This window comes from Mytilus californianus, unplaced genomic scaffold, assembly GCF_021869535.1.
Source record: "Mytilus californianus isolate M0D057914Y unplaced genomic scaffold, xbMytCali1.0.p SCAF_3, whole genome shotgun sequence".
In the NCBI taxonomy this organism is placed as follows: domain Eukaryota; kingdom Metazoa; phylum Mollusca; class Bivalvia; order Mytilida; family Mytilidae; genus Mytilus; species Mytilus californianus.
Window position 1 is genome coordinate 105,297,630 of NW_026262679.1, and position 72,089 is coordinate 105,369,718.

The 72,089-nt window shown below is 32.3% G+C and overlaps 1 protein-coding gene across 4 annotated transcripts; it reads left to right on the forward strand.

Moving 5' to 3' along the window:
* The first annotated feature begins 14,705 nt into the window (after positions 1-14,705).
* Positions 14,706-44,346, forward strand: LOC127735669 (tyrosine-protein phosphatase non-receptor type substrate 1-like). 4 transcript variants are annotated; one of them, XR_007998548.1, is made up of 9 exons: positions 14,706-15,194; positions 29,081-29,205; positions 34,512-34,722; positions 35,897-35,920; positions 37,192-37,497; positions 38,725-38,748; positions 39,457-39,604; positions 41,696-41,812; positions 44,054-44,346. XR_007998548.1 is itself a non-coding variant. In XM_052245911.1 (8 exons), exons 1-7 carry the CDS (start codon positions 15,101-15,103, stop codon positions 39,591-39,593), a joined length of 921 nt encoding a protein of 306 aa, XP_052101871.1. In that variant the 5' UTR covers positions 14,706-15,100; the 3' UTR covers positions 39,594-39,604; positions 44,054-44,346. The 4 variants fall into 4 exon arrangements, 1 of the variants encoding a protein (XP_052101871.1); XR_007998550.1 differs by having other exon boundaries at positions 39,463-39,604; XR_007998549.1 differs by having other exon boundaries at positions 38,728-38,748.
* The last annotated feature ends 27,743 nt before the right edge of the window (positions 44,347-72,089 follow it).

Here is a 72,089-nt window from a genome sequence, read left to right on the forward strand (position 1 = left end):
ATTCCTTGTGCCACTGAGGTGCAATTTTATATCAAATCTTTGCAGTCTTTTTGAACGATTTCTTGTAGTGTACTTAATTTACTTAATTGAGACTTATCGAACATCATTTTACATCTCCAGTAATTGATATAAGTTTTTTGTTATATAACAATGCACAATTTTATTACTTAAACCAGATCAAAAACATGAAAATGTATTATATTTATACCTTAAGAATCGTTTAAAATCTACTAGCTAAAATTTGATCCAGATGATAAAAAAAAAAATGAAATTTAAATATTTTACGCCATAATTATTTATGAAATATCTGCCAGTGGTCATGAATTAACAAACATCGTACAATAACAATATATCTGTTGTCGTCAGTCATTACGCTTTGATCAACCTAGTAAACAGTAGACGATAGTACTTTAATTATGTCAATATCGAGACAAAGATAGCGTTAATTAAATAATGTATTGCAACAAAACAAGTTTCTCCACCAACACGTAAATATGCCTTTACCAGGAATCTCGTCAGTGTTTTTTTTTTTTATTCTTTCGTAGTTCTTTTTCCATTTAGGAGTTTCATATAAATGTGAGGTCATTGGTGGTTTCTGTTGATTCATTGCCTACATACACCCAGGAGGAGAGATTAACATATGATAGTCCGTTCGTCCGTTAGTCAGTCAGTCAGTCCGTTTGGGGTCACCGCGTCAAAGTTGAAGGTCACAGTTTAAAACAAATGAAATTTGCAAAAAGTCGGTTCCGGATCCTTTATCAAATACTACATATAGAATTATAACCTTACTCCGATATAATGTCACACATCGAGAAGACGATCTCTATGATTGATACCCCAAAGTTCAAGGTTAAAACTATTAAAAAGAGACCAATCTTGTGCCGAAAGGTGACCATCGGACGATAAATTAAATATCAAATATTGGATCGCACCTTTTCTACGATATATCGTCACATATAATGAGTAGTAGATTCGCATTGATTTTGAGGTTACTGTATTTTAGGTCAAGGACAATGTAAAAAGTGATTTCCGCCTGCTGCTTAATCGAGTACTACAAATGAGATTGCAAACTTCGTTGGATATATGGTGAAATATAATGATAGCAAAATCCCTATCTTTTGATGTTCTACGTGTATGTCTAACGTCAAGGTCAATATAACATAAGCAAAGAGAAATTTTATTTGATTTTCCAGTCACTTGGTGTGAGTAAAAATTTAATTACAGAAACTATAATAATACTGTAAATACATTATGATATTTTTTTTTTATCATTATAATTTTTATGGAGGTGAGGGCATGTGAGCTTGCTGACTAATGGTGTTAATTTAGGAAAGGCTAACGTTTGATTTCAATTTTAGTTATACCAGCTCTGCCTAGTCTTTCTGAGTAAAAAGCAAATTCAATTTCATGTCCACGTATAATAATAAGTTTCTCCTTGTACTTGTTTAATAATAAGGCTGTAGACGATATTACTTTGGTAGATTAAAACCTCGTGTGAATTGCTTTATTTTGATTATCTCTGGCTTAACTGAATTATGGAATAAAAATGTAATTACTTCACCTTTGGTAAGTACAATAAGTCTATATTTGTTTATTGAAGACCATTTTCAATATGTATTATAATCGACGTGACGTAATGTAATTTGTCACGAGGTTCAAATGTTTACGATAAAACAAAACTTAATAAAAAAAAAAGTCACTACTCTAAAAAAAAAAAAAAAAAAAGCAACTGTAGTTTATGGTTTGTTGTAATAAATTGTACTTGATGTGCATGTTTATATATATTTTTTTTGCAACGAAAACATTGAGGGTAGAAACTTTTTTTTCAGTATTATCAAAAAAACAATATAATTACATTAGAATGAAATATATTCTAACAAAAAAATCAGGTTACTCAAGCTATATAAATAGATATGAAAAGTATCGATTTCTCTCATTACGGTGTAATGAATCTTGGTTAAGAATTGTCTATTATAGTAGTTTCAGATAAGAAACTAAAATTTAGCTGACTGTGTTTGTTATAAAAGAGGGTGACTACTAACTTGCATACATGAGCCCTGCTGTTTATGCTTCACATCATGTACGCGTTAAAAATTGTCTAAAAGAAAATAGGGTTAATTGATTTTCTCAATAAACAATTACTGTAACTGGCTTAGAATAATTCTAAGCCAGTTATAAATTCGAATTGTTTATTGACAAAAATGCAAACGGCTAAAAGGGGTACTTGCCCACTCAACCCTTACTTAATGTTGCATAAACTTTTACTTGATTCAACATCGGCAGAAACGGATCTTGGATTTAAACAGAACTTTTCGACTGTCAAAAACATCTATGGAACTGAGAACAATATTTTTCAAAAAGTTGTGCCGGTATAAAAAAATCGGCGACAGTTTAGCACTGCTCTTTTCTTACATCGACTGCATGTAGAATCTATTTGACAAGTTTTGTGGAAATCCTAAAGTGGAGAATAAAACCTTTTAAAAATTACACACAGGGAATATGTGGGAAAGTTGAACGACGTAGAGGCTTTATTTAAAGCTCATTTCATGTCGTTTCGTTTTGAAATATATAAAATGAAGTTATTATAGTGTTGCATATTTTTGTTTGCTACAATTTCTCACCATGCCAGTAAGGCTTGAATGGTGACAGGTACATATCTATTTTATGGAAAAGCATCAAAATTTGACGGAATAGTAGAGAAGAAGATCCTTCTTCTTTTTGGGTCATTGGTCAAGGGTAAATCCAAAACAGAAAGTCTGAAATGTTGAGACAAGGTTGGTTTTGGACCATTAGAAATTCTAACATTATACATGTATCAAGCCCTATATCTAATTAAATAATAGTTTGCTTATGTATTTAAGGAGATGTGCAGTATATCTAAGTGTTGGTCTGCTATCGACCTTGACTCCTTACCCTAAGGTTAAAGTCTGCTTCTTTCTAATGAAGAGTAAAGAAAGGGAACCCTGCTTGACATTTATCAGTGATATTGTAAAATCATCTTGGTTTCACTTTGGAATCCACGCAAAAGAAATAAATTTGTATAACAAACTGTTTCAGTGTCATTTAAAACTAATCAAGAATTTAAGTTTGCATCCCCCGCTCGTAGTATAAATAAACATTAAAGTTATGGCTTCAGAGTCCAGACCACAATGAAATCCCTTTGTTCGTGGTCTCCCACGTATTATGGTGTAATACCACCAAATCATAGTACGTCACATCCGGTTGCACGAAAATAGGTCGAAAAAAAATATTCCCTTGAATTTGACAGTTGTAGGTAATTGATCCTACATTTCATTGTTGTAAAACATTTCTGAGTCATAAACATATATCTTGGGTATTTCAAAGCACCATTATTTCTTTATTTGGAGTTTCTATAGAATATTTTAGAAACTTGAGGTTACATGGTTACTAAAGCTTGTACACAGGTTAAAAAAGGGGGAAAATTTGATTGGTTAACTTCCAGTGATGGTTATTTTCTTATATGCAATGAAATGTTATGTGAAATTTTTTCTATAGTACTGGACAGGATAAATCTTTACTCATGCCAAGTATTTCTTTATTTGAAACAAAGATAAATTCTGCACAATTTTTTGAAAAGTGCAAATTTAACAAAGACTAATAGGGGAAAATCAATGGTGGTATTACACCTTATATGGGGTATTTCTTCTGGAGTTTTCTTGCTACTGTTTTCATTGAAAAGTTTACTACTTAAATTGTCCTATAATTTCCATATATTGAAATGAGTAAATCATGTGGGAAATTTGTGTTGTTGAAAGTGAAAGTAGGGAAGAAACTAGCCTTCCTCATTTATTTAAGATCCAACTTATGTTTTAGGGCTCTCAAAAGTAAAAGAAGAGATGGATTGTGCTGTGACAAGCACATTTTATTAGAATAATAATGGTCAATAAGCAGTAAAATATATTTCATATTTGAACCTGTTCAATTTTTTTAATTCAAATTGACTTTTACAAAGAAATGCGTTGTAACAAATGGTAAAAATAATTGTGGCCTGAGGCCTTATCACTGATACAACCCTATTTCTTCAACATTTATTGTCCATGGTATAAATATTTCTGTTTGGTATTTAAAAAAAAAAAAAAAAATAAATAAAACAAATACATATAAATAAATTCATTAGTTTTGAACGATAGGACATGTGATGCATGAGCGGAGGGCTCAATTTCAGTTTTAGGGTATTACTAGCAGAGTGGCTTGATGATAGCCTCGCTCGTTATTGATAAACAATTTCAACTAGTTATGTTTGAAAATCGTTAAAAGGTTAATTCAATATTAATGTTCGATTCGATATGAGCACGGATTTTTTTTTATCTGAAATCAGCCATCTTTCAGTCTTTGGTCACTGATTACGAGGATTTTAACAGATGACGCACAATTCATGAATTATCAATAATAATTTACATCCATTGGAAATTTAAAAAATATATTGTTTTTAAAAAATTTTTACATTTAAGGCGTTTTTAATCGACAATCGTTATATTATTATGCACAACGCCTAGCTTTACGGTATTAACACAAAAAAGTTTGAGCTACAGATGATATGAAGTACCCTTTTTAATTCCGAGAATAAATTTTCGATAACTCATCAAATATTTTCCGAAAACGGTATTATCAACAAGTAGCAAATTTTGTTTTATTTTTTTTTTATCCCAAGAAAAAAATAGCAAGGCATTAGATTTGTCTTAGAAGCAGATTTATTCATTTCCTTAAAAAACAATCTTACGATTAAATTTCTTGCACACAACACGTATGTCAGAAATAACCTTTATCCGTGAACTCAAACTAAGAAATTCGAAATAGCAGACAAAACCAAAAGGATATGAAAGAAGAGCCAGCAAAAGTTTTGAAAGGTTAGCTTTGCCTTAGGGAGTTGCAACCCCAATTTAAGTCGATTATATAATTCTATAAACTGGAAATTTACAAACAAAATGTTTTATTTAAATCATGCAAGTACTGATTCGCTAGCTGATGGGCGAATGGTATCATTGGACAGCGATAGTCCTCCAGCAGCGGTTCTAGTACAACAATCATAATGAAAATATTGTTTTATGTACATCATTGAAAAATATAACATAATAAATACATTTATGAACATATTCAACAATGCATCAACATTTCAATATATCAAGGAAATAAATGACGGCGACATTTTTTTTCAAATAAAACACTGTTTTCCTACTGTTCTGCATTACTAAAGAAAGATTTGAATTGAAATTTGAAAAGAGTATGATAAATTTAATTCTTAATATAAACAAAATGTACGAATCTTCCAAGAAAGACGCATGCCACCTGCCTTCTCCAAATTACAAAAAAATGTATATGAGCAGAAATGACAAAGTCATTTTTTTTTTAATTGTAGAAAACTCAATAGTTATGCTATCAGTGTTCATTATCCTGTTTGCGAAGCAAGAAAACTTTACCCAAAAATATCAAAAATGGAGCATTTATCCATAGAATACAGATCATTGAAACAATTTGATCAAAATAAATTTATTGAAAATTTAACAAATACTCCTTTTCATATGATTGAATCGATTGGAGATGTTGATGAAGCAGCTAATGTTTGGTATAATCTATTTCTAAACACCCTATACAAGCATGCTCCTAAGAAAATTAAAAGGGTGAAAAATACTCAACAACCAGAGTGGTAGACTTCTGATATAAATAGCGCTCGATACCAAAGAGATTGTTTTTCATAGAATTGGAGATATATATGATTATATACATTTTTAATAGACCAGGCAAAGAACAATTATTTTCAAAATGCTATTTCAAATTGTAAAGATAGTAAAACTATTTGGAAGTATGTAAAAAGTCTAAATCCCCCAAAAATACATAATAATATTTAGAATATAAAAATAGTGCAACTAAAATGATGTTGATATAGCAATAACATTTAATATGCATTTCACAAATATTGCTGAAGGTATAGTTGATAACAAATTATGTAATAATGACGAAGGTCCAAGTTTCGATGTACTCAACAAATTTGTGAAATCAAAGTTACAAAGGGGTAGAGAAAAATTCATTATACCAGAAATAAGTATTTTAGATGTAAAAATGTATTTAAAAAAAATTGACAAGTCTAAAGCAACTGGTTTAGATTATGTTGTGGACCAAACATTTTGAGTATGTGCAGTGATGTCAATGCACCAGCTTTAACATATTTATCTAATCTAAGCATCAAATGTGGTAAATTTCCTAGTATTTTTAAAACTGCAAGAGTTTGCCCTATTTTTAATAGTGGCGATGCTTGTAATCCTGATAATTATAGACCAATAGCAGTTTTGCCTTGTCTCTCCAAAATCATAGAACGACATATCGCTGATAGTTTGTAAATATATTTAAATAGTAATGACCGTCTTAATACTACACAGTCAAGCTTCAGACCTAAACATTCGTGCACTACTGCACTTACTAAATTAGTAGATGAATAGTTAACAAATATAGATAATGGAGAAATAAACGGAGTTATATTTTTAGATTTATAGAAAGCCTTTGATCTGGTTAATCATATAATTTTATTGAAAAAAACTTGAATATTATAATGTTTCAAACTGTACACTAGACTGGTTTAAGTCATACTTGTTTGAACGAATTCAACAAGTTAAGGTCAATAACGTCACGTGTGATACTAAGTACATAAAAACTGGTGTACCACAAGGCTCTATCCTTGGCCCTCCGTTATTTATTTTATACATCAATGATTTACCACTGAACATAGAAAATCATTAATAGATTTATATGCAGATGATTTTACTTTACATAGTAAAGGTAATAATGTACATAAGTTAAATGCTAACCTTCGAAATGATATTTATATAATTGAAAACTGGTGTTCGGAAAATTGTATGAAACTAAATGCCAAAAAATGTAAATCAATAATTATTGGTTCAAAAAAGAGGCTTTATTCAACTGGGAACAGTTTAGATATCAATATTTCAGATGATCAAATAGAGAATGTAGATTGTGAAAAACTTCTTGGTTTATATATCGACAAAAACCTAAATTGGAATGAACAAATAGATAAAATGTCATGTACAATATCAAATAGAATCAACTTATTACAAAAGATAAGAAAGTATTTACCTATGCAGATACGTATTATTTATTTGAATGTTTATATTCTGCCATTGTTTGATTATTGTTGCAATATATGGGGTAGTTGTTATGAAAGTGGAATAAATAAACTTAATAAGTTATTAAAGAAATCTGCTAGGGTTATAGTAGAAACTGACATAATTACATCCTTCACTTTATTGTTTAATAGTTTAAACTGGTTAAATGTGGAAAAACGAATTCAGTATCAAAAAGCAATATTTGTATTTAAATCATTAAAGGATATGGTTCCTAACCATTTACAAGAAAACTTTCATTTTACTGATAATCAAAATTACAATTTACGTATCAGCTGATGAAAAACTATATATATTAATTAAATCTTCCGAAGCCAAAAACAATTTTTTTGAAGAAAACATTTATATATTCTGGTTCTCAAATATGGAACAGTTTACCAAATGAAATAAAGATGAGTAATACACTTGCATCTTTTAAAACAAAATGTTACAAATTTTTCATAAATTATGCAAATTAATATGCTTTTTCAATATAAGCTGCATAAAATTGTATATTGTGTATATATCATTATAATTATAATATTGTATGTACTTTATAAATATGCTATTATTATTTTGAAGACGCTCAGGAATATTAGTTTTAACTAATTGGATTATCCTCTTAAAATAAAGATTATTTATTTTTTTATTATAATAATATTTTACTTTAAATAGCAGGCTAACAAATTCATTTTTTGTGGAAGAATATATGCAAGTTTGGCTAATTTTTTTTCAAGCCAGTTCCAAGGGGTTGCGAATAAGCAAACTGGTGGAGGATTGGAAGAAACAACGAAGTCTATGTTTAGGTATGGAAAACCCAATAATCATTCAGATCGGACAAACACAAGTAATTAGATGTACTGTCGAAGAATCTTTGCACATATTGTTTACTTATGCCAAGCTGTTTTCAAGGAGTTTTGGATTTGCTAAGTGTGATGCGGACGACGACGACGAAAGATGACAGATGTGATCCCTCAACTATTATGCGACACACTAATTACGCTAATATTTGTGAATGATTACGATGTAAGGCCAAATATGGAGTCACATGAATGCCAAATATGAAGTCATATGAATGCCAAATATGAAGTCATATGAATGCCAAATATGAAGTCATATGAATGACAACTTTCTCATTCACAATGACACGTATTTCGAGACTTACACGATACAAGTTTTGATAAAGTCTTCAACTATTTTTGTCAGGTTTGAGTAAGTGTTGTTTTATTTTCAAACATTGTGTTTCCTCAGTGTTTCATAACTGTTTTACTTACTACGTTAATAAAAATCCCTGTTTAAGTTAGTAGAGTCTCCTCATATTACCACAAATTCACAAAGAAATTTGTAAAGTGTTATTTTTATTAATGGTCCTACATCTTGTCGTTACTTATATTTTGGCAGATTAAATAAGGTCGTATTTTTCTCAGACTGTTTATGACGTCTATACACTCAACCCGTTGGAGGTATACCGATTTACATTTTAGTCTAGAAAACATGGGTTTCAGTATTATTAGTTGAAATTGTTGTTGAACTAGTTTTCATTAACTGCTAGTACTCTTAGATGGGGTACTTTTTTTATTTGTCCCATTTTTTTATAGTTTGTTTTTGCTAAGTGCCGATCTGATGAGTCAATCCCTTTCCAACTAATTTTTAACAATTTGTTCTTATGGTGTACCGTTGAACCACATCCTTAGATAAGAAGAGGATTGAGCACTCGCAAACATGCTTATTCTTGCCACATTCTTTGTGTGTCTGTCCCAATTTAGGAGCCTTTAATTCAGTGGTTGTCGTTGTTTTCTGTCTGTCATATTTGTTTTTCGCTTATTTTATTATCATAAATCAGGACGCGTGTTCTCTCTTTGGAAATGTTTGACATTTTGTCATACCGGTGCCTTTTGTAGCTTATTATGTGGTATGTGTTTTGCTCATCGTTGAAGGCCGTATCGTGACCAATTATAGTTGGTTACATCCTCGTTCTCTGGTCTCTGGTGGATAGTTGTCTCATTTGCAATCATACCACATATCCTTATTCTTATACATGTATATTATGAACAAACTAGTTTCGACATTCATTCATGTACATGCAACAGTTTTAATATACAGAGGTCAAGGGTAAATGTCATTCATTTAAATATCAAAACAATGCAAGTAATATACGTGTCTTTTTATCATCGGTGATGAATATTTGCTTAAAAATTAACCTTTTTCGATCGCTCTCGAATATAATGTGTTGAGATATAACTATATTCCTCTTATGAAGAGGAGCCAAATTCACGATAATAGCGCCACATCGTATCATTCATCGATCAGATCCGTTCAGTAACGTCAAGATAACTATTTATGTACACCATTATATAAATATATATGAAAGATAAAACTACAAGTAAACAAGTTCCAAATTAATGACTTTATTAATTTGTGTTTTTTTTCTGATGATTTTATCCTCCATTCTTTTGTATGCTAACAATTAGAAAGAAAGGGACTGATTTTCATTTACAAAAAAAAATACTTATTTAACATTAAGAAATAATTTGAGTGTTTTCTCATTTTCATAAATTATTCAAGGGAAATAACTTATATCATAAGAACGTGTTTAGGCCGATTTTTTTTAATCCTACCGAAAACAGTATGCGGAAATACTGACACTGTTATATTGTTATTGCTACTGTGGTTTAACCGTTTTGCCAATATCTAATAATTTGCCTTACCTGCTGTTCACATGTTGTCACTATGTTTAAACACTTCGTAACGGAAACAAACATATATAATTGCGCATCTTACATTTATATATTGCAATTGAGTATGAATCGCATCCCTCTCATTTAAAATATACAAGAAAGACAATATATGAGTGTGTGAACAGATAAAACATACATTCAGTAACTGTCAAAGTGAATAGTTAAACAACTTTTAACTAACTTTCAATTACTGTCAGCTTGCTGTTTTTGATAAATGTATATGATTATATGTCTTCAGTGTAGCTCTGCAATACATGTCCCTGCATTCTTAAGTATGTGCCATTTCGAGAATGATTTGTATTGTTTATTCCTATGTATTTGTAATTCGTTTTGCATGCATGGAGTTGGATTGATCTATCTTCAATTTGATTTTACACACACACACACACACACACACACACACACACACACACAACGAGTTTTAGCGGATGCTTGTGTACTCCAAAAATTTGTTTTATTAGTAAAACGTTTACCCCTGTCCAAAAACACTTATAGTGTCAGATTTTGTAGATGTATCTTTGTTTAATATTCATGTATTGAATTATTGTTTCTGTTATAATTTATTCAAACTGATGGTTTAAATCTTCAAGCTGACTAATGGTCATGGTACTCGATTGTCAAATGGAGACCTGCAGTTGTATATTCTGCAGTTGTTTATTTTTAAGTATACTTGTGTTTTAGGTTGCGATATCAAACACTCAGTCTGATGGGACTTTAGTTTTATACATAAAGAAAGCAAAATCAATTTGTTGCAAAAAGAATGTCTATGTATTTGATTATGACAGTCTATTGTCGCTTTAAACATATATGGACAACAACAAAAGGTTAGATTTATCTATAAAATTTAACACTATGAATATAATGCAATATTGTTCATGTAAGATCATCCAAAGCTACAATGTTTCCTATCTTTTTAAAATTTCTGTTTTGAAGTCTTAGATCTTTAGATACGAGAATAGTCGTCTGATCTGAGGTTTTACTGGGCGTGTCCTATTTCAGATTATGACTTTTTGACTGACGGTGTGAATTCGCTTAGCAGATGATGCATGACATAGCAGGAGACGCTTACCCTGTCAGCCCACCCGAATCGGAAACATGACGTCATAGTTAATTACTTTCAATATACAATTTAAAACACAGTAATGACAGAACGTTCAGTATAATAAATTGAATAACACATAGCTGAGAGTGTGAATGAGCAGATTGTTATCCTTCGAAAAAAATTGTCAACATTGGCTTCGCCTCGGTTGACAATGTTTTCTCGGAGTAACAATCTGATCTATTATCCACTCGGCTAAGTGTTATTAATATATTAATATATATTTATATATATATAGATTCTACCACTACATCGAGTGTGATACGATATTTATCCACTCGAGACAGTTAAATTTTCAAATTTAACTGTCGAGAGTGGATAAATATTGTATTACACGAGATTTGGTGGTGGAATCTGTTTCTCTAATGATTTTCAAACAATACGCAGGCAAATTTATTCCTTCTTTTCGAATGATCTGCAAAAAAGATGTGTTCTTTCTATGTGACGTCATCAGGCATGGTCGCCTTTTTTCATGCCGTCACAATAGGAAATTCAGAGGAAAGCAAGAAAATTCGACGTCATAATCGGATTTTAACCAATGAAAAACTGAGATCAAACGAACCACACGTTGATTATTTTTTTTTTATATACAATGGGTGCAGAAAGAGATAAATTGACGAAGAATTAGAGAAATATAGATTCTACCACTGCATCGAGTGTGATACGATATTTATCCACTCGAGACAGTTAAATTTTCAAATTTAAAACGCGAGGCTCGCCGAGCGTTTTAAATATTTAAAATTTAACTGTCGAGAGTGGATAAATATCGTATTACACGAGATTTGGTGGTGGAATCTGTTTCTCTAATGATTTTCAAACAATATGCAGGCAAACTTATTCCTTCTTTTCGAATGATCTGCAAAAAAGATGTGTTCTTTCTATGTGACGTCATCAGGCATGGTCGCCTTTTTTCATGCCGTCACAATAGGAAATTCAGAGGAAAGCAAGAAAATTCGACGTCATAATCGGATTTTAACCAATGAAGAACTGAGATCAAACAAACCACACGTTGATTAAATTTTTTTTTTATACAATGGGTGCAGAAAGGGATAAATTGACGAAGAATTAGAGAAATAATGTTATCAGCGTAATTCATTTGATGTGCATACGCTGCATTTGTTTGCACCTGTCCTAAGTCAGGAACCTGATGTTCAGTGGTTGTCGTTTGTTGATGTCTCATAAGTGTTTCTCGTTTCTCGTTTTTTTTTATATAGATTAGACCGTTGGTTTTCCTGATTGAATAGTTTTACACTAGTCATTTTGGGGCCCTTAATAGCTTGCTGTTCGGTGTGAGCCAAGGCTCCGTGTTGAAGGCCGTACTTTGACCTATAATGGTTTACTTTTACAAATTGTGACTTGAATGGAGAGTTGTCTCATTGGCACTCATACCACATCTTCTTATATCTAATTACCCAAATATCAAAATTTACGAACAGACGCAATTGGTGACTTGATTTATATATCATCAAAATAAATAACATACACTTATTTTGGTAAAAAAATGAATTGTCATGGCAACCTTCAATCAAAATTCAAACAACAACAACAAACATTACACAACAAAATTATTTGTCAGTCAAATAAGATCTTGATGACATCTGGGCGATCCAAAGCTGATGTACTGTAAGGTGGTCTATTCAGAAATAGCTCACATGTAGCAGCTGAGTAATATCCAGTCTGCATAAAATCAAGTAAATTTCGCTCATGTTGTACAACTATTTATTCCAAGATGTAACTACCATCACGGATGGAGATATGAAGACTGGAATATCTGAAAATTAAATCAAAACAGCAGCAAAAAAAGCTCAATTTATAAGGGTCGGGGAGGGTTGGCGTAAAATTTCCACAGCCTTCTGAGCTTAGTTTTCAAAACAAAAGCTAACTATAAAAATGAACGGAGTTTTTGCGGTAAAACTCTCACATGATACTATTAGCATAACAATAATGGTAAAAGACGACTCGATTTAGAAAGTCTGGAAGTTATTAAATTATTTTGTATAAGCCAAACAGAAATTTTGGAAAAAAAAACGTGTTATCTTTATAAATTATGTAAGTGTCTTTAATTGATTAAATATGTTATTGCTTGCGAGTGGCTTTTTAATAAGTGTTATTAACCGGTCAACCGTGGTTTTATTCCGTCGATCTATAGCACGAATGAGAAGTTCTGTGATTGTTTTTGTTATATTCTATTTATTGTGTGTTTCTTACATTGTTATTGTTTACGACAAGTAACTAGGTTTTCTAGATCTGCCTTGTTTATATACGATCCAGTTTGTTCTAGACTTTATGGGGCCTTCTTTAGGTACATAAGCTCTCCGAGAAACTATTCCAAGATTTGAACTTCCGTTGATCAAATTGAATAACTGTGTATATTTTGTCTGCAATCTGCCCTCTAATCGTTTTATATTCATATTAAGTTATTTTAAAAGTATTATTTATCCTTCGTCACTATTCTTGATATTAATTTTTATTCAATTTTTCCAGAGCTTTCAAAAGATGTTCCAATTGGTAATCATAAAATACTAAGAGAAGTTACAAAATGTCTGTATCTCAGTACTACCCTCCTCTTCAAGATGAAAATACAAGGAATCCAACCTTATTACAAAAATGTGTGAGTTGTCAAAGAAAGACGTGTGTCGCCTTTCGCCTCAAAATAATATTGACAAAAATGGCGATGTCCATGCTTTAATATCCCCGAAAATCATCCAGACCAAGATTGAAATAACAGGCACACAACAGTTACTGTATGACCTATAGAAGAATCTGGGCAAGTTTAAAATCTGTCCATCCGTTACAAAGAGTTGTCTATTCAACAAAGAGTAACGCGGATAGCGATAACTCAAGACAGCAGAAATGATCCCTATATATGTTGTGTCCCTACAGGTGACACAAAAAATACGGTGTCAGTGAAACACTATGACCTTCAAATCTTATTTGCCGAAGGCTCAGAAGTTTGAGTGACATCTATATCCGTGTTGGCCTCAAAGCAATGCTTGCAGTTCCAGTTGGACGTCTGATATGCTTTAGAAAATGTATTTTAATCCTTTGGATATTTCCTGACATTACATTTGTTTTTAGTTTTGGCACATTGATCTCTTTTTTTCCAAAATATAACTTGCAAAGTAAAATCGCTTTCGCTCCATCCTTTCTTTAAAAGTTCTAAGGGATCAGGACTTACATGCACAGTAATAACATGTGATCACAAAAGGATGCCCATAATAAAAAAAAAAACCCATGGTCGTTAAAATTTGCCTTCATTTCTTTTTCTTTTGCAATAAAGTCTTAATAAAGAACAAGTTTGAAATATTAATCTGAAAAGGCAAATAGCATAGTATGAGTTATGTAATGTAAACTGTATTTTGTTCGAAATTTTCACCCATCTTGGCTGTCATTGGCTACAATATGGAACTCAAGGGTACATGTAACTTAGTAAAATACCGCGATTGTCAGATAACTTCATATCATATATTGTATCATAATTATACGTCAAATATCAAAACAGGTAATTCTTTATTTTTAAGCTTTTCATAATGAAACGAAGATAATATTCTTTTAAATTACTGATATATTGATGAAATGATTATATCATGACCCAGCAGGTTTCCACTTCAATAGATACAATGTTGTTTGTGTTTTCTTATCTAAGCTGTTTTTAATTTTGTTAGAATTTACACCCACCTATCCCACATATACTAGTAATTGGCTAGAATTGATAGTTTCAAAAAGGAGGAAAAATGCTCGTCAGACAACATTGAAATAGCATAAAGCCGTTTTGAAACAAGTAGAAATAATTATTTCATGAATTAAGGAGTAATATGTCTGTCTAGTAAATGATACTGGTCCGCTGAAAGAATAAGATGTTTTCAGTATCTGTTAATTATCATTAATTTAATATATGTTCGACTTATTATTTATTACAGCACAGAGGAACGCAACCAATTAACTGACGAATAATATTGTTCGATTAGCATTTGTGACATAAGCATGCGTCCAAGTTAAACATATACTGTTCAATACACCAAGCGGATTAACTAATTCTGTTAACTACAACAGAGGCAACCTTATTGATGGATCGAGGTTTGGTTTAGTGAAATTGTTTTGTGGTAATTAAGAAAAGATAAATATCACACATGGAAAAAAAGAAACTAATGATTTTTTATGGACTTATGTCTGTGTTTGGATCGCTTAAAGATGCCGTTTTAATACAGATCATTTTATTTTCATGTAAGTATTATTAAGTTATAATATATAAACTTTAATTTTGTTATTTAAGAAAAAAGACATTTATCTTACTGTACCAGCAAATATTGCTAATCGAAATCCTATTTCATTGATTAAGAGCATAATAGTACTCAGTCTGAATATTAGGAAATTGTAATATTTGTACCAAACATATACCTCTTTAAAACTTTTCAATTACTTATAAGTTTCCGCCTTTCCACATGTATGACTTAAAAATTAAGGAAAGTCCCATTTTTTTAATTAAACTTCTGTACTTTATTTTTCTACAAGTTCTAGAAATAGAAATATAAAATAAATGTTGGTTTCACAGCGACGAATAAAAACAAGATAAAGCGATGTTTCTGTGCTTTGATTTTTGTCAAGTGCATCAACAGATACTTTTGTCATGTGAATAACTATACGCCATATCTCTTTCTTTTTCCGTGCATTTGTTTGGAAATTACACGATAGTAGACTGTCCTTTTTATTTCCCTTTTATCACATCTTGACACCTATGGGATCATATATTTTTATTTCGAATTTAGGAATTTTGACAATCATAGCACTATAACACGTAGATAACTATATAGGTTCTTATATACAGATTTGATGTCCCACGAGTAAACCTACAGAGATATTTTAAGTACTGTCTAAACACTGGTTGATGAAGTAACCAGTGTAAGGTTAGTTTTTTATGTACCCCACTGTACTTATTGTTGGACAAGAAAACAAAACCCAACAATTCCTTGATAAAATTTTTAAAGTTGAATTACCTTAACCTCAACCGTGCATGAATGCTAGTACTTTGCATAATAATGAACATGTATGTATGTAAAGATTAAACAGCTTTGATTTTGCAAATAATAAACAATATCATAGGCACACAATTAAATATCATATCAACAAAGTGCTCGTAACTGAGATGCTTACAACTATGAAACCTCTAAAATCATGAGGAGTCTGCCATGATACCGTCATTTTAATTGTACATATATATTCTACAATGTATGGCCCAATGGCCTTATCCAAATTTGTTTGGCACATTTTTTGTTGTTGAAAAGTTTGGTTTTCAGTTAACTTCAACTTCGTTTAACTTACTGATTCCCTTGTTTAATATGAGCGCCTTTAATGAATATTGTTTAAGCAAAACGTGCGTCGTGCGTACTTCAAGAAAAACCGGTAGTTATTTTACAGTTATTCCGAACTTTGTCGTAAATTTAGACAAATGTGTATTACCAAGAGAAATCGTCATAGTCTTGGACTAGTAAGTTAATTACAGTAATAAGACATCAACTACAGTATTTACTAATCAGTTTTAGTGTTTACTTAACCGACAACGCTTGAAGAAATAACGAGGAAAGTAATTCGGTTTCAAACAGATCCAACAGTTTTCGGCTAAGGATAACAATGTCCGTGTATAATAAATCTTATAATGGACGTCTTACACAAATGGTTCGATCACAGAAAGAAAATCCCATAGCTTTAAGTATAAACAAAAGTTTATGACAAAGGATAGCAGCGTCAGTGTATCATAAATCATAAGCTTGAAATCTAGACAGATGGTTCGAACTAAAAAAGAGCTCTACATGTATATTACGTCGTATTATACCACGTTTAAAATAAGTAAGAGATCGAACAATGTTGCCAATGTTATTAATAGAAATATGTTTATCTTTCTTTACGACTATGCAACAATATTGCTCCTTCTAAGCCTTTTATTTTTGTGTCAAATCAAACAACAGAACTGTTTTAATAACCACCAGATATCAATCAATGACGACTCCTTAGGCTAACGTGTGTGTAAATATCTTTGGTACTGTATTAATGAGTTTTAGAACGGTAATAAAGGAGAATATATTTTAACTTTACTTATTTCTAATAAAAATCTGAACGAGCGAAGAAATAGCTTCATATATACACATCATTAAGTAGCATTATATTGAGGTTATCGGAAATCCGAATATAATAACAAAACCAGTAAAATAATTTTTTTAAAAAGTGTCCTAACACATAGTTTTATTCCGAATATATCATATATATTTACTGAATGTGTATGGATTGATATTTTAGCATCAGATACATCATTTTGGTTATTAGTTGTTATTGGCTTAGAAAAAGAGAGGCGAAAGATACCAAAGGGACATCCAAACTCATAAGTCGAAAATAAACTGACAAAGTCATGGCTTAAAAAGAAAAAAACAAACAGGCAAACAGTAGTACACAAAACACAATGATTGAAAAGAAAAGACTGAGCAACACGAACCCCACCAAAATCTAGGGGAGATCTCAGGTGCTCCGGAAGGGTAAGCAGATCCTGCTCCACATGTGGCACCAGTTTTCAGTAAATGCGAATACTTTCAGATCTGTACTTTGAAAAAGTTGATATATACAAAAAAGAAGATGTGGTATGATTGCAAATGAGACAACTCTCCACCAGAGACCAAGTGACGTAGAATTAACAGTGAGCAAAACCCATACCGCATAGCAAGCTATAAAAGACCCTTTTCAGCTGTATTTTATAGCTAGTTCTTATCTTACACCTGGTAGGTTTGGCCGCTCGCAAACATTGGGTATGTGTCTGTCCCAAGTCAGGAGCAGGTAATTCAGTGGTTGTTGTATATCTTACTGTATATCATATTTGTTTTTTCGTTTAATATTTTGTACATTAATCAGGTCGTTAGTTTTTTTTTAGTTTGAACTGTTCTACATTTGTCATTTCGGGGTCTTTTATAGCTTACTATGCGGTATGGGTTTTGCTCATCGATGAATCAACAATGCGAGTTTTAATAATGTGATTCACACCCATTCGCATTATTCGCATTTATAAAAACCTAATTTCTAAATTTACAGTATTCTGTACCATGTATATACCTCTAGTATGTTGTTTTAACATCACCTTCATCCGTGTTGATAATGAATTTTCAGATACGTTTATATTTACAATATTTTTTTGTTTTCTCTTCTAATGAACCAAACTATAAGAAAACATACTTATTTTGTAATATTTAGATTTTACTTCAAGTGGAAAATTTTTAAACTTTACGTTTGTAGGCCAGTCAAACTTATATAATTGCGTGATGTACTTTCACAGAATAAGGTTTTTGTAATTAATTTTTCTCGGTGATCTCAGTGTTTATCTGGAAAGCATCGTAACTTATAGAACATAAAAAGACGACTTATTTAATTATTTAGCATGTTGTAAACCGAATATTTTCTGTCACGAATAGCTGCGTAGTAGTACATTCATGTTCATTTTCAGCAACAATTATTTAAGTGTCTTTATCAAGGCTTATCGCAAAGAAATACAAACTTGCTGTTTATTATCCATAAATCTCCGGAGATAGTCTTTTACGACCTATAGTTGTTAATTTCTGTATCATTTGGTCACTTTTGGAGAGTTGTCTCATTGGCAATCATACCACATCTTCTTATTTTTTATTTTTATGGTAAGACATAGCAAACATAAGCGGAAATGAAATGCCACTTCCTATTGTCAAGATGTAGACTTAAGTCTATTAACTAATCTATTACTAACACACAGAAATCTGATGAATGGTTAATCTAGTGTATTCGCCGAACACAAGCATTTTTTTTTTATTAAATTTTAAGTTATTAACGATACATAATTACAAGAATCATTTTCAAGCATGCAAATAAAAAACTAAATATTAAACCGTACACGCGACATATTTCTAGGCATTTTCAAGTATTAAAACAAGCACATTCGAAGGGTACGCTTGCCAGCTCGTGATAGAATGTTATTTAGCCAATTGCAGTATAATCACACTTATCTTCGAGACTTTTATCTGTTTATGTACATCCTTGTCATTGATTAATGCGATCGTGAATAAATTAACAATCAATCTTATGGGTAGTTTTTGCGAAGTGGGTCGACTGGGATGAAGGGCGGGGAAATTTATCACATTCTTATCAGCTTCTGCACAAAGTGTAATTTAGATAAGCATATATTTTTTCCGTGCAATAGGTCAAATACAGACCCCTTAAAGACTTTTTGTAACAGTTATTTCCCTACACGGCAAATCGTAATTACCATCCCAATTACGGCCAAACATTGCTGCTTAAGGTTGAAACTTCAATGGAAAATGTTACTAACATTATTTTTAGGGTATGTATATTTATAGCTATGTTGCTTTCCAAACTTTGAAGCAAATAGTGGGTTTCTCTGCTTTTTACGTTTACTTACCACAAAAGGTACTTCATATTAATTTACTGTTATGAATAAAAAATATTAATTGAATCGGAACTTATGGTTAGGACACTGCATGGAACTGTTTGTTTTTTTTCTAATTCATCAAGAACGAAACCTTTATTACCAAATTATTCATACAATGTAAAATTTTGCGGTCTATAATCTCTAACTGAGCTCATATATTTTTATTGTATCTAGATTCATAACATCCATAATACCAGCTGTCTATAGCACTCATTTATATGCGTCGCTGTTGTTGATGAAATTATTCAATTTAGTTTTCAGCATGATTTCGATTAATGAAATACATTATTTAGTGCAATTCAAACATATAAAGAAGTAGAAAAAGATTACGGTATTTGAAAAGTAAACACTTTGAAGATTAAACTTCTTAAAGAATAGCCTGCTAGCTTATTGCATCAGTGGTCGATGTATCAATTTCAGTTTCTTCGAGATACTATGCTTGCTAAACCAGCATCAATATGAGAGCAGCAGACACTTTCATTACACAAGACGCTGCACATGTAATTGGTTGGAAAATTATGGTAGAAGTGGGGATATTAGCAGATGAAGATAATATACTTTCATCAAGAACACTCATCAACACTTTGACAGCTTTCTTGAAAAGTCTGTAATTCAATTTCAGTAAAATATTAATACCATTAATCCAAATGTACGGTCCCAGAAAGGTTAAGAAAAGCATTCAATGGAAAGTGCGTGTTGTTACTAGAATTAAAAAAAATACAAATAGAAAGCCAAATGCTCAATAAAGTTCCATTTGAATTTGAATTGTATTTGTGTTTATTCAGACGTATGAACAAATGGAAATCTTGACAACAATAAATTTGCTATGCACGTGTATACATGTACAACCTCTAATTAGATGTCTTTAAAATCGTATTTTTTGTATCCTTGAGTTGCTGCCTAATTTATTTAACCCAACATCTCCGATTATTAAAACAAAAACAATTACAAAACATATGTGACAAAACATAATGATGATGATTCTGACATTTAGTAATATAAAGCTCTAGCTGGTCTTGGCTTAGTTTAGTAAAACAGTGACATATTTACCACTAGCATGTCATATTTACCATCCAATAAGGACTGTCGCTGATATAATACTGACGGAAACAGTTTGATGGTGCACATATCATGTCGTTTATCGGTAAAAAGGTGTTATAATCCGTCGATTTAAGAACAAAGCTACATACAAATGGAGAAAAGATCAGTAGGCCCGAGAAAACAGTTATTTTGTAGTAATTTTTTTTTTAAAACAATAAATTCAAATTAAAAAAAAATGGCACCTGCTCTATCTCAAAAAGATTTTTGAGGTGAAGTATACTACTTTTGGGACAAATTGTATAAAAATTATAGAAAAGTCTACCAGCTCTAACTCAAAATATAGACAATTGTATGTTAAGGGGTCACTAATTCAGTATGACATCTTCAGACATACGAATTTTGGACCTATTTCAACTGGACCAAATCACTACTTTACCTAAACATTCATCACCCATTTTTTAACATGTAATTTCATCCCTCTACTTTAAAATATTTCATGCATAAAATATAAAGAATAATTTGGAAAGTGTATGAAAAAAAGTGCAAGTTATACACTGTCCACACTAGGGACTATATTTGGAGACAAATCAAAGGACGATAACTGTGTCCTCGGACCAGTAGAACATGTATTGAATATTATACTGCAATCAGCTATTTTACTATACAGACAAAGCTATACGTATAAACGTTAGCTTTATACGTGAATGACCTCAACTAACCTATTAGCCACGCCTACTTACCGGAACTACTGTATTTCATCAACAATGTCACGTCACAACCATGACAACGTGTAGTAACAATTGTCAAACTTTTGTAAATTTAAACTTTTTATGTCTTGAAATTCGTAATTTACATACCATGTTTATTAAATATTATTAAATTAGTTTATTTTCTCTTTCTAATTCCTAAAAATGTCAATGTCTTATCACCTGGACTTTATGAGTTACTACGCTTAGAGGGAAATATCCAACAATGGTACCCCAAGAGGGAAATTCCAAACACTTTTTTTTTAACAATAAATTTGTTACGTATTTTATTATTTTTTTTATGTTTTTCATCGATTTCAGTATAAAGACAATATACGTATAGTGTCTTGAAATATGTAATAATACTTTAACAACACCAATGATTGCTTGTCAATTGTTGATATTTTAAATGGCATACGATCAACAATTGTAAATTTCTCAAATACAGATTACTGAATTTCATCCAATGAACTTCGCTGATTTGTCCAATAACTACGACTTTTTGCCATAAATGAAAATATGTTTTCAATGTTGATCTTGTGTGATTTAAAAGGGTATTTTAGACACAAATCCTCTATCTGACACAAAGCAACTTCACTCAAACATCTGAAGTGTATTGCTTTAGATCTCACAAACCCAAATATAGACCAGTGGGCAACATTTATCTGAGACTCCAATAAATCACTTTAGTTTGCAGATTATATGTTTTCAACTGAATTTATGGGACTTCTTGGACAAAACAAAGACTTTGCCATTAGTTACATAATACGTACTTCCAATAGAAAGCTGCAACATTGGACACATAATGGGAGTATCAAGTCGAAATTAATAACTTGTTTTGAATTACCAAAAGTGACGAACAGTTATTCACAACAGTATCACTTTATCAAACTTGTTCAAAGTGTGCGGTAAATGAAAGTGCTACAAAATCTTCGAATTATGACTTCATTTTTATTTTTGAAGCATCATATGCATGATTGCTGTGCAATAACATATCTTTGATCCTCCTTCGCAAGGTAACTAATTAAGCCAGCAATTTATGCTTCAAAAATATCAATAAAATAAACTATTAGATGCATTCGTAAAGTTAATGACAAAGTTGCTCTGTATTTGAGTAATCTTTGTGCAGTTAGTAATGGTGTATAGCAAATTACATAGTGAGGAAATATAAATGTCTTATAATTACAACGACAAATGAAGGTTGATCGTTCATGAAATAGGCCTCAAAATCTCATTGTAGTACAATTTCCAGATACCTTATAAACAAGATTATTTATGGAAAGAAGATAGATTAGAAATATTTATTCATACAATTCTGTTTATTCATCTCCTTAAGTTTAGAAGCAATTACAGATTTGTAAAGATGACAGTTTTTCAGATATAAAGCTACTGAAAATCTCAATGGCCATTAGTTTTCCATTAACTTCCATTCACAGCCAAAACTTGATTGCGGATTTAAAATAGTTCCGCGTTAAAACTCTCTATATTAGAGTTAATAACACTCCTATTAATACAGACATCAAACTAATGTACATTTGATTGTGATTTCAAAATGTAATAATTCATGGCCAGACAATATTATTTATCATTTTCCATACAGAAATTTTAGTCTTAACTTACAGTAATACTTTTTTAAAGAATGCTTTACAACAAAATGCTATTACTGCGGCGTTGATGTCTGTGTATTATGAACTCAATCATTTAGCATAAAATTAAATTAAATGATGTTTCGTGCACATTTGTTCAATGTCTAATGATTGGCAGTATTTTGTGTTGATATTTCACCAAAAATTTGATAACAATGTGACATTTGGTAAGATATCCATATATTAACAATTGATGACGTTAGAAGGATACGATACTATATCTGTGAAATTAAATATTTTAGGGATAAAGAAAAAAATCGCGAACATATTCCCTTGCGTAAATTTGGCTTTTAGGGAAAGTCAGAATAATAGACCAGCAAAACAAGAAAATAAAATTGCTTCAAAGGTTTGGCCCTAGAATTTTCGAAATCTAAAATTCGCAAAAATAAACCATTTTACATTTTTTTTTAAAAGAATTGTTACTAAAAGAAAACCAAACATCATTTCAGCCAGAAAACATTATACTCAAAAGAAAAGGTAGGTTCTAAATAGATTGTTTCGCTCACTAGGATTGATTTCCCACGATTCTTATCAAACCTTTTCAATCTCCTTTAGTGCAGAAGCTATTACAAATGTAACCCGAGTCCTATGGATTCAGAATTATTCTAAAGATTTTAAAATTCATCAGATCAGATTCAAATATGATTATATTCGTATCTATGGTCTTGCTTTCAATCTGAATTGAATGAAACAAGTCTCACTATAATGATGCATTGTTCAACCAAAGTTGGAATCAATTTGTTCTTCACTTATGATACAGTTTTTTCGAATTATTTTGATTTTCAAACTGATTGTTGTTACCAGATTCCTCTATCAAGGAGCTTAATAATGTGATCATTTCTTTGTTGCCTTGTTTAAATGAAAAAAAAACCATATTTCTCGTCGTGGTTAGACATGCAGGTACAAAGTATCCTGCAACATTTGAGACTTTGAAAATAGTTTTTGCATGAATTACCTATATACATACAATACCTATATGTATATATATATATATATATATTAGTTGATTTCACCGAGATATGTTTTGCCTATGTATAATTTCGCCGATATTATAATTCAATTTTGTCATTCAAATGCAATACGGTATAGGTATAAGAACATTATGCAAAATAAAAGGATATTCCTCTTGAATTCATTTCAAAAATAGAGAACTTAGTAAAAACTGACATAGCACAAGTGCATATAAAATATGGAATTATCAGTAGTAATCAAGAGTTCTCTAAATATACTACCGACATTTACCCAAAAGAACTTACTTTAACTAAATCTAACATAAACAGCAGTAGTTGTCCTTTTCTAGATTTGGACATTTCAATCTCTAAAGGAAAACTCCATACTAAAATTTACGACAAAATATTGTACTCAGTAAAGCGCGGAAATCACTATGTGATCCGTGTAAACTCATCGAACCTTTAAACAAATTTATTAGTAAAGGTTATCTTACCAATGTTGTAATTAGATCTTTGAATAAAGTTTACATTGGCATTAATATCGATTTTGTCATCAGCAAATTAAAACATAACTAAATTTGTATTCTTTTCAAACGGGATGTATAAGAACACACCCACGTTCATTTTGATCTATAAAGAGGTATACTCCTACATGTAACTATCATACTGCCTGTCGATACATTTATTTTTGGCATTCATGTCTTCTTTGACTGTCCATGACGTTAACATACTAAATCCCTGAGATGTGTTTTAGTTGATTTTAGTCTCTGATGCATGATTTTTTTATTATTAATTGTTTTTGGCTTTTAACTAGCTGCCAGCAACTGCGAGTACTCTCAAATCGTACTTTCTTGTTTTTTTGACCTATTGATACTAATTGTAATGCTTTTTTGTTATTTAATGTTATTCAGGGTTATATCTGGTCTATATACCAGCTTTGATAAGTGTTTGGTATTACTATAAATTTTCACTTCGTACTATGAACATCAATATTATTTATTTTGTAAAAATATTTCCTTTCTCTATTTGAACTGTACACATATACCTAACAACAAAATTATTTTCATTTACCTGTGTTTAAAGTAATTGCAAATGGCTGATATTTTTGTTCAAGCGTATTGTTTTTCTTAAATTGTTTAACATTTCACAGCGGTATAAAATGTTACTTTAATTATTCTTCCCTTAGTTTATTTATTTTGTATTTACATTGTATCATAGATCAAACCTATTTGTTCAGTGTATGTTCACTGGTGTTAATATGTCTTTTGATTGAGTTAAGCAATTTCAATTGATATTTATAGTGTGTCTTTCTATGTTGTGATGTTACACTATTGTTTCAGATAAGGGTGAAGATTTACTACCATTAAAACGTTTAAACCCGCTGCAATTGTTTGCACCTGTCCTAAGTCAGGAATCTGATGTTCAGTAGTTGTCGTTTGTTGATGGGGTTCATAAGTGTTTCTCGTTTCTCATTTTTTATATAGATTAGACCGTTGGTTTTCCCGTTTGAATGGTTTTATACTAGTAATTTTTGGGGCCTTTTATAGCTTGCTGTTCGGTGTGAGCCAAGGCTCCGTGTTGAAGACCGTACTTTGACCTAGAATGGTTTACTTTTATAAATTTTGACTTGGATCGAGAGTTGTCTCATTGGCACTCATACCACATCTTCTTATATCTATTTGTTGATCAAATTTATGGTGAAATGTTAACGAGTTGGGTTTTTAGTTGTATTGCATTAGCAAATTAATCTCAAATGTGAAGAGGCGTAGGCCTTAGCGTTAAATATCTTTTTCAAAGACGGTTAACCAAGTTCTTTACGTTTATATCTGATTTAATACCTGTCAATTAATTGAAAATAGAACATCATATATGTCATTTAATTTAGTTAATTATTTATTAACGATGAATAAATATGTTATATTTTATCACTTATAAAGAATATATTAACACAGATAACGACTTTAAATGTGTACGAATGCACTATTTATACCAAACATTTGTGATGAGACTGAAAGTATCTTGATTTGACCACGAATAACTTTTGTCAAGCTTCTAAATGTGTATGCTTCTTTGTTTTCATGCTTCTTGATTTTTATGCTTCATGATTACTATGCTTCATAATATTTAAAGTACCCAAAGGGTTGATTGGGGTATAGAAATATGGCCATCCATGGACTTTTCTCGACCGGCTGTACATTTATTTTTGCTTTCGAAGTGTGTCCATTTCCCTGTGCCGGATAGATAAATTCGCATCTGCGTTCGCTTGGAAAGAATACTTTATATCCAATTACTCGTGTAGGGTGAGTGCCACGCTCACTGTACTTTAAAGAACCATTGTAACAACGTTTTAGTTCGGTTGGCTGCCTGTTGAAAGGCAAAATATCTGAATCTATCCGTCATATACCCTTTTTTATGTGAGGTCCAAATCTCCTGCCCTTCATCCCGTTCGACCAATCGTCCAGAATTCACTCAGAACATACCGTACGGTGGCCTATAGTTGTTAATTTCTGTGTCATTCGATCTCTTGTGGAGAGTTGTCTCGTTGGCAATTATACCACATCTTCTTATTTTTCTATTTGTATTAATTGTTATTTCATTTGCGTCTTGAATATGCATGCAATGATTTCCTCTGGACGTTACGCAAGCAACATCAATCAATACATATTTGAAGTATCAAGCTTTCTAAACATTTGGCCTCGAGAGAATACAAAGCCACGTGGCATACAAACTGAAATCGGCGCTATACATTTATTGCACCAGGTCGCCTCGAATTATACGAATTCACAAATTAATTACTTTAACGAAATATAGAAAATTACAATATTTGTTCAATAATTCATTGTTAACTTCAGTGCTACTCCTGTCATCATAAAACTCATCAAAATGTTTATTTGGTTCCTTTATTTAGACTTTATTAGCCGGAATTACTCTGCACCTCAATATTCAATTTTTCTTATTAGCCTCAATTACCCTTCACAAACACAAGCATAAATTGTAGTAGGTGGCAAAAAGTTCATGTCAATTCTGATTTTCCCCACTGGGTTTATATCTTTACCAATTAACAATATTGTGTAAATACAGCGTATCATGGGTGTCGTATTTTCTAGAAACAATGAAAAATCGTGACAAACAAAATGTAATCCTCAAGCTGCCTTCAGTAAACTGGTGTATTTGTCATGAAACATTACAAATGAATTTAATATCTTATAGTCTTTATATATTTTTTATTTAAGTATGACACTTCTCATAAGAATGTCAGTAAACTAGATACATGACTTCTTTCATTAGTTGTTATTGGCTTTGAACTAGCTGTCAGTAACTGCGAGTACTCTCAGATCTGTACTTTATGTCTTTTTTGTTGTTAGGGATGTATAAATACCCTGCCAAGTCCGGTCTGTGTTTTTGTTAAGTGTTTTTATGCTTTGTATCGATCTGATGAGTTAAGCTATTTTCAACTGGTTTTTATAGTTTGTTCTCATGTTGTGTTGTAAAACCACTGTCCAAGGTTAGGGGGAAGTTTGAGCGCTCACAAACATGTTTAATCCCGCCACATTCTGTATGTGCCTGTCGCAAGTCAGGAGCCTGTAGTTCAGTGGTTGTCGTTGGTTCATGTCTGTCATATTTGTTTTTCGCAAATTAGTTTGTTATAAATTAGGCCGTTAGTTTTCTTAATTAAATTGCTTCATGTCGCGGCCTTTTATAGCCGACTATACGGTAGGGGTTTTTCTCATTGTTGAAAGTCGTACGGTTGCCTATAATTGTATACAGCCACTTCATTTGAACTTTGATGGATAATAGTCTCATTGGCAATCATACCATATCACCTTATTTTTATAGCTACTTTTTAGATGTAGAACATATCTTGTCGTACTAGAGAAAAGAAATTGAAATCAGGCAGTAATTTCAATTAAAATTATGATACATTTACGATAGAAATAAAAACGTCATTTTAAAAAAAATACCTGAGAAATAACTAATAGCTCGACCGGTGCAGCTGAAGGAGAGTTAAGTTGGTTCCCTCCGTAAAATATTCAATAAGCCTTCGGGATATACAAATATTTTCAAACTTGTCAGAAAATGGACGGGAACTGATCTAAATGAGAGTAAACATTTGTGTTGTATTATTTCTGCCATATGACATATAACGCCACTTTTGAATGACTTTAATAGTCACAGTCATTGGTAGAAACGCTACACAATTGTAGTCGCCGTATTCAAGTGAAGTAACCCCCATCATACTAGGACCACGATCCCGCTACAACCTCAGAAATTATGAAAAAAATTTGGAAGTCGTAGTAAGATCGTGTAGGTCGTGGTAAGATCGTAGTAGGGAAGTGCCAAGGTCTTCATGATTGTGGAGGTCCAAAATATTCGCAGTGCAGTCGTGGCCAAAACTAGTCGCAGTAGAAGCGTATAGGAACGTCATAGTAAGGACGAAGTAAGATCGGGATGGGCGAAGAAGCATCGTATTGGAAACGTCGTGCAATCGGGAATGCAGTGGAAAAGATTTCGCTGCGACCTTCATACGATTTCACTGCGACCATCCCGATTTCATTACGCCTTTATTACGCTTCTACTACGATATTGATACGATTATACTACGACGAGGAAGACAATAGTACGCTGCTACTACGCGCTTGTCGTCCTTAGTACGACCTTACTACGATACTACTTCGTCCTAGCCACGATAATTGCACAACCCCATTAGCTTGATATAAAAAAAAAGAAGCAATAATTTTTGATACCTTTGGCGGCATGTTTTCTCAAAGAAACTGGTGCGTACAATGGGAAAGTCAAGATATTTGTAGGGACGAAGAGCGCAGTGACAACGTAGTGGAAACGTAGTGGAGTCGTGGTTCGATCGTAGTAGACTCGTACTGAGATCGTAATGCGATCGGGAAGGTCTTGGTAGAAGCGTACATAGATCGTGTAAGTCGTGGCAAGGCCTTATTAGATATAGCAAGAGCCTGACAAGATCGTAACTAGAACGTGTTACTATCGTAGCGGAATCGTAGCATGATCTTATCAGGATCATAGCAAGGTCGTGGTATGAACGTGTAATATTGAATATTCGAGCCGACCATACCACGATGTCACCGCGATCTTATTTTTTATAGATCGTAGTAGGATCTTCATGGTCTTGGTCTAGTGTGACGCGGCTTTAATAAAATTTCTAGAATGAAAGATTTAGAATATTCTTCAAGTTTAAAGACGATCTTCTTTTTTGTAATAGTTCTACTTATTACATGTACATAACTGTCTCTTATTTCAGGCTGGCATGTGGTATCCATGACAACATACAACCCAGTTTTTAACCATACACCAGTAAACTTAACATATTACACAGGAGAAACTGCAACGTTAAGATGTTCAGTCAGTCACTTAGGACCTAGCAAGGTTAGTCGGGTATTCTTTAATCTATACAGAACACAACATTTATTTAATAAAATAACATTGAGGGTTACTTTAGTGATATGATGTACGTAAAGTATTTTACAACAGGTATATATATTCCTTGAGTGATCTTGTACAAAAGCATAACAAAATTACCGAACTCCAAGGTAAATTCAAAAAGGGAAAGCCCATACAGACTGACAAAATCAAACGTTTGACTTTATCAACCAACGGATTGAATGGTAAACAACTATCATATTCTCGACTTAGTGCAGACATGGTTGGTTAAACCCAGTTTTATAGCTACCTAACCTCCCATGCACGTGTGTGTCCTGTTGTTTATTCGGATCTATTCAGACGCTCCCCTCCTCCCATGCATTTATATCATTGATCATGCTGTCTATTGTTTCAATCTTGATGGCATTTGAAGAGTTTTAGATTTGTTGTTAAACATGTCTTCTTCACGAAGAGAGAGATAGAGAGAGTTTCACGAAGAGAGAGAGAGAGAGTATCACCTATTATCTGGCTGACTCATGAAATCGGCCAATCTCACAGGTAGTCGTCTATCGAATCAGTGGGTACATGTTTTAATAATTATGCTTGTAAAAATGTTAACAAAATATTTTCATGTCTGTTAGTAGGAACTTCCAAGGCCGATTACCTGCTATTAGAGCAGGTGGACTTGGAGCCGCTCAGTGATCGGTTTTAAAAATCCTCCATTCTGGCAATTTTGAAATATCAACTTAAAACGTGTTTGAAGGTTTTTTAAAGGTAAGGTAGGTTTTCCAAATATTTTGTCGTAAAAAAAGGTTATCTAATAATGTGAGGATGTGTACAGCAATGGAAGGGGAAAATCATTTTGAAAATAAAATTATCTAATTCTAGTTCAAATGAAAGATCATTTGAACATCTGTTCCCAGCGGACCATGAGAAGACGATTTTATCTCAAAGTTTTTCAAACGATTATGAGTAAAGTACATTCATCTTTATATCAGTAATATTATTTGTTCAGTTTTTTTGTATCTTCAAATCATTAATGTTTTAGTAAAGTGCATTTTATCCTCATCTACTTGCATTTATACTTGTGTCAGACACAAACCTACGTAAGATTTAAATCTAAAAAAGATTATATAAAACAATTTCAATTTAAGTTCTAATGTAATTGACTTTTGTCGTATACTGAAATCTGTAGTTAAATTTTCTCTACTTTATATTTTATACAGCCCGGTTGTCCCTATCAAAGTTAACTTGGTCATAGATTTTTTTAACTAATTTGGTCCAAGTCATCTGTTGTCACTATCAAAGTTAACTTGGTCATAAGTTTTTTAACTAACTTGGTCCAAGTCATCTGTTGTCATGCACTATCAAAGTTTTTCATCAAAAACTTGGTCCAAGTCATCTGTTGTCATGCACTATCAAAGTTTTTCATCAAAAACTTGGTCCAAGTCATCGGCTGTTACTATTAAAGTTTTCAAATCTTAGTCAAAGAAAAAAATGCACTGTGATTGGATAATTCCCGTCCAAGTCCATCCAATCTTCAAGAAAATAGGATGAGATTCTATTCCATCCAAGTCCGTAAAATGTTTTGATCAAAGTTCTGATTGACGGTTGTCACTATAAAAAAACCATCAAAAAGTTTGACCAAGAAAACTTGTACAATAAAACTTTGATAGTGACAACGGGTAAATTAGTTAAGGCTATATAAATTGAGGCAATTTCCGAGTTCCGATATGTGGATATTACTTCCGCCTGCTTGATTCTTCTCATCGTAAACACTTTATTCAGACACGTGATATATCATTCAAGAAACAAAAATAATCAACTGATTACTGACCTTTGATTGTAATTATTTGCCGTCTTTATTCATGGAATATACATGGCTTGTCACAAGCAATTTTCAAGTCAATCGTAAAGAATGGAAATTAAGTCGGGTTCACTAAATTTCTAAGAGAAAAAGTTGGAAATGAAATTGTCATTACTAATGCGAGAATAAAGCAACCGAATTCCTCATTTTACATCACACAGAACTCAACTTTCAAGCTGCAATAATTCGGTGCCAAAATGTAAAAGATCACCGGTAGTAATTAGTAAACATCATTTATGTCGAGCGAAACGTAGCTTAAATAATACTAATTAAACTCGTTGACAGCTGTAAATCTCGTACATACACATTTGAAGTAAAGATTCCAAAGATAATGAAAGAAAAATAATGCAAAATGCATCAGTTTTCTGTGCTTTTAAACTGAATTGTAAGTTTTATGTAATCTATATAAAGAGGAAGCACAAAAGGATCAGAAACTGTTAAAATTAAAGTCAGAATATAACGTAATGAAAAAAAGATATAATGGTGTAAGTCGTGTTTCTAAAATACTGACAGAAAGAATGTTTAGACAATACTAGTATTAAAATAAACTTCGAGTCTTGTATTTATTAATTATTTAATTTAATATTTTGTTCTTACATAAACCTTCCTAGTTTTTTGTTAATTTGTGCTTACAAAACGGACAGCTATTAAAATTGTTTTTAACAGTAAAAATATAGACGCATCAACATAGTGTAAATGTCTCTTCAGCATAAGATCTGTATAAAACCTGACAACATAGAGATTGATCTCCTTAGGATTATTACCAGACAATGTGATTATAGTCGTTTCAGTTTCTGTTATATTTTATGTCATTCTTCTCTACTTTGGTGTTCAAGTCATGTCCGGCTTCTTGTATAGATATAAAACTGATAGACATATATCCATTTGTATTCATATTGTATGTTATTTTATAGTACCATGGAAATACGTGTACCAGAAAAGCTTAAATAGGGTAGAGCTAAACGAAGGTTAATCATTTGAAAATAAAACGCTTGTTATAAAATACATATTTTTAAAGCTATTGTGGCCAGATTTACATATAGAAATGTCAGTTCGTCTATTCGAATAGAAGAAGATTTCCGGTACACATCAATGAAACAGTTAACCAAACGACATTTTAAGTTCAACTGGGAGAAATCCGTTTGTGTCACAACTAATTTAGCCAATAATGCATAAAAGTATATAATGCGACGCCCATAAACATTCGTCTGTGAATTGTATATTTAATAGGGATGTCAAAGAGTACTCGAGTATTCGAGTATCGCTGGTAGTACCGAGTATCGAATATCAAAACGATACTCAACTAATCGGTTTCCTGTTAGAATATTGCTGTCTTCTTTATATAAAATTGATCTTCTGGAGGACCTCTTTCGGAAATTAAATAGGCACCACTGATTAATCATAGTAGTAAAAAGAATATATTTTGATTCGAATGCTTGTGCTAAATTGTCATTTAAAATGCCTCCGAAAATACGAGGGTTATACATGTACCTAGGCTAACACTTTAAACTAAACATGGCTTAGCCATTCCGTCACATCGGTAACGTCAGAGCAAATATGTTCGTCTGCAAGAATGTAATTTACTGAGTTGCAAAACCGACTGTACCCAATAATAGTTGACAAGAAAATGTTGCCAAACAAAATGAATTCGTTGCATCCTCTGGTGACCCTCAGTGAATAGTTAAACTTCTAATCCTCACGCCTTTGTAAACTTTAAATGTGTTTTCTTAACGATTACCAAATAAACAAACCACAGAATGTAATATACGTATTTTTGTGACAAATACTATGACATTTTGCTTCTAGTCATTTCTGACTAATATCAGTGATCCCATGACAATTTGTCCCACTATAATACTAAATAGATTTTTGTACAAAAGATGCATAGAATAGAGAATGTAAACCTTAGAGACTATGCTGAACGCATCTATCCCATCGAACTTGAGATAAAGTTAAGGATGCAGCAGATATAGTTAAGTCTGTCTCATATCTTGACTTACATCTAGAAATTGACAATGAGGGTCGGTTGAAAACAAAACTTTACGACAAAAGAGATGACTTCAGCTTCCCAATTGTGAACTTTCCTTTTCTATGTAGCTACATTCCAGCAGCGCCTGCATACGGAGTATATATCTCCCAGTTGATACGACATTCCAGGACTTGTATTCCCTATCATGATTTTCTTGATAGAGGGTTGCTTCTCACAAGGATGCCATTAAACCAAGAGTTCCTAGTGGTGACGTTGAAATCATTCTTTCGTAAATTTTACCGAAGCCATCACGAGTTGGTTGACCGTTATGGAATATCCGTTTCACAGATTATAGCGGATATGTTCCAAATGTCGTAAATACAATCCCGTCCCCTTTTCCCCAAATGTGACCTACCGATTTAGACTTATTACCGGGTTTGTACTAACACGAGCAACACGACGGGTGCCACATGTGAAGCAGGATCTGCTTACCCTTCCGGAGCACCTGAGATCTCCCCGAGTTTTGTTTTAAAGGGGTTCGTGTTGCTCTTGCTTTAGTTATAAGTGTTGTTTTTTGTGCCTTTTAATATTTCAATGTGTTGTTTATATAGGTAACAGTCTCGTCCATCCTTTGTTAAGAAAAAGTTAATTCAATTTCAAAATTTCACATTCGGTAAAGTTTCATGGTTAGAAAATTTTACATGACGAATGGTCTAGAATTTGGTGGTGTCAGGGTTAGATAATGATCAATTACCTATCCGCCATTGTGTGATGTCTAATCACATGATATAACTTATCAATGTATTTTATAGGAGTAACACGACGGGTGTCACATGTGGAGCAGGATCTGCTTACACTTCCGGAGCGCTCGAGATCAGCTCCAGCTTTTGGTGGGGTTCGTGTTGCTCAGTCTATAGTTTTCTATGTCGTGTTTTGTGTACTATTGTTTATAGATATAAGAAGATGTGGTATGAGTGCCAATGAGACAACTCTCCATCCATGTCACAATTTGTAAAAGTAAACCATTATAGGTCAAAGTACGGCCTTCAACACGGAGCCTTGGCTCACACCGAACAGCAAGCTATATTGTTTGTCTGTCTGTTTCTTTTTTAGCCATGGCGTTGTCAGTTTATTTTCTACTTATGAGTTTGAATGCCCCTTTGGTATCTTTCGCTTATCTTTTGGACACCTCCGCTATTTAAATTCAGAAATGAATTTCTCCTATTTGAAGAAATTAATTGCAAACCAATGAATGCATGAATATCAGATACTTTTGAGTTGTCAAATCAGAACAAAATTACAATTTGCTATTATCCTTTAATTCAAGACAGCCATGATTAAAAAAGAAAGTTATACAAGTATTCATTTTCATTGTTAAAGTTCAAATAATTAGTCTGATTCTAGAAATAAAAATGGTAATTTCCTGTTTAACCAAACGTTATTACAATTTGAAGGAATTGAAATTGTATGTTTTAGGTGATTTGGAAGCGAGAGGATCAGCCTCATCCATTGACGGTTGGTAAATTTGTATATGTTAGTAACCCTGAATATGGAATAAAGCACATTCCATACAAAGACGAATGGAATCTGATTATTGAAAACGTTCAGCCGAGCCATGCTGGGTTTTATGAATGTCAGATTAGTACCAAGGACGACATAAAGAGATATGTTCAACTGCACATTATTGGTAAGATTTCAATGAAAGTTTGTTAAAGTGCCATTAATGACATTTGTTAAATGATTTGTCGTGCTGGGCAATTGGGAATACAATTACTATATGTTATTGAAGTTCTCTTGAGAATAATTTAAAATGGCGTCAAAAATACGACTTTATAAAATTTAATATATATTTTTAGATACAATTTAAGTTAAAATATGTTATCATTATTCATAAGAGAAAAACAACATGCAATAAATATTGATAAGAATTTTTTTGTCAAAACGTTGATACACGCAAGGAGATATGATGTAGATTTCATTTAGACAGCAACGCAAAACACGAATGCCATTATGAAACACTCAGTGCTCACGTGACCATACGCCCATCAATCAACAGGTGCTCACAAAACGTGTAGTTTGACAAGTTCTTATATCCGATAATTTGTTAAAAGATTAAGTTCAGAGCGCTGTAAATAACTAAAAAAAGTCAAAGGAGATCGACAGTGACAACTGATTACGAGGCTTTACATCAGCGCATGCAGATAACAATGGTGGATTTAACTGCCATGCATCTTCGCTAGCCAAGGGTTACTAACCAGGAGGGGACTGGATTATAACCCTTGTCCAGCGTAGATGACTGCCCTGTGAATGCACAATGTTTCCTATTTTACATTTTCAATGACCGAGACAGTATATTAGAAATACAAAGGAGGTAATAAAACTCAATTAAGAACAAACATTTGATTGCTTTCGGTTATTTATTATGTTTTAATCAAATAGAATTAAAAAAAAGAAATAATATAAATTTCTTAGACGAAGAATTGGCACTTATTAAATTTTATTTCAACACAAGCTATTCTGAGTCTGAAAACGGTTTCTTTATTTAATGCTATTGGAATTTCATGAACATTCTAAAAGTTTCTTGACTGTAAAATCGACTTTAATGTGATTGTTGATAAAACCCACGGTGTTAAACCAGATTAAATTGAAGAACGATGCATCATACAACGAAACTATCCATAATTTTATGAACTTTTGTTGTACTAAAGTGTATGCTTAACTTAAGTATCATAACTGAATAGTTAGCATTAGAATGGAATGTTACCTAACATAATTTAATTAACCATTGATACAATTTGATGATAAATCTCATGGTATTGCATGTGCTGTTGGTTATATTTAAAAATTTATGTAATTTCCAGATGAGCCTGGTCATGACAGAAGATGTGAGTATATTAAGCTTCATGTTGGCTGAATCCGATGAAAAATGTATGATGTTTTTTGATATAGTTTAAATTTGCATTCATTATTTGTATAAAAGAAGATCAAGGAAGGACACTTGAGAAATAAACACTGGAAATCGCTCACAGCAAAAATACGTTAATATTTGTGGGTGGAATACAAAACAGCTTTATTGATAATAAGTCACACAAAATTATTTTTGTTTTGTTTTAGAAAGGAAGGATATTCCTAATTTTACAATTTTCTCTGTTTATTCCGTCAGTGTAGATGGGAATACAAATTTTCTCCGTATACGTGAATCATTACTGGAATTATTTTCAAATTTCAATATTCACATCCGGATGGGGAAAAAAACCCTCATCAAACTGGCAGGCTTATAATTAGGTACATCAGACGCTTGTTTCGTCTACATAAGACGCTTCGAATCGTAACAGTTGGAAGGACAAATTAAATACGAGGAGGAAGAGCAGTGAAAAAAATTGGGAGTAGAGCACGGCTAAATTTGTACCGAGTACAAACAATGTAAAGTAACAAATATATGTGATTTGGTCGCTAAAGAAATGATGTGAATATAAATTGTACGTGAGAAAAAAATAAAGCTCTAAGGATTAGTTGTCCATATACCTTTTATAATGTAGCATACTCTACCCTACCCCCACCCCCAAAAAGAAAAAGAAAAATGAAAGTGAGACAATTAAAAAAAAAAGGAAAGAGCCTTCCAAAAAATGTCCTCATCTTTAGATTTTATATTGATATGCTAGTATATATGACGATGTCCTTTTAACCTATTCAACTGAGAACTTATATTTCATATATCTAATTGAAGTTGAAATTAGGCTGCCGCAGAGACAAGAAATTCAGTTTCATATTATCAATAGATTCAAAATCTTAGAATTGGCGCTGACAGACTATTTTACAAAAGACAGAATCTAAGACAAAAAGGATTTAAGTTTTCGTAATTGGTCTCTTAGCAGCTTTACTTTCAAGTCTACTGAGATGTATGTATAATAAACTATATGTTTGCATTAATATTTGTTTGTCCTTGTCACCCATGTGGTTCAATAATCGATTCACATTGATGAAAAAAATGAGTATCTAATAAATCCATGTTGAATATATGCAACGTTTGTCTATTTTAAATTTGATTGCACATGATTGTTTATGCGCTAAGCGTTCTTATACTGGTATAGGTATGTTAATGAAACACATGGCATGATGCTATTAGTATACATTTGAAAACATTCTTTTTTTATAGATATCAACATCACAGGTCCGACACGTGCTACGAAAGGACAATCTGTAAAATTAACATGTAATGTATCAGGATTCAGAAGAACACCGAAACATATCAGATGGTTTTTGAACGGTACCCACATCGTAAGCGGACAGGACCACAATATTCGGATTGTAACATACCAGAGATCAGATGTATTTTCATTGTTTAGTGAATTAGACATTGGAAAAACTAACTTAAACTATGCTGGGAATTATTTATGTCAAGCACATTTTGCAAATGGATTAAAAGTATCAAAACATATACTTTTAGTAGATACTATTAATGGTAAGTATTACACTTACAGTTATAGGCATAATCAAATTAATTTTTGGGGTCAATTCTAATTTTGTTTAACATATCAGCTGGCAAGAAAGAAACATATGAAGGTGCCAAGTAAAAGATAAATGGAATAAATACACTATTAACTTGGTTATCTGAATTATTCATTTATAGAGTATATTCCCGATTTGAAATGGACAAACCGCCTCGATGGGATGGTATCGTTGTACAAATGTAGAGTGATCACCTCGAATGCGGGAGGTTGTGGTTTCAGTCCTCCAGCCGGGTCAAACCAAAGACCTGAAAATTGGTAGTTGTTGCTTCTCTGTTAAGCAAGCGGCAGTTTGGAGGAAGAGCAACGACTAGTTAGCTCGGAGTCACAATAATGTGACATATTTTTCTTTGATCTGTTACCATGTGAACGCGCACGTTAAAAATCTGGCTAAGTGTGTCGGTCTAGTACAATGCAGGGTTCATATTCATATTTCGTTAAATTGTTCTCGTCCTGAATATGCATCTTATTTGCAATTGGACGTTAAACATCCATCTCATCGTCGTGAAAAGAACAATTTTCATCGTCAATTTTTTCACAAATTAGTTTGACGCTTCTGTTGCATAGTATACACTACATGTTGCTATCAACGGATGAGTAAAAGGGGCTGTGGGTATAGGCGTTGCTATCAACGGATGAGTAAAAGGGACTGTGGGTATAGGCGTTGCTATCAACGGATGAGTAAAAGGGGCTGTGGGTATAGGCCAAAAAGACACAAACATAAGGATACAAACAAAACCTGTATAGTTACATAGCTTCAAATAATTATGCGTATTTAAACTCCATTCGATAATACGTCAACCGAGTTCGAGACAACTTGAAACTGTATTAAATCGTTTGTTCTGATTAAATGAACTTACTTTTGTAAAATTTATTGCATTTGTTTTAATGTATGTAGATTACTTTTTATTCGCGAGTATATATGTGCAAATATGTAAAGCCTTTTAAGAAGAACAGTAAGTACTCTTATTACTTTGTTTCCAATCCAAAATACACGATCAATTGGAATCGAACAAATCTTTGATCCTACACATTTTGTTATGAAATAATGAATTAATTGTATTTAATAAGTAAGATCTAAGTATATAAAAGAGAAAATGGTATTTATTGTCAATTACTTACATTTGTAATGCATTGTCTGTTATGTACATAATTTCTAACTTATCTTTTTTATTTCATAGCAGACAGTAAACCGAGTAAACGAGGTAAGAGACCTAAGTGTGCTTTACGTATGAAATTTTTCAACATATACTTTAGAATGTATATAACATTCATATGAATCTTACACGTTTATAGTTATTTTCAACATAGTTGTCACAACATTATAAAGGACTAGGTTCACTTCCATACCTTGAGCTGGCAACAGTAACTGCTACTCCATTGTCCACTCTGCACATTAAAGAACCATTGCAACAAACCGTTTCAGATATTTTCCGACAAGATGGTAATGTGGGTAAACTGTGTTACTAGGTATTGGGTTAAACATTGACTTATATTACATTTTACAAATAACTTTCTGCAAAATCGCCAAATTTGCTGAATTTGTCAATTTCGTCATGTTTATGTTACAGCTAATATTTTTGTAAAGTATCTAGATCGTAATATTTTGTTTTCCATGTCCCGGGCCTATCAATTGTGCTTATCATATAACTCCTCCGTTGTAAAAGATAAGGTATGCAAGTTGGCAAATACAAATTGGTTGATTATCTTTTAGATGTGGCCGAGAACGATAAAAATTTGACTACATTTATTCATTTAGACTTGAAAACGAGACACAAGTACGTACAGAGCATCACATACTTTTCTCCTGATGACTTTTTAAAAGTTATCAAGACAAATGCGACCCAAAACTTGTTTTTATTTCTAGCATCTATTATGAATTATATGCATACAAAATTTTAATTACTGCCTAGGAACAGTAGCTGATGGAACAGAACGTCCAGTTCTACATAGGAACAAACAACAAACACCAAACACAGCATTCCCATGTAGTGGGACATTATGGTGTCTGACAGTGTGTTCATTGGTATCATTATTATGTTGGTTTTAGGCGATTAAAAGGTTCGTATAACGTTTATAATAGATACTGTCAATATATGCTAATATGTGCTTTATATACAGATAGAAACCTCTAAAAGGCAAATAGTTAGATCTGCGAATTACTGCAATTTTTCATACATTATAAATATGCACATGCAGAGCTGTACACAGAGCAGAATCTGAAGATAAAAACATCTTTAAATATATATATATAGTTATCTTCAATGTATAATTCAAAGAAGACGTAATTATTTAAAACAGGTTCGATTTATATCGACAGGTTCAATTTGTATCGGTCGACTTCAATCGCAGGTAATTCTTTTTCTCTAATTCTTCGTCAATTTATCCCTTTCTGCACCCATTGTATAAAAAAAAATTTAATCAACGTGTGGTTCGTTTGATCTCAGTTCTTCATTGGTTAAAATCCGATTATGACGTCGAACTTTCTTGCTTTCCTCTGCATTTCCTATTGTGACGGCATGAAAAAAGGCGACCATGCCTGATGACGTCACATAGAAAGAACACATCTTTTTGCAGATCATTCGAAAAGAGGGAATAAATTTGCCTGCGTATTGTTTGAAAATCATTAGAGAAACAGATTCCACCACCAAATCTCGTGTAATACGATATTTATCCACTCTCGACAGTTAAATTTTAAATATTTAAAACGCTCGGCGAGCCTCGCGTTTTAAATTTGAAAATTTAACTGTCTCGAGTGGATAAATATCGTATCACACTCGATGCAGTGGTAGAATCTATATCTATATATCTTTCTGTTATTTGTGACGTTGGGTTATTGACGAATACCCCATATCTTCTGTTTAGTCATGTTGCGACGTACATGTTGATTACTGTGGATTCATTTATTTTCGTGGGTACCAATTATCGTGGATTGCGGAAAACTTGCCTTTTCGTGGATACGTGATTTCGTGGTTTTGCCAAAGTCTGCATGCAACCTGATAGAAATTTGTATTTCGTGGAACATTTAAATTCGTGGTTCACCTGTACCAACGAAACCCACGAAAATTGGTACCCAACGAATAATAATGAATCCACAGTATGTGATAAATGCCGTCCGGACACAATGTTCGAGCCATAAGCTATAAAACATGGTTTGATAATGCTCCATGGGCGGAGTTGGCCCTTATTGGTTTTGAAGTGAATAGGGCAATGAATTTAACCACACTAAACATCATAATCTTTTGTTTAAAATGCCGATTGTTTTTTAAGTTAATTTCGTTCTTGTAAAATCAATTCAATAGTCATCCTTTTAATTGTCATATTTCTTAAAGTTGTACTAACAAAGGCTATAGTTATGCAATCGTATAGTACTTTTCCTCATATCTTTTTTATTTCGTCTCAAACAATTTTAATAAAGCAAGTCCCTTTCTTTTCCGGGTTGGTTATTATTTGGAACAAAAGGAAGCGTGCATACTTATACATCATTGGGGCAGTAACGTTTATAAACCCAAGGACAAAACTGAACAGAAGATATTTAGTTGGCAACATAATACTGCGTTTTTTCTTTATATAATTAATGCGGGGATTACTTAATATATAAAAGCTAGTTTAATCATGATTGTATTGAACATGTCAGTGGTTTTGGCTTGCTCCTTCTGTTGTTAAGAAATTTATTGGTTACGTTTGATCTGTTGTCTCTATTCGGGAATTCTTTTGCTAACTGTAAAATTCGAAGGACAAAGTCAGTTGTCAGTTTTGTAAGTCTTTGCAACTGCTACTGCTGATGCAAGTTAAAATAACAATAAAAACACATAAAAACGAATAACTAAGTAAACATAGTTACTTTTACATGTAGAATGTTTTTAACATAATCAAACATGTCATATTGATTAATCAAATTCAACTATCATGTATTGTCATTACACAAATACAGCATGTCCCAAAACAAAAACAAAAATTCAAGTTACATGTTTCAAAACTACGTTGCAACAACAAGAAACTATAAACTACTACGTTGCAACAACAAGGAACTATAAACTATCTATATTAAAGAAATGTTTACATGTATCTCACATGAAGTAAAAATAATCATAGCTAAATCATATTTAAGTTGATATTCAAGTTTCATCATTTTTTTTTTTTAAATTTCAGGTATACAGTATATCGCTGGGACCAAATTTACTTTTCTGACATGACAGACATCGTTGTTAAGTTGTGCATTCCAAGTCTTCCATTAAAGCTACTACCAATTTATCCCATTTGTATGAGGTAATTACATAAACAAATGTTAATATCATAAAATGTTACAATATTGCTTGCAATTAAAATTGCATAATAAAAGTTTTTAACACATATCAAAATGAATCAAATACAGATCAGATTGGTAAAAATTAATATATTTAAACTCTTATTATCCGCTACAGATGTCAACTGTATTACAAACTAATTTAGGCTTTTTAAAAATAGTAATCTCGATGAAATGAATAACTCTTGTTATCCTTTAAATTCAAAGCTCACAATTTCATAAACACAAATATATTCATAGATATTGCTTTCAGTTGAGAAGTTTGCGTATGTATCAATGTAAAATCTGTGTGTTCTGTGGCTATCACCTGGCATAAGTTACATGTATGAACATTTAAAATTATCTTATGATTGAAGACCGTATCATTATATGTCTATTTTAGTTCTATGGATCTCAAAAAATAATAAATTAAAAAAAAAAAAAAAAAAACAAAGGGTAATGAAGTAAAACATTTTCCGTGACAGTTTTTGAAGATTTAAAAAACTAAAAGGGACAACTATTACATAAAAAATTCTTACAAAACATTGACCTAGTAGGCCCAATAACAACATAATAAAGCATTTCTTTAGAACAATAGATTAAAATTAAATAAGAAGAATGTGTCTGAGGACACGAATGCCCCCGCTCAAGCTTGCTTATATTACGTGAACATACTTATTGAGAGTATTTGATGTCATTGCTAGTGAAGAAACAAAAAAATGCCAAGTTATAAAGGTACATAACTCTAGAATGGAAGTGACTCAGTGCCAAAATTCTAACTCTGTCTGCGAGTTTTGGTTCTTATCATTGTGTATGAGTTTAATTAAATTGGCATGAGGCAATCTCGAGTTAGAGTGCAGAAACGAAAAAAAAACCATTTTCCAAGTTATATAGGGCATAACTCTAGGTCGATAAGTGATTTACTGCCCAAATTTGAACCTTTGTCTGCGAGTTTTGGTCCTTAGCATTGTGTATGAGTTTCATAAAATGTGGATGAGGAATACTTAAGTAGGAGTGCGGAAACGAAAATGGGACAGACGGAAGGACGGACCGACCGTCAGTCAAGGGTAACACTTAATGCCCCCTTCGACTAACGGCGGCGGCATAAAAATCCCATTTGCGTCTCAATTCAATTTTTAAAAGTGTAGTGTCCTACTGTTTATAAATTACAAATATTACAAGTTACATCAAAATAATAGAAAATTTCATCGGCTCTTACGTTAAATATGAACAATTGTTTGCTATGGGGTCTTTACTATAAGTCAAATGAACAGCTTCATTTATATCTAGTTAAAATACAGATGATGTGTACACGAATCTATATTGTAATCAGCACAGGCGCTTGGGTATATGATACAGATTTTTTTTTTTTATTTTTTTTTTTTTGTTGATTAAAATATTCAATTTTCTATATTTATACTACATATCTATCACTACTGCGCATGTTCCACGTAGTTTCAAGTGATTTTACCAACTCTTGAGACAACCCCCATTTTTACTATCCACACTAAGAAACAAAATGAAAAAAGTATATGTATCATATACCCAAGCGCCTGTGGTAATCAGCTGCAGCTTCAGACGTGCTAATTTTTAACCTTTTTCAAAAGGACCAAATACCTACTTTGATACCTTGAAATTCATGACCCAATTTTTTTAAGTGTAATTTCACCCCCTTCATGCTAGTTTATGCATAAAACATGAAGAAACACAATCGATAGGTGTATGAAAAAAATTAACACACTGTCCACAATAGGGACTATATTTGTGTATAATTGTGTTCTCGAGACAGTACGTGTACTTAATTTTCCAACACAAACTTATAAAAATAAAGAGATATGGAATGATTGCCAACGAGACAACTATGATCAACTAAAGTTCAAATGAAGTGGATGTAAGCAATTATAGGAAATCGTACGGCCTTCAGCAATGAAAAAAAAACCAATTCCGTATAGTCTGCTGTAAAAGACCCGACATGAAAAATATGAAACAATTCAATTGAGAAAACTTAAAGCATAATTTATAACAACACAATTTAAGAAAAAAAATATGACAGACATGAACCAACGACAACCCCTGAACTACAGGCTCCTGACTTGGGATAGGCACATAAAGAATGTGGCGAGGTTAAACATGTTTGTGAGCGCTCAACCCTCCCATTATCTGGTGCTCAACTCTCCCATTATCTGGTGTATGTTTCTAATAATAGACTACGTTTATCATTTCAGATCATCATTATTCAGATAGTTAACCAGTTTTAAGTTTATGGATGTCTTATTGCAGCATTTCCGGGCCTTTTTACATCGAAATATCATTCATTATTATAAAGTATTCAAATAAATATAAAAGATATAAAACATTTTATCATTTTGTCTTCTGTTCAACAAAACTATGTGCAAAACAGCCATTTTAGTTCAAATATGTCAATTTAATCATTTTATTGACGTCACAGTGCCATCAAAGCTGATATTTTATGTACTAAAGTGTAAAGATTACATCAGCCTATCAATTCATTAATAAATCTGAACATAATCTATAAAGCATTTTACTATTTTTGCCATTTCAGGGGCCAAATAATTGCTTTTATCATATCTCCCCTTGAGGTTGATTGAATGCATTGTTGCATGTCATTTTAAAGACTTAAAATGTTGTATCTGGTATAATTGATATGTTGTCTTCAATGTATTTATGGTAAAACATTACTTAATACACCAGGGAATAACAGAGTATCATGATTCTCTTAATTTTAATTATTCAAGATACAAAAAAATAAAACTTAGAAATAGTGCATATAAGACAGTATAATAATTGTTATTCATGCTTATTCTTTTGGAGAATCTGAGACAAATATAAGCTTTAGTAAGAGTTGTCAATAGCAGCTTATTGCTTAGCCTGTTGTTATAAATCATTATAAAAATAAGAAGATGTGGTATGATTTCCAATAAGGCAACTATCCATCAAAGACAAAACGATGTAGAGGTCACCATACGACCTTCAACAATGAGCTGAACCAATACCGTCAAGTAAGCTATTAAAGGCCCTGAAAGACAAAATATAAAACAATTCCAACGAGAAAACCAAATCCTAATTTACATATATAACAATAAACAAAATAGACAAGAACCAATGACAATCTGTATTTATTTGTCCATTCAATTGTCTCGTTGCTTTTGATTCGTCTCGTTCATGTATCGTCCTCTTGATTCTGAGTGTTGACTGTTCTTTTCATGCACAACACAACACAACATAATACATTAGGAAGACATAGTCGTGTGTTACAAGAGACATCATGCATAACAATCACAAGGTATAATAGATGTGAATGATGGTTGCATATATAACTTTGTTTACAATATCATATGAGAGTAAATGAACAGCATTCTAATTCTAACTATTTTTTTTAATGAACATAGATGTTCTTCATTACTTTATATTGCAAACTGAAAGCAGCCCTTTAATTTTTTCCAACATTTGGATATCTATGGTAATATATTCGAGGATATATGGGGCAGACACGACAGTCTGTCATCTATATATGAATACAAACCACCTTCCTGTCTTTGTTGGTTAATGTTTACTTTAGCTGTAAAATATGTCAAGCTTGCTTAGCATTTTGCGATCCATTGATTGTTCAGTTATATTGTTATTGGATCTTGTGTTTCTGATAAGTTTTGCTGTTTATAATTAATGCATTTTTTTTTATCTATTATAGTTTAAAAATAATACTCAATTATGCTAAAATTGGTAAAAACAAATCTTCAATCATGTTAACAATTTTATAGATTTTGCTGTTTACCATTTCTGTCTTATTATCTGAATTTTTCAGGACAAAAGGCAAAAACACTAAAACTAGTAATCTTCATTTTAGAGCAATTACTTCCTATCATGAATTTTGTGTTGATGACAAACATTTTGTATTATCTCTGAACATGCTATCTTCTATATTCTATATTCTGTCTGTCTAGACTACGGTATCTGAATTGGTTGATTTATTATTGTTTATTTAACGCCAAGTGACATTTCATACGTTTTCAGAACGAGAACAAAGCAACAATTAAAAACCAATTTAAGGTCTTTCCACCCCCAAATGAACATGTTTTATACAAAATATTCACTTTTGGTTTTATAAAATTTTGGTGTCAGATAATAGAATAATTGACGCTGATTCCAAAAGTACATGATTTCTATTTACCTTTTCTAAAATTAAGATAGATAAAAATTTCACTTCTGGTTTCATTTGAACCTGGATGCACACTGATTCCAAAAAAGTTATAGTACTTTTTACATGAAAATAATACAAAAATGGTTACTTCCGGTTTACAAAAGGTCACTTCCGGTTGAACTTCTTTAAGATCATATGTCTTGAACCCAATGTAAAATAACCTTATAATGTACCACTAAGAAGTTAAAGCAAAGGTCAAAATCTAGAACGTCAAATTAAACTTTGACATTGACCCAAATTTCAAGGTCATAAACCATGGACCTCAAATCAAAATACCCAAGGTCTTTATTATATATGGTTAATGAGTTATATCACCATACGTATTATTTTAGATATAAGAGGGAAGAAAACTCCCATTTAATGTCAACGTAGCCTTTCAACCAAAATGTATGTGTTACGTTGTCGATATCTGATACGCTTTGAAAAGAAGTGATAATGAGCCAAAATCAAAATTTAAAACATGACCTTGACCTTTGGCCGTGACCTTATTTTCTTTTTTGTTTGACAAAGGACCTCAAATCAAAAGACCCTAGGTCCCTATCACTTATGGTTTAACAGTTACAAATGCATATCACTTATATCAATGCATAAGGGGAAATAACTCTCATATGGAGTCTCCAGATTCCTTCGCTCAAAATTATTATTCTTATACTGAAGATATAACAAACAATTTGGTAAAATAAATTTGTCGGTTACTTTTATGGTTGCGAAGGAGTAGTGGACACAAGAAAAACAGTGTTTGGGGAGATAACTCCCACAAGAAAAAGTATTCGGTTAATCAGTGTCAGTTTCAAAAGTATCTGTAGAAACCATTTAATGTTCAATTATGATGTATGATTGCTGTCTTATAATGAAGAATACCCCATTTCTCCATTTACTATAATACATACACATTATAAATTAAAAAAAGATAATGGATAGTTGAAAATAAAATCACTTTCTTCAGATATTAACCATGGTTTTATCGTCATACTATATGAAGACCATTAATTGGTGGTCTTAAGCAATGAGTTAAAAATCACATAAAGAGTAATACCAAGACAGTTCCAATCGTCGCCCTGTTGGTACTGTTTGAAATTCCTAATATACGCTACAAATTGTCTTAAAGTTAAGCAGGATTGTCAATGAATTTCTGAAATAACTTGTTTGACTTTCTTACAAATAATATCATTTGTTGGCCGATACAATGTCCCAAAACACATATACGCAAGAAGTTACTACATTTCAATGAGCCTCTGAAGCAATAATAAACATGATTGTGCTAAGGTGAAGACAAAAACAAGTTAAAATGTACAATTTCGTCGACTTTATTATATTGTTGTTTGTCTTTTCGGCACTTTTCGTTTTTTACCATGGTGATGTCGGTTTTTTACCATGGTGATGTTGGTTTTTTACCATGGTGAAGTCGGTTTCTCTTCGACAAATTAATTTTGATTGTCCGTTTGGTATCTTTCGTCGATTTTATATCATTGTAAAACACCTATCCCATGCTACTGGTATATACATGTACACCTAGGAAGTCAGTATTGTTTTTTATATTGGTTTTATAGTAATTTTGCAAACGTAAATTTCATTCAGTGAATGTCATTATGAGTTGTCGACATCTGAGTTTTATAGATATATTGAATCTTTCTTAACAAGAAAGAATTGCCTACAAATTTAATACACCATACAGTGCACCTGTATTATTTTAATGCCTTTGAAGTAAAATGAATTAAAAGTCTTACACACACTTTTTATATTTATATGTTTTTAGATATTCTTGCTTGGCAATAACAAATTAATGATAATTTGTAGTCCTTGGGTTTTCCAATCATTTCTACATGTACGAAGTCATAAAAGCCATTTAGTGTCATAATGAATTTTCAACATCTGAGGTGTATAACTCTTAATCTTTCTTAACTAGAAAGAAATGAATAGAAACTATATGTACACCTTCTCAATAAACAGTACACTTGAATATTTTTACTTCATGTCTTTGAAGTTAACCGAAAGTACAAATCTTACTGGAAGGTATACACCCACTTTCTATGTATAAATAATTTTAGAGATTCCTGGCATTTACTAAAATACTATTACAAATTAATTATAATCTGTAACCATATTTCATATAATCAGTCGCTAAGTTTTCCAACTATTTCTAGATGATACATGTTTTAGTCTTTTTCACTTATATAATTATGACACGACGATAGCACTTAATTCCGAAAAAAAACCAGAATAAACATATCGTACGAATACCTTTAGTTGCAAACTTATAAATCATTTGGTCTCTGGTGGAGAGTTGTCTCATGGGCAGATCACATTTTCTTATATGTATATTTACTAAAATACATTCAATGTACGAGGTTTCTCGCCTGAAAAAAAATCCTCAATCTCGATAAACATTCAAAATTAATTAGGTTGCTTGGTTTCTCTTAAATAATTCTCAATCCAGATCGATAGCAGGATGCATTGTTTTGTGCAATATTTTAATCGCGACCAACACACTTAGTTTCTTCATGGGGTACTGGATTTTGCGTTCATAAACATCAATATCGAAGTCGTTTGATGAAAGAAACATATTGTGGATTCATTTTCATTTTTTGGTTAATAATGTTTGTGAATTTCGTGGGCATAGGTGAACCACGAATTAAAGTGTTCGACGGAGTAAAATTTCTTATTAGTTTGTATGCAGAATTTGTCAAACCATGCACTAGATGAAATATCCATGAAAATACAAGTTTTCCTCAATAAACTAAAATGAGTACCTATGAAAATAGTACAGTACATCTTGCACCAGTATCTATAAGAAAAATCAGATCTCGAGATACAAAATGTACATGTAGGGGTTTATAATAGTGCAAGATATGGTCTGAAGTTTTCCAATAAAAATTGAGTCAAGTGAACCCTTTGTAAGAAAGTCTAGCATAAAAATCTATTACAAATGTTTACTCCTAGCTTTCATATTCATACCCAACAATAATTTTGATATAAAAGAATAAAAAATGACGACCAGAATATATTAATTTTCATATTCTAAAAAGCACTATACGTAAGTCTTTTCAAAATAAATTGGTATCAGTTTGCTATGCTCTTGGCTACACAGTAACAAGTCATACTACATTGGATGAAATCATTTCGTGCATAAATGTAGTTAGATTCAATCAGTTTTCAGGAATTATATTTTGGTCTATTTAGGTTATCCGATCCGAATACATTTAACGTTTTGATATTCTCAAATTTTGGCTCTGATAATTTCAGTTGATAGTAAGTTATTCTCCTTGTTCCTTTGCACTTTAAAGGGAAACTTCGCAAAAAAATGAAAAATTTATATTATGTTCTTTTTGTATAAATAAACATAAATTTAAGAATATTAAGATTTTATTCGGCTGGATAAGTGAGCAAAATTGATTTTTAATCTGACTACCAATACCAGACCCATCTCGGGTACACATAATCACGTAATATCGTATTACCACACAGTCCCAAAACCAGAATGACATACAGTTGGTCGTCAATCAGTATCGGTATAATTTGCAGACATGATAGTTAAAACGGATTCCGTAATTCCATAACTGACATCGATTTTAAGATTCTGATTGACTAGAAAGGATCGAGACATGTCACTTAAATATTTTCCTCTGCGATGACAAGCATTTTATGGGGTGTTTTTTAAATTAATATATAATATTTTTTGTTACCGCTAAACAAGGATTTGTGAAGTAAAATCTTACGTTACGACATGTGCTTCTATCTACCCAGAGAACGATAATGTCAAGCAGTGTCCTGAACAGGTTTTGAAAATAATGGCAGCTGGATCTCAAATAGTGTGTATGATGGTCATGTTTTCTTGTATCATATTCGAATTTTAAATAAAGGTTCAACAATAACTACGTTAGCATATATACTGGTTAGTACAAACAAGTGTTTTTTTTTCTAATCTACTTCATATTTACTGATAAACACTATTTTCAGGAAACCCCAAAACTTATAATACACAACTTTCCATCTTTGCACTGGTACATTTTGCGTGCATTTGAAAATTATCATTCTTAACTTTCTTCTTAAAACCCATGCACCATTAATAGAAACAGCTGTCATATTTAATGTAATAGAGGAATTCCGGAATCACAAACAACAGAAAAAAGCAGAACATTTTGCACCAACATTAACGCGATAAGATGTCTATGCAAACGCTGTAGACGAATACTGACTGTGTTACAATAAAATATCAATTATTAAAAAGACTGGGACAACATGAAGTAATACGAACACTAGCACTCATTTAATCACTTAAAACAAGCAGATACCATACAAAATGGAGCACTGGTAAAGTTGGGTACAACTTAAACTCTTAAACACAAATGCATTATATGTTAATCTATTTAGTTTCAGACGGTGACACAGAATTGATTTTTGGAATGTTATCACATGTATTAAAAGACGCATCGGTGTTGGTATACTATCAATTTTGAAATAGATTATTATTGAAACCAGAAGTTGATATTGCAGATCAATAAAAGTATGGCCATTTTGTGTTTATTGGAGTATAATAGACTAGAAACTAGGAAAACATTAGGAAATTACAATAAAAATACCCTTTTATCAACACTCGATTACTCCATGTTTATGCATGCATAAACGTCATGGCAAACGTTTCATTTGTGTCAAGAGTAGATAAGAATGTTGTGTCTATATATGTACAGATTATCGGATTTTCTATACAAAAAAGTCATATTGATATCGTTATTATCAGCCGCGAGCCACAATGTGGACCTTTTGGTGAACAAGCAAGCGCAGCAAACGAGCTAAAAAGCTTCACATTGTGTCGAGCGGCTGGTATTTTACGATATCTATACGTAGAAAACCCGATAATCTGTTTTTCGTTCTATTACTGGTCTGTCCCCCCCCCCCCCCCCCTTAGACAGCTTGACGCTTGAGGAAATCAAGCTTGATAACGTCTCCTCATACATTGTGACGTCGCTGGTAATGCCTGCTCACGTCTTAAAGCCGTGATACGAGATTACGGAGCGACTGAGCAGGTTAATATAATTGAAAGGAAGGACTATACATCCTATTTCTTCTTAGAACGTCATACAACTTGATAGGGATATTACTTTTGTTATACTTATTGTGACGACAAAGCAAATCAACTTCACTGACAACGAAGACCAGAAAATAGTTGTTTTAAAACGGCTTAATAAATGACCAATAATATATGCAAGATTCTTGAAATTGACAAACATGAAAGCAAAAATGTTTATCGATAGACTAAAAAGTACATTTAATGTGTTCCAGGTTTATAATATTTTCTTGTAGGAAACAGTGATATTCTTATGACATCAACGACTTCAAAAGGTGAAACCATCTAGTCACAACGTATAAGAAACGGCAAATATGTTTTCAATCTAGATTTCAATCGGCTGTCGGGGGATCCACTTACTATGTTTTGAGTAGCTGGTATGAGCCGTTGAATAAGGTCACGTTTTCAAGCTTCATTATATACGTATGATAAGGTCGTGAAATTTAAAAGATGAAATATATGACAAGGTTACTGATTGAATCATTGGTACATGTATCTATAACTATTCAGAAGTCAGAGGCGGATTAAGAGGGGAATCCGGCCCCCTATAGAGCTTCATATATGGTTAATCCAGACTTTTTACCGGTTCCTCTACAAATTTTGTCTAACCTAGGGACACCCCCCTTTTTACAAAATCTTGGATCCGCATCTGGAAGTCAATATTTTCTCTCAAATTCTATAAAAACTGCAAACGTAAATTTATCGAGATATTTTTCAAATCTATTTATCTCTCCACGAAGCTATATGTATTTTTTTCAAATACATATGATAGGGTATACGTATTTTTGTTATTCAAAATATATGAAAAGGGATGGGTACTCAATTAATGTCTCAGCTGCTCACCCCTATCACAAACAAGGTTGAAGTGCCAACCCCAATCCCCGAGTAAGATAATAGAATATAGAGATTAGAAGAAAAACTACATTTCAAAATTAATATGCTATAAAGTTTTATGTTATAAAAAACAGGATTCTCCTATTACATCAAAAAGTATAACAGTCATTTTGCCACAACGTCCGCAAAACGTAATTGATGTCATGTTCGTGATCTAAAATGTATTCTATGATGATTAATTCTTCCAGTTTAATTCCTTTAAACATATGAAATACGATTTCAGCCACTTGTATGAAAATTAATACAACAGATCAGCTACTAATATAATCAAGTTAATCATTGTGATTTTAAAAGATATCTAGATCATTCAATCATCAATCGTTTTGTTAAATTTAAGAGCGTCGTCTATTATGGGGATAACAAAAGAAGAATGTGTCTGAGGACATGAATGCCCCCGCTCAAGCTTTGCAAATTTCCAAGTTATAAAGGGGCATAACTCTAGAATGGTAAGTGACTCAATGCCCAAATCCGAACTCTGTTTGCGAGTTTTGGTTCTTAGCATTGTGTATGAATTTCATAAAATTTGGAGGAAGCAATCTGAAGTAAGGGTGCGGAAACTAAAACAAATTTCAAATTTCCAAGTTATAAAGGGACATAACTCTAGAGTGGTAAGTGACTCAACGCCCAAATTCTAACTCTGTTTGCGAATTTTAGTTCATAGCATTGAGTACGAGTATGTGTTTCAAGGAATACTTGAATAAGAGTGCGGAAACAAAAATGGGACGGACGGATGGAAAGACGGAAGGACGAAAGGACAAAAGGATGGAAAGACAGAAGGACGGCCGGTCAAGAGTAACACTTAAGGCCCCATTGCCTACGATGGAGGCATAAAAAGAGAGAAACAATGCTTTATTATAGTTAATATATATATATATATATATATATATAAACAATGATTTATTATAATTAATATCTACATAGAAAAGTCAATGCTTTATTATAATTAATATCTCAAAAGACGAATGCTGCCACAAAGACACAGAATTGTGAAAAAAAGACACCGACAATATTAATTTGGAGGTTTTACGGCAAAAACAATCGCGAAAAAACAGATAAGGAAGAAACTGAAATTAGAAGATTGCAAAGAAACGTCGAGAAAAGATTCACTGAGTAGTAAAAATAAAATAGTTAATACAAGATTATAATCTTGTGTGTTACTTTGGAAATCAATGTATGCATTTATTATTGCGAACGGGAAAATAAGAAAATTTAATTATGCAACTTTGAAGATTTATAAAAATAGATATTTATTAAAACATATCATACGAACGGCAATACTAATTGACATTTTAAAATTAAGGCGAGGTAAAATTATGCATAAGCATTAATCACGATATTTTAGCTTAAACGCTTGAAACATTCTTTGTAATGTTCAACTTCAAAATACTCTAGTTATTGGGAACGCCGTGCTTAAAGACAGCAATACATCAGACATTTGCAATTTTGTCTTCTTTTTACAACCGTAAAACTGTTTTAACAGCGTGTTCTTATGTTGTGCTGTTACACCAATTTCCTAAGTTATGGGAGGGTTGAGCGCTCACGAACACATTTAACCACGCCACATTCTTTTTGTTCTTGTCCTAAGTCAGGGGCCTACAATTCAATGGTTGTCGTTTGTTCATGTCCTAAGTCAGGGGCCTACAATTCAATGGTTGTCGTTTGTTTATGTCGGTCATATTTGTTTTTCGTTAATTGTAGTTATAAATAAGGGCGTTAGTTTTCTCGATTTCCTGTCAGACTTTTATAGCTGACTATGTATACGGTATGGGTTTTCTAATTATTGAAGCTTACGGTGACATATAAGTGCTTGTATCCACGTCATTCGAACTCTGGTGAATAGTTGTCTCATTGACAATCATGCCACATCCCCTTATTTTTATATTGATACAAATCAGAATTGAAAAACTGAATGGGTCTATGAATACAAAAAAGACTCAAATTTTGCAAAGCACTTGTCCTATTATACTCCATGACAAATAGGTTTTCGTCCCGGCAGATAAATCACCAAACAACATCGGGTTTGAGTGTAAAATACATAACATAACCTGGTTGATAAAGTAATTAGGTACTATAGTATAGACAATTCACTTGGAACCTCATTATAAACCCATACGACACTTACCAATGAAGAAATCATAGGTCTGTTATATAGAAATAAGAAGATGTGGTATGAGTGCCAATGAGACAACTCTCCATCCAAGTCACAATGTGTAAAAAGTAAACCATTATAGGTCAAAGTACGGCCTTCAACAGGGAGCCTTGGCTCACAACGAACAGCAAGCTATAAGGGTCACAAAATGACTAGTGTAAAACAATTCAAACAGGAAACCAACGGTCTAATCTATATAAAAAACGAGAAACGAGAACCACTTAAATACCACATCAACAAACGACAACCACTGAAACCGGTTCCTGACTTAGAACAGGTGCAAACAAATGCAGCGAGTTTAAACGTTTTAACAAGCGCCAACCTTCACCAGGTAACCTGAAATAGTAGTGTAACATTACAACACAGAAAGACACACTATAAAATATTAATTGAAATGGCTTCTCAATCAAAAAGAAATATGAACAAAAACAAGTAAACATACACTGAACGAATAAATTTGATCTATGACACAAGATAAATACAATATTAAATAAAAAAAGGGGGGATGTAAAACAATGTCAAAAAGACAACTATAACCTTGGACAAAATGGCGTTAAGGATGTACTTAGGTGAAATGTAAAAAATCTAGAATTTAAAATTGATACTTTAAGTCAGAAGAGCATTAGTTCAGGAACAAAATAAGCTTAAATCATTGATAGGTTATGGAGCTCGTTTTTGAGATATTTTTTTTTTTTAAATGGCGGAAAAAGGATGACTCGGACTTTTACCTTATCTTTGCATTGGTATTATTTGGGTTTCAAATCGAAAGAAAAGAAATCTAGAATCTGCTTAAAGTTTGGTAAATGACCTTCAACGAGGTATTGAGGTCTTATATGAAAAGAAAAATGGGTGTTATGGGGTAAAATATTTTGCCCATTTTCGTAAGAAAAAACCAAGGAGTCCGAACATCTGACAAAAATTCCTAAACCTCACCTAAGTACATCCTTAAATAAAATAACGTACACAAGTAAATTTGAATATAATAATTTTGTTGTTAGGAGTACGGAAATATTTTTATAAAATAAATAAATTTGTTGTTCATGGTAGACAGAGTATGTTCCTTTGGGATTTCAACCAAAGATGAAGAACTGGATCTTCTTTCACTTTATTGCTGGGTCTTCCAAGTGCTCTACGAAACCTCTTTCTATACTATCAACATCAATGTTATCAGTAAACAAAGACAGGCTTCAAGAGTAATTATGAGAATACATATTCTAACGGTAGGGTGAATCAGATGTTGATAATTTAAAATTCCAAAGATCTGTTTGTGTACAGCAATCTTTCCTCTTGCAATAGTATAAAAATCATTTGACTTTTAAACCCTTTAAACAAGTATTCACCATCTCCAAACTTAAACACAAATTGAAAAAAAAGGTTGGTCTTACTTTGTTTCATAAAAAACAAATACTTGTATTTGTTTTTGGAAGGGACAAACCATACGTTGTAAATAAATACTCTGATTCAAACAGAAATACTCTGAAACTGACTTAACTAAGAATTTCCCATGGGAACCAACTGTGTTCCTTTTCTTGCCAACTTGCTCATTTATTCATATGAGGCATCCTACAGTCAGGAGTTTCTTATGATGAATGAAATGAAGCTAGCATTATCCATTAACTTCACGTACCGCTATATAGATTATGTTCTCGTATCCCCATCGAACTTGAAATAGAAGATACACCAGATACAGAAAATTCTGCTTCATATCTTGACTAACATCTAGAAATATTAACAATGAGGTTCGGTTGAGTACAAAACTTACGACAAAAAAAAATATAATTTCAGCTTTACAATTGCAAACTTTCCATTTCTTAGTAGCAACATTCCAGCAGCGCCTGCATATGAAGTATATATATATCTCCCAATTGATACGATATTCCAGAGCTTTCATTTCCTAATATGATTTTTTCCTTGAGAATGTTACAACTTACAAGGAAACTATTAAACCAAGATTTCCAAGTGGTGAAGTTTAGGTCCCCCCTTCGAAAATACGGGCGCCAGCACCGCTATGGAATATCTGTTTAACAGATGACGACGGATATACTCCAATTGTCGTAACAACAATCCCGTCCTCTTTTCCTTTAATTCGACATCACCAACTCACCAAGTTTGTACTTATATGAGCAACACAACGGATGCCATGATTAGAGCAGGATCAGTTTACGCTTTCAGAGAACCTGAGATCACCCTTGGTTTTTGGTGGGGTTCGTATTGCTCATTCTTTTGTTTTCTTTATTGATGTTTATCTTGTTTGTGTTTTGCCATGGTATGATCATCGGTTATGATTTGAAATATCCCTTTGATATCTTCCGCCTCTTTTTTTTGACACATTGTTCTCCCGCAATATTTTAGTCTGGTAAATATTTGCATACCATGGAAAATATGGAAAGTTGTCTGATAAATTTGATGAACGCTTTTATGCACTGTGTTGGTGATTTACAAATACTGATATTGTAGGGTTTCCTAGTTAGCAACAGTAATAAAATACACGAGATTGCATATCTGAAAGCAGTGTTACAAACGAAGCAAACTTATCTGTAAAAGGCTGATGACTGATGTAAAACCTATAAATTAAGAGAGAATGATAATGTTCAAGTATCAATGTTCTGAAAATAAATTGCACTTTAACAATTTAATTTCACAACTTGAAGGTATTTGCTATTTATGTTATGATAATATTATAAAACGGAAGGACAATATGATAAGCATACTTTCCTTGGTTGCTAAAGATATTCAAATATCCTCGGGCTACCTGGTAAATATGTAGAGGATTGATAAACAAACAAGATTACATCAAGATAATGGGTTCGGTGAGGAAACTTGAATTAACGAAAGTCCAAAACTAATAATGTACGAACAGCTAAAGGCCTTTCTGTGTATCATATAATACGCTTACGATTGTTGTGCAGATTCTGAGGTTTTTCAATTATAGATAGAACATTTGACGAAATTTAAAGTGCCTTAAAACAACCATTGAAGTAAAAAACAAAACAAGTCCTTTCGTGTCTGTGTTGACACATGTAGACACTAATTCCGTCCTATTAGATGGAAATCACGTCCTCCAGGGACAATTTATGGTTGATTTTATCAATTAAAAAAAATCTTTTGGATCTTTAAAAACTTTATCGGAATAATGATTGAAACTCCTTTTTCAAAATTCACCCTAGGTACATAGAATACATGTAACTACTATTGTGCCTTATTGGTACCCAATGTCTGGAATCCCACGGGTACTTCTTGCTAAAACCTTGTAATCTATAAAAACCCTACCACAAGACTAAGGAAAGCCGTATGTGCTAATCTATGGCAATTCTAAATTGTGCATCATGCATACACAATTTGTACAAATTAAGATAAATCTTTAAATAAAAAAAATAATCTTAGGCTTTGATTAAAGTTAAACGAAATGAACACTAACTCTTGTATTCATCTTACAAATTAATTGCTTCTGTCAGATATCCTGATTCCAGTTCAGACAGAATCGCTTACAGTATAAGCAGACTGTAAAATTTGATTAATTCTCTTTAACCGTATATGACCATTTTTATAACCGACAATATCGTAGTTCACTGTATTAACCATTAATACTACCAGTAGTAAGACTGAAAAATTATATTAGGTTGATATACAGGGTATTAAAGGTCAAATGAAAATATTTTACTGGTATGAAATAATTTACATAGTTAGTCAGCAAAATGTACATAGGTAAACAGAAAAAAGGGGGAAAACGCTTTTTAAATAAAAAAATGAGGTTCACATTTCCATTTGTTTTATTCGTGATACACGAATAACCTTAATCGTCAGCGATCCAAATAAAATGTTCATACATGTTGTATCATTAAAGACTAAAATATAACATGTTTGTTATTCTATGTATTCCTAAAACTCGTTCAATATTCTGGACGTATCCTTTATTTCCTTGGGTTTATTTTCTCTTTCTTGTTGTTTTGTTTTCGTGTGACCTGTCCAATTAATTCAGTTCAGTTCAGTTTCCTATATTATCCTCCATTAATTGTAGAGCACTACCCTATGGTATAGTGTTTACATAACCTGAATGTTTTTATTTTAAACTCTATTTTACCTAGTTCCTGGTCATATTCGTTCACATTTTATGCATAAGATATCTGAATATTTTTTTTAAATTGTAATGAAAGCCTAGCTACTATCACTGGCGGGTTTGTTCTTTTATTATCTATGATCTCCTTTCCAACGCTGTGATCACTATATCACAGGTACGATATACTGGTTAGTTCCCAGATAATAATTCGTGAATATCAAACGTGTTCGTGTATATTAAATGGGTTCGTGCATATTATACGCGTTCGTGTTTATAAATACTATGTCAAACTGAATTAAAAAGTATATTTAATAGATATAAGAAGATGTCGTATGAGTGCCAATGAGACAACTCTCCATCCAAGTCAAAATTTATAAAAGTAAACCATTATAGGTCAAAGTACGGTCTTCAACACGGAGCCTTGGCTCACACCGAACAGTAAGCTATAAAGGGCCCCAAAAATTACGAGTGTAAAACCATTCAAACGGGAAAACCAACGGTCTAATCTATATAAAAAACGAGAAACGAGAAACACTTATGAACCACATCAACAAACGACAACTATTGAACATCAGATTCCTGACTTAGGACAGGTGCAAACAAATGCAGCGGGTTTAAACGTTTAATGGTACCAAACCTTCACCCTTTTTCTGAAACAATAGTGTAACATCACAACATAGAAAGACACACTATAAAATATCAACTGAAATAGCTTAAAAAGTTAACTCAATCAAAGGACATATTAACACCAGTGAACATACACTGAACAAATAAATTTGACCTATGATACAATGTAAATACAAAATAGATAAACTAAGGGAAGAATAATAAAAGTAACATGTTATATCGGTATGAAATGTTAAACAATTTAAGAAAAACAATATGCTCGAACAAAAATATCAGCCATTTGCAATACCTTTATACACAGGTAAATGAAAATAATTTTGTTGTTAGGTATACGTGTACAGTTCAATAGAGAAAGGAAATATATTTACAAAATAAATAATTTTGATGTTCATAGTACGAAGTGAAAATTTATAGTAATGCCAAACACTTATCAAAGCAGTATATAGACCAGATATAACCCTGAATAACATTAAATAACAAAAAAGCATTACAATTAGTATGAACAGGTCAAATAAACAAGAAAGTACGATTTGAGAGTACTCGCAGTTACTGACAGCTAGTTAAAAGCCAAAACAATTAATAATAAAAAAAATCATGCATTAGGGACTAAAATCAACTAAAACACATCCCAGGGATTTAGTATTTTAACGTCATGGACAGTCAAAGAAGACATGACTTGTGCAATGCCAAAAATAAATGTATCGACCATTTACTAACAGTAGGATAGTTAGGAGTTTAACCTCTTTATAGATCAAAATGAACGTGGGTGTGTCTTTATACATCCCGTTTGAAAGACTTTTTATATTATTTATTATAACAACAACAAAAAAAATAAAAAAAAATACATTCGATAATAACCTCAATTACCCAAAGAAAACCGACAAAATTTGGTTCATCTTGGCTTCTGGTATGTGTTCTACAAGTAATCTATCCTTTAACTACTTCCCTTAAAAACTTACAATTAACGTTTGCAATAAAGCATTTGAAGTCAATGGAATTAATTATTTTTGGAGATTAAAAAAAATTGATGTCGGGGATAAATTAGTAATACGTGCTTTTTAATGCCCCTTTTTATTCGGTTGGTAGTAATGACTTTCCAATTCTCTTCACTACATTTCCACACAATATTACCAAACATAACAGGAATATATAAACTATATTTTTAAGTTCTTATACCTCAACCAACAACATTATTCACCTTCACGAGGAAGGTTTGAAGAACCCATGTCATTAAAACCGATTAAATAAAACATTTAGTTAGATATATTTTGCCAGAAATTGAAAAGAAAACAGCGAATATGAAATTACTCTCATTTTAAAATCCTTCACTGAAACCTGAACTGGATTATATAAAAATATGAGAGACGATATAAAGGGGGCGATCAAAAATCAGAAGTTAAGTAAAAACAGACACACCATGACCAACAATAAAAACGATGAAAAGAAAACAATAACTAAACATAATACAGAAAACTTAAGATTGAGCACCACGAACCCCACAAAAAACAACAACAAAAAACGGGGGGGATAAAAAAATCAGGTGTTCCGGAAGTGTTATAAGTTACTACTCAATATGTGGCACTCTACGTGATGTTTATGCAAAGTACAAATCTGGTAAAATATCGCATTCTTATATAAATTTATAGATACGGTTTTATAAATTTCTAACAGTTACTTTAATTAAATGTACTAGGCAATACACATGTTAACCAACCCAAGCCATCATGCTAAAAATTGATGTCATTTGACACCACAAGGAATTCAGTATCTACTTATCAAAATTTTACTTTATTTAAAGGGGCATTAGCTGTCAAATTCATGTCCACCGATTTGACTCAAATTCTCATATTTGTTTTATAGCATACTAAAACGTATATCTAAATTATAAAAAGTCTAAAATAAACAATTTACGATGCATGTACTCGGTAATATTTATCAGCATTTCATGTGTATTTTAGTCTAGACGCCATCTAATTAATCATCGAGATCACCTCCGAAAACTGCCGACGGTCATATAACCCGATATAAAACATAAAAATAGATATAAATAGATAGGTGAACACGTGAACATGGATTTTTCTAGGTCTGTTTGATTTCATATTATAGGTAAAAAATATATGTTAATCATCGTTTTTACCTGTACAAGAATGAGCTTTTGTGGATCGAATCAGTCAAATAAATTGTTTACCCTTGTTTAACTTTTCAATGTTGAACATGCCTAGTTCATGTGTAACCCATCTCTAGCTAAGGGGTTAAATTGAAGGTCACATGGATACGGATTGAAGGAGGTCGAATTATTCACTTGCACATTTTGACCAAATTGAACAAAACTGGCTGCTAACAGCTAATCATTATTTCACTATTTGACTTTCATTAATGATTGAATAAAAAAAAATCATTGATTTTTTTAATTTTTCGTAGCTAATGCCCATTTAAGATAACAATTGCATGCGAATTTGATGGAAATGTAGCATTTTCATCCAAAGGATTGTTATTATCATTCGGCCCGTATGATGGGTTTTGCTCAATGTTAAAGGCCGTACGGTAACCCATAATTATTAATCAACTTTTAATCTTTTGATCTTTATATACTAGTATACATGTATAGTTGTTTAATTGGCAATCATATCGCGTATCCACTTTTTGGAATAAGGAAACATTTGCGAATTGCTACGTTCGTCAAGATAACTTTTAACTAAATTACGTTTATGAATGTAATACAACATACATTTACAGTGCAAAATGAACATATAACTTGTTTGCAAACAAATGCTCATGATAAACAATCAACAAATCGTCGGTAAACAGCTCACTGATTTTCAGATTGGCATTAACAAAACTGTTTCACGAGACATAAGACAGACAGGCGTCATGGTACATATATATAAATATGATCTAGCAGAAAAAGTAAAGCAATCCAATCCCAGTGACGGGATCGCAAATCCAAAGTATCGTAGTTAATCAGGACAAAACAGCCCGCATATTGAAACTTTCCGACAACAAAAGCGAGAAATGTCTGACAGCTCTTCAATAATCTATCGCTTTAATGTAAAGAGACAATCAAAATAAATTTCTTTCCTTATTTTGCTGTCAAACAAAAATGAAACGTAAACAATCACTTTAAACAATATCTGAGATTGCTTTAACAATTCAAAAGAGTTTGACGTCGTTACTGACACATTTTAAAAGTGCACTTGGGAAAAATAAAAAAAGAATATACATAATAAGACACTTGAGTTACAAAAGATATACTTTATCTAATGTTTGTAAAAAAATGTATTAGAAGAGACATTAAATGAGTTTAACACTTAATTCTGACGATAAATGTTTTTAAATGTTGTGTATATGTTTGCAGTTCAAATGTTTATTGTTTTCAATTATCTAGATGTATCAGTACGGATGAATAGAAATGGGACTTGCAAAACTTTCGTCTAGTATTAAGGCATTGTACTTTTTCAGAGATTTTTCTATAAAGTATTTCAGACAAAAGGATCGAGTATGACAACAAAACAAACAAACAAAGCTGAGAACATACATATTGATATGCAACCATAATTAACAGGATCAAATACAGTTATGTATGTTTAGTTTTTCTTAAATAAGAGTATGCATATTAGCAATCGACAATATCAAGAGCAGTGATCAAAGAATGAATGTTTGTTATATGTTGCTAAGCGTCTAGTGTCTAAAAGCAATCAACTAGACACTAGAAGGCAGTGTCTAGTTTCTAAAAAGAAATCAATGTTTTAGAAAAGCAATCTTCTAGATATCAGAAGGCAACGTCTAGTGTCTAAAAAGAAATCAGTGTTTTCAAAAAGCAATCTACTAGACATCAGAAGACAGTATCTAGTAAAAAATCAATGTTTAAAAACAGCATTCTGCTAGACATCAGAAGGCAGCGTCTTGTGTCTAAAAAGAAATCAATATTTTAGAAAAACAATCTACTAGACATCAGAAGGCAGCATCTAGTGCCTAAAAAGAAATCAATGTTCTTTGAAAAAGCAATCTACTAGACATCAGAAGGTAGCGTCTAGTATCTAAAAAGAAATTAATGTTTTAAAAGGCTTTCTACAAAAAAAAAGTAAAATAACAAAAATAACAAACTCCAAGGAAAATTCAAAACGAAAAATCCTTTATCAAATGGTAAAAAAAAAATAAACACTCAAACAGATCAAACAAATGAAAAACAACTGTCATAGATATAGGAAGATGTAGTATGAGTGCCAATGAGACAACTCTCCATCCAAGTTACAATTTATAAAAGTAAACCATTATAGGTCAAGGTACGGCCTTCAACACGGAGCATTGGCTCACACCGAACAGCAAGCTTTAAAGGGCCCCAAAAAATTACTAGTGTAAAAGAATTCAAACGGAAAAACCAACGGTCTTATCTATATAAAAACACGTATGAACTACATAAACAGACGACAACTACTGTAATCAGATTCCTGACTTAGGACAGGTGCAAACATTTGCAGCGGGATTAAACGTTTTAATGGTACCAAACATTCTCCCTTTTCTGAAACAATAGTATAACATCACAACTTAGAAAAAAACACTATAAAATATCAATTGGAAGGCTTGACTCAATCAAAAAACGTAAATTAACACACAATGAACGAATAAATTTGACATGTGACACCTGAATGCAAATACACAGTTAATAAAAAATTACAAGGTCATGCATGTATTCCTGACTTGGTACAGGTATTACCTTATGTAAAAGAAAGCTCTCTACAAGACATCAGAAGGCAGCTTCTGTTGTCTAAAAAGAAATCAATGTTTAAAAAAAACTATTTACTAGACATCAGAAGGCAGCGTCTAGTGTATAAAAAGAAATCAATGTTTTTTTTTTAAAAAGCAACCTACTACACATCAGAAGGCAGCGTCTAGTTTCTAAAAAAAGATCAATGTCTAAAAAAGGCAATCTACTAGACATCAGAAGGCAGCGTCTAGTGTCTAAAAAGAAATTAATGTTTTAAAAAGCTATCTACAAAAAAAGTAAAATAACAAAAATACCAAACTCCAAGGAAAATTCAAAACGAAAAGTCCTTTATCAAATGGCAAAATCAAAAGCTCAAACAGATCAAACGAATGAAAAAAATATTCCTGACTTGGTACAGGCATTACCTTATGTAAAAAAGCCATCTACAAGACATCAGAAGGCAGCTTATGTTGTCTAAAAAGAAATCAATGTTTAAAAAAAAACTATCTAGACATCAGAAAGCAGCTTCTAGTGTCTAAATAAAAATCAATGTTTTAAAAAAGCAATCTACTAAGTATTTTGGCTGGTTTATTAGAAATTAAATTTCATTAATATGATGCATCTATATAAATACAACCTTTGTCGTTTGTTTATGCAGTAAACATCGTTGACATTTCATCGACATCAACGTTGCAACTTCCCATGATTGCGATTGGAAACCAAAGGAAACGGGTCCGGCGCTTTCATTTCGTCTTATACTTTATGGACGAAGTTGAAATGTTTATTGTTTTCATTTGTCTGGAAATATCATCTAATAAATTTTACCAACTGAGACAGAATTTAAAAACACAATTTGTTTGCTTTAATTTTAGCTCATACTTTATGTATGCAGGTCAATTGTACTCTGTTTTCAGTTGACTAGATAAAACATCTTATACATTTTACAAAGTGATGTATAATTTAAAAACGCAAGTTTGCTTGGCTCATTCGATTGAAGGTACATGCAAATAAAACGAAACAGCAGTAGCAGACAGTTTCGTTTTAAAGATTACACTCCAGTAAAGTTTATGTCGTCCCTATAATTGTTGGATGGGGATATCACCACGAAGAGTCGATCGCAATCTTGAGTCTCTTTTTGATAATGGTAGAATTATATTCCAAAATGCATATTATTGACACACACGATTCAGATCAAAACCGGTTTTATTTGCTTAGTAATATGACAGAAGGAGACATGGAGAACCAGATCTGCTTCCACTTTTAAATCATTATTGGCTTTCATAAAGGTTTGGTTAACTTTTGGTTTTGGTTTTGTTTTATTCTGTGCATGTCTCTTTTGTGTTAAGTTATCCATTTTTCGTAATATATTTGTAATTCTCTAATTCCTTGTCAATTTATCCCTTTCTGCACCAATTGTATAAAAAAAATTTAATCAACGTGTGGTTCGTTTGATCTCAGTTCTTCATTGGTTAAAATCCGATTATGACGTCGATTTTTCTTGCTTTCCTCTGAATTTCCTATTGTGACGGCATGAAAAAAGGCGACCATGCCTGATGACGTCACATAGAAAGAACACATCTTTTTGCAGATCATTCGAAAAGAAGGAATAAGTTTGCCTGCATATTGTTTGAAAATCATTAGAGAATCAGATTCTACCACCAAATCTCGTGTAGTACGATATTTATCCACTCTCAACAGTTAAATTTTAAATATTTAAAACGCTCGGCGAGCCTCGCGTTTTAAATTTGAAAATTTAACTGTCTCGAGTGAATAAATATCGTATTACACTCGATGCAGTGGTAGAATCTATGTTTATCGCATCTGTAATCATCTGGTCCCTATTTCTAAAACAGTATTATATTGGGAAATTTGCTTATGAAAGGAGCCATCTAAAAAGGACCACAAACGTAATTGTATTTTATATATACGACACAATAAACACTGAAATTATTCATCGCACTTGATTATCTATCTGATTTATTCTATAGAAAAATAATATTTCAGTGTTGAATGCCAGTTACAGCCTCTTATGCAGTAAGCCCTAAGTGACCCAGATATTGGACCTTCCCCGAGATGGCAAATGGAAACTGGGCTACTTACGGCCTCAGACAGAACCACAAGGTCTCAGAGGAGGTTTAACCCTAGATGCAAGGCATGCAAGGCCCACCGGTGAGTGGATATGCCCTGGTGCCTGCAAACCAAACCCCCAGCTATAGGTAAAAAGCCCCACTGCCTTGTTGGTGACTGTGGAAAGTCAAAGGCCATGGGAGACAAACCAGAATGAAATCCAGACAGATGCAATCCGTTAGCATGGTAATGCTATCATCTACGGGAAGGACTATCCAGAGAAAACTCGACCCACCAGACTGGAGGTTTGTCGTTGGGCTAACAACCTAACTCCGTAAAAAAGAGCTTGTAACAGATACCAGAAATGCTGAAAAAACCCAAAACTGGTGTATTGCTGAGGAATCGAACATGACACATTGGAAGGAAGCGCCAAAACTTAATATGTACATAGAATGCTGGAATGTAAGAACAATGGCAGACATATCAAATACAGCACAAGTAGCAAAAGAAATACAAAATTATGGTATTGACATACTAGGTATCAGTGAGAGTAGATGGAAAAGATCGGGTGCTACCAAACTTTAAAGTGGAGATACAGTGATCTATGTCGGGGACGATGAACATCAAGTTAATGGAGTAGCAAAAGTTATGAATGAAAGAGCTAAGAAATAATTGATGGAATGGACAACAATCAACAATAGATCATAGATTGGATCATGCAAAGAGAACAATTGCAGTCAAAACCAGATGGGTAAGATGAAACTTTACCACCGTTCTAGATCTTGACTTTACTGAAGACAGAGCACTTCTTTCCTCAAAACTTAGCGACCTTGAAAACGCAGAAATTAACAACAGAATCTGACAGAGTTTGAATGAAACTAAACCCCAAAAATTGTGATCTCAGCATACAAAGACCAAATAGCTGATAACTTTATACAACAAGAAAGTAGAGGATGTAGACAAGTTTGCATACATTGGAGGAGTCATGGACAAAGAAGGAGTTGAGAGTAGCGACTTCAAAAACAGAATACAGAAAGTAAGAGGGGCATTCCGTCGCCTAATAAACATATGGTATGCAAAAGAAATTGGTCGAAAAACAAAAATATACCTGTATAAATCATTGGTAAGACCTGTTCTCCTGTATGGATGTGAAACATGGAAACTCACAAACTTTGAAAAAAGAAACTAAATACTGTACAACATCAACGCCTAAGAAATATCCTAAAAATAAGACATCAAACAAGACATTAAATGAAATTGCTAATACCAGAAACATCAGCTGTGAATCAGAAAGAGACGGTGGACATGGATAGGACACATATTAAGGCGTGAACGATAATGTAGCACAACAATGGGTTCCAGAAGCGAAAAGAGCTAGAGGAAGGCCAAAAACTACATGGAGATGAAAAACAGAGACAGAAAGAATCCAACAAGAATGGACAAGTTGGAACGTGGCCAGAACACCAACACAAGATAGAAAAGGGTGGAATGTCAGCGTGGATGCCTTATGAGGAATTAATGGTCAGGTAAGGATTTCAGTGTTGAAAAAGCGGTACATTTGTTAATTGGCTGGTATGGTTAATAGTGGTTAATCGATGTTCAAATCTCAGAAATCGATTAAGAAGATACAAATCAAGCGAGACGAGTTGGATGGACAGAGCAAGCGTCTCTTGTTATGCATGAATCACTCGTAATGCGAATTCATGCTCAGTCAAACTGTCACAATCGAGACTAGAAAACAATCGGTAAAATGACAGATCAGACGGCTAGTGTAACGAGCGTAAGGTATTAACAGATTAACTGAGATATAAAAACCCTATACGAGATGGCAGAATGTATGTTTCTCCTGAGAAATGGGATTATGTTTGTTTCATGTCTAGTACGAATAGTTAATGGCATAATATTCAAAACGAGGAAAATTATATAAGCTATTTACATTGTAATCGGACAAAGCTACGTATTTATACAGTCCGCAGAAATATTCACCCCCATCCACCCGTCGAACGGGGATACGACAAAAGTAGTCCATGGGATATGATAATGAAAGCTGAAACTGATGGTGTTCGTAAAATTCTACATAGAACATATGCGAAATTAAATATCCCTTAAAATCCCTGACACCAATGAGGACAAAAAGCTCCGTTTCATAACAATGTCATGCGGACAAATTAGAAAAGCGAATTTTCAATGTTCAACCCGTTTCTTTGCAAATAACCTCAAATAACCTCTGGGTTCTGTTCTATGTGAGATTAATATTCGCTGTCCGACTTAGAGCATTAAGTAAGCTGTGTAGAAGGACATTAAACATCCCGACGGACGAAGTTGGTAAGATAAACACACAAGCGACATGACTTGCACATAATGTATACTTTACACAAGTATCAGCCGTATAGGGCATTTGTAAATCGGCGATGGATCATGGTTCGAATTGGATTATGCCCCTTTTACTAGAATTAATCTCAATTAAAAAGTTATATAAAAATAAGAAAATGTGTTATGATTGCCAATGAGACTACTTTCCACCAGAAACCTAATGACGTAGAAGTTAGCATCTATAGGCCACAGTACGGCCTTCAACAATGAGCAAGACCCATAGCGCAAAGTAAGCTATAAAAGGTTTCAAAATAACAAATGGTAAACAATCCAAACAATAAAACTAACGTAACTTTACAGTACAAATGCATTATATGCATTCGAGATATGTCATATACTTTAGTTGAATGCGATATGTCGCTTGTGTGGTTATCTGCATTAACCATATTGAGTGGGACAAATCCCACCATCAACTAAATAAAAATAGCTGGAAAACTGTCAATATGAATGTTCTCCATAGAACTTTCATCCAATAAGATGTACAAAAAACATCCTTTTTTGTAATAGTTAGGCTCTAATAGTTAAGAATTTTTAACAATGACACATTGGCAATTCGATTGTGAGAACGCAGCGGACGCTAAACTAACTGGAAGTTAATACAAATTCGATTGAGGCTTCGCCTCAAATAAAATCAGTCAAGATGCACTATTTTTTCAAAATAGTCAACAAAAGAGTCGAATGTGTGCTGACTTACCATTCCGATATTTGACTAAACTGTCACAAATTATCTGTAAAGACTAGAAGTATATCGAAACTGTTTTTTAATGTATAGAGAGCAATTTTTAAAAACGAATTGTGAACGGGCGCAAAATATTTTTCCTCAAAGGAATTTTGCATTGCTGAATGTTTTGTTGTTGATGATGCGAAGAAAAAAACAAGCTATGATAGGTTGGCGACACATTGTTAATAATCTAATAGTTTTTGAACAACCTGAAAGAGATTAAAAACATATAATCCTTCTATTTATAAATAATAATATGCAAACTTTCCTGTTGGGAATAAGTTGGAATGAATAATTGTTCTTTTACTAATTGACCATTTTATTCAAATGAATATTTCTGTCGACATCATCAATATGTGATCTTTAAATCAAATTTCAACTGATGTCAACCACATAATCATGGTTCCTGATGGAAATGAGATTGTCAGACAGTGACAAGTTAAAATCCATGTTAGATAATAAAATCCAAACTCATGTCGCTGCCTTAATTTAAGATTGTACTTGAAATGAAACGATCTTTGACTGACTTTTTCTAAATTTGATTACAAACGTGCATGCCAATTTCAACTACAAGACTGAAGAGATTTTATCGTAATACCAGGATTAAAATTTTGAAAAAGGATTTTCTTAATTCAATTGCATCCTTCACGGGTTTGTCACCATGATTCAATATAATTTCCCAAGGGTCTGTTTCTACTTGTATATTTTGCATATATTCTTGTGAAAAAATTTCTACTAAGTTTAACTGAAAACAAAGAAATCATATAATTAGTATTTAACGTTCTAATTGTATACCAAAAACAAAATAAGATCAACGTACAAAATACGTTACTCGTACTTCAGAAAGATATTTACGTATTATGTTTAATATGTTCTCGACTTATGTTTTGAATATCCCTTTAATATCCTTCGCCTCTCTTTTGAATAAAAATATAAAAACCATGATCTTAAAAAAAAAAAAAAAAAAAAAAAAAAAAAAAAAACAGCATTACTGTTTAAATCAATTAAATTAAAGTTTGACTAGATTACATAGAACCTTAGCAATTGATATACATTGCATTGATATCAAGCTATAAAGCATATCAATATTCTATCTAATCTTCATTTATTGACCATTTAAAGAACCCGGTGCAAAAATAAACAGACAAGCCTTAGCTTTGTAGACTTTTGACAGTTTTTATATTAATCAACAAAGTTTGAGCATGGATAAACATCGACAAAATATCATTTCATATACAATATTGATGATCATGAAGCAGAAAATCATTGATAGTAAGCACTTGATCAATATATGGCATCAAATTAATACACGACCCTTGACCGGATATTGCCAATGTCCATTTGTTCTGCAGACGCTATTTATAAAAAGCATTCTTATTTTTCTATATTTGCCTTAGAAAATAAATGCTGATTTGAATAAAAAAAAATGTTGATTTTTTAGAATCATGGTCATATTAGCTATCACGAGCAAACGTTTTACCTAGTTTAACAGAAGGTGTATTATGGACTAAAAAATCTTAATAAATGACTATAAATTATCTTAATAAATGAATATAAATTATCTTAATAAATGAATATAAATTATCTTAATAAATGAATATAAATTATCTTAATAAATGAATATAAATTGTCGTAATAGTTTATATTTCAAAAAATGCAACTCGACAATTATGCTTAAACGTATAACCTTTATCGACTTCCTAGGAGAAGAAAAAGTTTTATAATATTTTACACAAAGAGTACATTGGATCATTTATACATCTTACTTCTTCTCGTTATTAAGTAACATGACCATCGAAATATCAAGGCCAAATGGTAAGGTAAAGATTTAGACGTACAATGACTTTTTTTATCCTATTAAATTTATAATACGCGTAGACGCGTGAAATTTAGACTGCCAATGAAAGTAATGTGTATCTTGGGTATGGGAACAGAAATATCGGCTTGCAAATTATAGGTTCTTTCATGTGCAGAGAGCGTGTTGCTCTCAACACGTGTGTACCAGGACTACAGTCTCCTCAGCTTATGTCTAACTGCCAAACGGTAGAAGATCTGATCAGATTACTATATTTCTAAATGAATACCCCATTCAAACCTTTTGATTTCTATCTTTTCATTTGGAGAAGAGTTGACTTAGATATAATGTCAAATTCAAAGATAGAAACCAAATGAGTTAAGTGGGTATAGAATTATTGGTCACCTCGACTTTTCCCGATGACCATATTTCTATTTACCTATCATAAATGATAACACAATACAAATGTATATGACTACTTAAAATTAGCACAACATTTTCAAGTGAAATCGAAGCAGAAAATTTCCATTTTCACGAAATGTTAGAAAATCATCATAAATCTTCCGATTCAATTACCTTTATGAAGTACCAATTAAACATATAAGCTAAGTACAATTAGCTGGTACTATTTTAGTTTTAACCAACCTTTCATGTTATGTAAAGAAGAATACCAAATACCATAAGTCGAAGAAGACCGGGTTAAAAGCCATGTTTTTGAAAGAGTAAACAGTTCAAGTTGCACTAGTTTTATTACTGTTTCTATACTTCGAGAAATAAAAGTTGAAGATAAGTATTATCAAGAGCTTTGAAATATGTCGATTTTACAAACCTGGGTGTTCTTAAAAAAAAGTTCTGTATATTTTTACATATTTTATGTGGTTTGTTCATGAACTGTTGTCTATGATAAGATAAATTCATGTCTTCTATGAAATTATTTCTTAAACTGACTCACATTTTTAAAAATTGTTCATTCGGAACTTGAATTGTGTGTGCAATTATGACATGACCTTATTTCCCCTTAACACAATATGGCCCCATTTTGTAATATTTGAACGACTTATTATTTATAGTTTGTCAATTTGAAGACTTTCTGATAAAAAAGTATAACAACAACGAACTCCACCGCGTATTCCAAATGGGCGAAGTCCTTTAAAACTGAAAACTGACAAAATTAAACGTGATACTTTATCAATCAACGAAACGAATGGAAAATAACCGTCATATTAGCGACTGGTACAGGTATTTTCCGAAGAAAATTGTGGGTTAAACCTCGTTTCAAAGGTAGCTGAACCATCTACTTGTAATTCAATGCGAAATCAGCCAATTGATACATTTTTTGCACTTTCCTTTTACAAAATATTTAATGGTCACGTAATGTTTATTAATGACACAGGAATATGTTGACAAGTTCATTTGGGACCACAGGCACTTGTCTCTGAAAAAAAAAATCCGATATACCTTAATATAACTTTTTTTTTCAGAGACAAGTACCTGTGTTTGACACACATAGATCTAGGGCAAATAAGTTTTCTACGACTCGATGACTTGCCTGTCTCTGGGCTGAAAATGACAAATATAAAGCTGCACCA

Excerpts from the sequence above, each read along its gene's own strand:
- LOC127735669 (XM_052245911.1), top strand. The coding sequence starts at position 15,101 with ATGGAAAAAAAGAAACTAATGATTTTTTATGGACTTATGTCTGTGTTT. Across the intron at positions 35,921-37,191 it reads GCCTGGTCATGACAGAAGAT|ATATCAACATCACAGGTCCG; the intron begins GTGAGTATATTA and ends CTTTTTTTATAG. Across the intron at positions 37,498-38,724 it reads TTTAGTAGATACTATTAATG|CAGACAGTAAACCGAGTAAA; the intron begins GTAAGTATTACA and ends TTTATTTCATAG.